The sequence below is a fragment of the Papaver somniferum genome, chromosome 11 (assembly GCF_003573695.1).
Source record: "Papaver somniferum cultivar HN1 chromosome 11, ASM357369v1, whole genome shotgun sequence".
Classification (NCBI taxonomy): Eukaryota; Viridiplantae; Streptophyta; class Magnoliopsida; order Ranunculales; family Papaveraceae; genus Papaver; species Papaver somniferum.
The window spans coordinates 117,809,517-117,880,938 of NC_039368.1; the positions used below are offsets into that span (position 1 = coordinate 117,809,517).

Consider the following 71,422-nt stretch of genomic DNA (forward strand, 5'->3'; position numbering starts at 1 on the left):
GTAACCTAATTACTAAGTGGAATCCCATTTCTAGGCAGTTGCTAATCGCACCCCTACTCTGGATAAGGGAAAACCATCTTCAACATTTCAAAAAACCAGGTTTTGGCGGGAAAATAGTGTAGTGAAGAGCAGTTTTAGCAATCGTGATTTGGAGGAGTTTGAGGTCGATTAAACCTCTGATTTTCATAGGATAGACTCCTTATGGGTCTAGGAATATGATATGGGTGTTTAAATCCATTAGACTGGGCTTAATCGACGGATTTTTCTCACAACAGAAAATATGGAAAGTCACGTGCTGTTTTAGGGAATTTTAGAGAGATTAAAGCGCTGTAAACCTTCCCAAAGATTTGTATCTATCTAAGTAAGAGTTTAGAATAAAAAGGAAAGCTCAGAAACGCGTAAAAATTCTAAAACAAGAAATTGCCGCAACTTGGCCGTGAAGAGAAGGAAAGAGATTTTGGAAGATTTGGGAGAGATTTAATCGGTATTTTTGATATAAATAGATGTCTTGGGTCATATAGAAGAGGTGTCGAGAGTTTGGGAACCTAATGAGAGCCAGAGAAGGAGAAATCAGAGCTTTACCAAACTCTGTTTTTGATGTTGCTGCTGCTGAAGAGGAAGAACGCGAAGAACATTGACGCACGGGAAACAGTCGCAGAACAGTGTCGTTGTTTAACAGCTGAAGAACATTAAGCTGTGCAGAGCAGTCGTATTCTAGGGTCTTAAAATCAGCGACAAAGCAACAGTTTTTCTGTAACAGTTCCATTGTAACAGCTGTTTTGCAAGACCAATACACTGTTGCAAACAGTCTGTGTTATTACTTTTCACTCTTTTAATCATCTTTTGAGCAAAAAACACATATTTTGAGATCATGATCAATCTGAGGAGCTAAACCCCATTGCTGAGGTGATAGAGGAAGTTATTTTTCCAACAAAAAGTGGTATATTCTATTTTATCTTTTTATTTGCAATACTTATATGATTATTTGCCTTGAACTATTATTGAATATGATTTTTATTTGAGTGATTGTGATATATTTTGATGGAGTATGCTTAGTTTTAAGACTTTTGATGCTTCATACTTGGTATTTACAATTATTACTTTTGAAAATCTACTTGTTGCAATATTTTAGAATCAAATTAAACAAGAAAATTGCATAAATATAAGTATTGATTTAATCACTTTGAACTTGAAAAATAGTGGAATCTTAGCCTCAGTGTTTCTTTTAGTATTGATATCATCTTTGATTGAGTTTGCTATAATTTTTAGTGAGTTTTCTATTTTAATATTATAATTTAAGTCTAATTAATATCCTTCACAAGTCTGAGAATCGAACCACTTTTACCACTATCTACAAATCACATCAATTTTTGGCGCCGCCGACGCGGACTTGTTTTTAGGATTTTAGATTTATTTTATTTATTTATTTTATTATTTTTGTCCTTTTTATGTTTTTGGGTATTTATCTTGTGTCTACAGGTTCTGGATCATAAAGAAAATTGAGCCAAGGAGTTTGGTGATTTCATGAAGACTTGGAGATAAAGATTAAAGCTAAAAGAACAGAAAAGAAGACAATTTTATTTTAGACAATTTTAGTTTAGGGTTTGTTTATTTTATTTAAAAAAAAAACTATATTAGGGTTTATTATTTTTGTAATTTTTCTTTATTTATTTTTTGGACTTTTGGACTTTTGGACTTTGATACATTATTATTTTTTTATTACCCTACGGAAGGGTACTTTAAATATAAACTGTTTGCAGAGAAGTAGGACAATTATGATATTGTCTCTGCACCTTGGGTTCGTACACTAGATATCGGAGTCAGTGGCCCGAGTCAACTACAACCGATTCATCCCCCGTCTGGAACGGGAGGTAAGATTCTAAACACTCGCGAATCCCCTGTCAGCGAGTTACTGGACTCCTTCGTATGCATATATGTTGAGGATTGAATACAGACATTTATTTTTCTAGTAAAGGGCATACAAGATAAGGGTTCGGATTTCATCACCGTTCTCTTCTTGCCCGCTTTAGGAACACGCAACCTACGCGAACCTAAGCCTAAAATTTTGACTAGAACGAGACCGATAGGGTAACGAGCTTAACAGGAAAGTCATTCGAAAAATATTGGTTACTCTTTTAAGCATACTTCGAAGTTCTTGACGGTTTCTGTAAGTTGAATGCGTGACTGCGCCGCCTTGTAATACCGATGAGGCCTTGGGTATCAAAGCTCCACCGAGCTTCCCTCGCCTCTATTCAACTTACGTTAACTCGGATTGATTCCAGAGGGGTTTGCTTAAATTGTAACAAATTCCCGTTCGAAGGATTAGAAGCTGGTCTAGAAACAATCTAAGTGGAGCCATCATGCTTTTTGTTTGCTAGAAATCAATAGGTTTGATTTGGTTGAGTCGGCCTTGATCTGAGTTTGCTTACCCTTCCAATTTAGGAAATTCTATTGTATGCCTGAACGTAAAAGAGACGCACTAGGTAGATTTATTAAAGAGAAACCTAGTAGTTCGAAGCGTCTCGATTACCTTAATCTAGAAAGTCCGACTTTTGAAGAGTCTGTTTTTGAACGTTCTTTGACTGAGGAGAGAATCCTGTTGCTCCGATAGCGCCAGAAATGGCAACTTTGAAAGCTTTGTTGAATCCAACTAGGACTACCCGTCCTTCGTGTATTAAGTTAGCTGAAACGGAGGCACCCTATGAACTGAAACCTGGGACCTTACAGATGCTCCCAATTTTTAGGGAAAGAAAATGAAAACCCTTATTACCATGTTAGGGATTTTGAGGAAATTTGTAGTACTCTAAGAATTAGAGGCTTAGATGATGATGCTTTGAAACTTAGGTTATTCCCATTTTCCCTGAAAGATAAGGCCAAGTCGTGGCTGTATAGTTTGGACTCCGAGTCAATTGAGACATATGAACAACTTACATCTGCCTTTTTCAATAAGTTTTTCCCTAGGCACAAAACATCGTCTATTAGGACGCAAATATGCACATTTTCACAACAAGAGGGAGAATCTTTATATAGGTATTTGGAAAGGTTCAATGATTTATTATCCCAGTGTCCTCATCATGGTTTAGAAAAGGTTAGGCTAGTTCAGATCCTTTATGAGGGTTTAGATTATTCCACAACGACCATGGTTGAGTCTCTATGCACTGGTGGATTTGAAAACCAAACTGTTGCGGCGATGGAATTTTTTAATGAAATCGCCGAAAAAACCCAGCAATGGGAAAATAGTAGGGCACCCCAGAAAACAATTCTTTTAAGTAGAGGAAACGTTAATAGGGTAGAAGGAGGCTATGAATCAGATGCCAAAATTGCTATAGCAAAAAGGTTAGAAGCCTTAGAAGTGGGCCAGACTAGTGGTAGAGTGGAGCCTTTTTGGGAAGGCCAGAATATTGAAGAGCAGGCCAATGCTCTTTATAATAACACTAGATTTGATAACCGTCAAAAGATTGACCCATATTCAGAAACCTATAATCCTGGTTGGAGAAACCATCCGAACCTTTCGTGGTCTAAGGGCCAAAGTCAAGGTCAGTTTAGTAATTCTAATGCTCCCCCAGGTTTTGGCTATACTAAGAATCCTTCAGGACTAGCTCAGTTTCAGAATCAGTCAGATAAGAAAATCCTAAGTTTAGAGGAATCTCTCGCCTTGTTAACTCAGCAAACTGCAAAATTCCAGTTATCCGTAGAACAGAGTCTACAAGCTAGTAACAGGATAGGACAAGAAAATAGTCAGGCTATTTCCGAGTTAAAAACCCAGGTTGGTCTGATAAGTGATTCTTTGAGAGAAAAAGGTAAGTTTCCTAGTCAAACACAACCCAACCCTAGAGGAGTTCATGAATTAGGTGCAAAACCATCGAATCAATTGAATGTTGTTAGAACCCTTAGAAGTGGTAGAGTTGTAGACAATAAGGTAACCATGCCCGATAGTGAACATACTGTAGTTCACCCCTCAGGATCTCACCTCTCAGGACCAGTAGCTGAAGAGACTGATAAAGTTTCTGATGATGTGAATTCGGTTCCTGAAAGGTCTGATTTTAGGCCTAGAGCCCCATTTCCTCAGCTATTAGTACCAACAAAGAAGGAATCGAACTTTAATGACATAGTGGAGGTTTTTAAGCAAGTTACCATAAACCTTCCCTTATTAGATGCAATTAGGCAAATTCCTGCTTATGCCAAGTTCCTTAAGGATATGTGTACGCGAAAGCGAAAACTTAGCGTCCATAAGAAAGCCTTTTTAGCTAGTCACGTAAGTTCAATCATTCAGAACACCACAACTCCAAAGTACAAAGACCCAGGTTCTCCTACCATTGCTTGCACAATAGGTAACTTCCGGGTAGAAAAAGCTTTACTTGACTTAGGAGCCAGTGTGAACTTACTGCCATTCCATGTATACTTACAGCTAGGACTTGGTGAAATGAAACCTACTCAGATGACACTGCAGTTAGCTGATAGGTCTGTTAAAATCCCTCGAGGTGTTATCGAGGATGTTCTTATTGAGGTCGACAAGTTTATTTATCCAGTGGATTTCGTGGTCCTAGATACCCAACCTGTCCCTGACCCAGAGAACCAGATACCTGTGATTTTAGGTCGCCCATTTTTAGCTACGTCTAATGCGATCATTAACTGTCGAAATGGTGTGATGAGTTTATCTTTTGGTAATATGACTATGGAGATGAACATTTTTAATGTCAGTAAGCAACCTCATGAGCTAGATGACACATGTGTTGAGGAGGTGAACATGATAGAAGCCTTAGTTCAGGAGTCATTACCAAACATCTTGTCTGAAGACCCATTAGAAAGTTGTCTATCCCATTTTGGTTTAGATTTTGACGACGATAGCACTATTGAACAGGTGAATGCTCTATTAGATTCTACCCCTGTGTTAGACACTGATAGATGGAAAGCTAGGTTCGAACCGTTACCAGTTTCTGAGACTACCCTAATTCCTTCTTTAGAAGAGCCCCCAAAGTTGGACCTTAAACCACTACCCGATACTCTAAAGTATGTGTTTTTAGGCCCATCTGAGACTTTACCTGTGATTGTAGCTTCCAATTTGGATAGTGATCAGGAAAGTAGGCTAGTAAATGTACTTCAAGACAATAAGGAAGCTTTAGGGTGGACTATAGCAGACATTAAGGGTATAAGTCCTACTGTGTGTATGCATCAGATTCATTTAGAGGAAGACTCCAAACCTTCTAGGGAGATGCAACGTCGACTGAACCCTAACATGAAAGAGGTAGTTCGAAAAGAGGTGCTTAAGTTGTTAGATGCGGGTATTATTTACCCAATTTCAGACAGTAAGTGGGTCAGCCCTGTTCAGGTTGTCCCCAAGAAATCAGGTATCACTGTAGTCCAGAATGATAAATAATGAATTAATCCCAACCCGAGTGACCACGGGATGGGGTGTGTGTATTGACTATAGGAAATTGAACAAGGTCACAAGGAAGGATCACTTTCCCCTTCCTTTTATCGACCAAATGCTAGAGCGATTAGCTGGACATAGTCACTATTGCTTCTTAGATGGCTACTCCGGTTATAATCAGATCGTTATTGCCCCAGAAGACCAAGAGAAAACCACTTTTACCTGTCCCTTTGGTACCTTTGCGTATAGACGCATGCCTTTCGGGCTATGTAATGCCCCTGCAACTTTTCAGCGTTGTATGATGAGCATATTTTCTGATATGGTAGAACGGTTCTTAGAGGTCTTTATGGATGATTTTTCAGTGTTTGGTTCATCTTTCGATGAGTGCTTGCATCATTTGACATTAGTGTTGACTAGGTGTAAGGAAAAAAATTTAGTGCTTAATTGGGAAAAATGCCATTTCATGGTTAAATCAGGAATTGTATTAGGGCACATCGTCTCTTCAAAGGGTATAGAGGTAGACAAAGCCAAAGTTGACCTTATTAAGACTTTACAGGTCCCAAAAACCGTAAAAGATATTAGGTCATTCCTAGGGCATGCAGGTTTTTACCGTCGATTCATTAAGGATTTTAGCTTGATTTCTAGACCTCTTTGCAATTTGCTTGCAAAAGATGTTAAGTTTGTCTTTGATGATGCTTGTTTAGAGGCTTTTGAGAAGCTTAAAACTTTACTCACTACTGCCCCGATAGTCCAGGCACCTAACTGGAACCTACCCTTTGAGATTATGTGTGATTCTTCAGATTATGCTATAGGCGTCGTTTTAGGACAACGAGAAAACAAATTACTTCATGTGATTTATTATGCTAGCAAAACTCTGAATGATGCCCAAATGAACTACACAACTACCGAGAAGGAACTTTTAGCCATCGTGTTTGCCTTGGATAAGTTTAGGTCCTACCTATTAGGTTCTAAGATCATAATCTATACAGATCATGCTGCTTTGAAATACCTTTTATCTAAGAAGGATACCAAACCTAGATTGATTAGATGGATCCTATTGTTACAGGAATTTTCCCCAGACATTAGAGACAAAAAGGGTGCAGAAAATGTAGTAGCAGATCACTTGTCTAGGCTAGTTGTTAGTTCCCCTAGTGATTCCCTTCCTATAAGGGATAGCTTTCCTGATGAACAATTGTTCTCTGTTTCCCAATCACCTTGGTATGCAAATATAGTGAATTATCTTGTTACTGGTCGAACCCCTCAACATTGGGGTAAGCAAGATCGTTCTAGGTTTTTAGCCGAGGTTAAGCATTTCTTTTGGGACGATCCTTATCTGTTTAAGTATTGTCCGGACCAGATTATTAGGAGATGTGTATCTGAGAGTGACCAGTCTAGTATTATCTCCTTTTGTCATGAACATGCATGTGGGGGTCATTTTAGTGCTAAGAAGACTGCTGCTAAGATTTTGCAGTGTGGATTTTACTGGCCTTCGTTGTTTAAAGATTCCCATAGTCATTGTGTTTCTTGTGAGCGTTGCCAGAAGTTAGGAACCATTTCCCGTAGAAATATGATGCCTTTGAACCCTATTTTAGTGATTGAGGTCTTTGATGTGTGGGGGGCATTGATTTTATGGGTCCATTTCCTATTTCGTTTGGTTATCTTTACATACTTGTCGCTGTAGACTATGTGTCTAAGTGGGTTGAGGCGGTTCGCGTGTAAACGAATGACCACAGGGTCGTAGTCCAGTTTTTGAAAGAGAATATACTTACACGTTTTGGTACGCCGCGAGCTATAATTAGTGATGGAGGTTCACACTTTTGTAATAGACCGTTTCTCTTTTAATGAAACAATACGGTATTACCCATAAAGTAGCAACCCCATATCACCCTCAGACTAGTGGTCAGGTAGAGGTTTCCAATAGGGAAATTAAACGTATTCTAGAGAAAACAGTTAATCCAAATAGGAAAGACTGGTCGTCGAGGCTTACTGATGCCTTATGGGCTTACCGTACTGCGTTTAAGACACCCATTGGAATGTCACCTTATCGTTTAGTGTTTGGCAAGGCATGTCACCTGCCTGTTGAGTTAGAGCATCGAGCCTATTGGGCTATTAAGAACTTAAACTTTTCACTTGACAAGGCAGGAGCTCAAAGAAAGCTCCAGCTCAATGAGTTGGACGAGATTCGTAGAGATGCATACGATAGTGCTAAGGAGTATAAGAACAAAATGAAACTTGTGCATGAGGAATATTTTACGAAAGTCATTTTCTCCAGGTCAAAAAGTTCTGTATGACACTCGTTTGCATCTATTCCCCGGGAAGTTGCGCTCTCGGTGGACCGGTCCTTTTGTGGTCCGTACTGCATGGCGCTGTTGAGATTGAGACACCAGATGGTAGTAGTTCTTCGAAGGTTAACGGTCAGCGATTGAAGCCCTTTTTAGAGCCTTTTCCTACAGGTGATGTTGAGGAGGTCCCTCTGGAGGACCCTTTACCTTGATTGACCATCGAGGCGATTTTGTATGTTGTATAATATTTTTGTAGGTTTTTGGTTACACTTCACCCAGGTACTATCTTTCCGACTTCTCTCTTTACTATTTCCTCATGTTACTTATATTTTTGGTACTGTTCTTTGATTAGAAACATTGAGGACAATGTTAGATTTAAGTTTGGGGGGGGGTAGAACTTTTTGTTACCTTTTCGTTGCAATAAATAAACTCCAGAGCCTAGAAATTTATCCCTATTAAGGATGGCACTAACCAATCTAAGTGGATGGAAGCATTTTGGTTGTAGGAGTTGAGGAACCAATCTGACTAGATGGCAACATCTAAAGAGTCTATTCATAAAAGCACAGAGCTCAGGTGTTAGAAATAACATGATAGTTTCACCATATCTCGTTGAGTCCTTTTCACTTCTGTTTTTATTTTGTTTTGTTTTTAAACTATGTTTCTCTAAGTGATTAGGTGGGGCTCACGATTCAAGTTGTTACCAATGCTAGGGTGAATTAGAGTGATTGAGATACAAAAAAAAAAAAAAAAAAAAAGAGACCAGACCATCAGACCAACTGGAATAAATTCAATAAAGTCGACCACTGGAACCCTTGTATATGCCAGTTGTGTTGACCTAGAGTTAGGATTATCGATCACTGGTTCCCTTGTATATGCCAGTGTGTTGATATTAGTCAGACTATCTCAGTCCATTAGGATAGGTTCATTTTGGCGGAGGCCTTCAGACAGATATGAGAAACACCGTTAACCTAGTAAACATCAAAACCATCTATGTTTTTCTATATCCATCTTCTTGATCTATCCATGTGATTAGTTTTGACTCCGGATGTTGATGTCCATAGTGCGACTATCTGAGTAGAGCTCTGTCACTTCATATGAATTTTAGTATGCTTGAGTGCAAACTCATGTACAACAATTGGAATTTCGCATCAGGGTGCTTCCTCCTGTAGTCAATAAGTATGCCAACCAAGGAGATTCTTTAGTGCCTTCCAAGGTTCTGTGTAGATAGCTAGGGTCTGGAGTATAAAGGTTTTGTGGGTATACCTCTGGTAAGCCCTCCGGAGACAACACTCCGCCACTAGGGACACCTAGGGGTTTAAAGGCTTATTGCATACGCTAAATGCAATCGACGATGCCTGCGACAGTGAGTTAAGATTTTATTTCTATTTTATTTTTGCTCGAGGACTAGCAAAAAATAGGTTTGGGGGTATTTGATAGACACATTTTTGTGTCCGATTTGTCTCGATTCTATATATTGTTAGGGCTCATTTTTGTACTTATTATGGTGTTTTATTTATTTGTAGGTGTTTTTGGCCAATAAACATTTTTGGAAAAAATTGGCTCGAAAAGTTGTCGGAAAGCACCCGGAGGACATTTGCTATTCAGACTCTCACTTTGGATAAGGGGTAACCTAATTACTAAGGGGAATCCCATTTCTAGGCAGTTGCTAATCGCACCCCTACTCTGGATAAGGGGCAACCATCTTCAACATTTCAAAAAAACAGGTTTTGGCAGGAAAATAGTGTAGTGAAGAACAGTTTTGGCAATCGTGATTTGGAGGAGTTTGAGGTCGATTAAACCTCTGATTTTCATAGGATAGACTCCTTATGGGTCTAGGAATATGATATGGGTGTTTAAATCCATTAGACTGGGCTCAATCGACGGATTTTTCTCACAACAGAAAATATGGAAAGTCACGTGTGTGACCTGTTTTAGGGAATTTTAGAGAGATTAAAGCGCTATAAACCTTCCCAAAGATTCGTATCTATCTAAGGAAGAGTTTAGAATAAAAAGGAAAGCTCAGAAATGCGTAAAAATTCTAAAACAAGAAATTGCCGCAACTTGGCCGTGAAGAGAAGGAAAGAGATTTTGGAAGATTTGGGAGAGATTTAATCGGTATTTTTGATATAAATAGATGTCTTGGGTCATATAGAAGAGGTGTCGAGAGTTTGGGAACCTAAGGAGAGCCAGAGAAGAAGAAATCAGAGCTTTACCAAACTCTGTTTCTGCTGCTGTTGCTGCTGAAGAGGAAGAACGCGAAGAACATTGACGCATGGGAAACAGTCGCAGAACAGTGTCGTTGTTTAACAGCTGAAGAAGATTAAGCTGTGCAGAGCAGTCGTATTCTAGGGTCTTAAAATCAGCGACAAAGCAACAGTTTTTCTGTAACAGTTCCATTGTAACAGCTGTTTTGCAACACCAATACACTGTTGCAAACAGTCTGTGTTATTACTTTTCACTCTTTTAATCATCTTTTGAGCAACAAACAAATATTTTGAGATCATGATCAATCTGAGGAGCTAAACCCCATTGCTGAGGCGATAGAGGAAGCTATTTTTCCAACAAAAAGTGGTATATTCTATTTTATCTTTTTATTTGCAATAATTATATGATTATTTGCCTTGAACTATTATTGAGTATGATTTTTATTTGAGTGATTATGATATATTTTGATGGAGTATGCTTAGTTTTAAGACTTTTGATGCTTCATACTTGGTATTTACAATTATTACTTTTGAAAATCTACTTATTGCAATATTTTAGAATCAAATTAAACAAGAAAATTGCATAAATATAAGTATTGGTTTAATCACTTTGAACTTGGAAAATAGTGGAATCTTAGCCTCAGTGTTTCTTTTAGTATTGATATCATCTTTGATTGAGTTTGCTATAATTTTTAGTGAGTTTTCTATTTTAATATTAGAATTTAAGTCTAATTAATATCCTTCACAAGTCTGAGAATCGAACCACTTTTACCACTATCTACAAATCACATCATGCAAACCCAAAAAGTTTTGTTGACTCGTGAACTCAGGATGGTACACATACCTACTATGCAATGTTCTGTGGACTCTTAAACTCGTTTTGTCTTAAGGGTATACAAACCCGGTACATTTACCATGACAAAATAACTCAGGACCTGGAAGTAAGTACACGTACTTACCCTGTCAAATATTTTCAGATGCATCAAAATTATTTCGATGAGATAATCAACATTTGAATGACTCTTTAAAATCACATCTAGACATACTTGATCACATTATAACTTATGGTCATGACACAAGATTAAAGTCTTAAGTGTTATATTAAAATGATTAAGCTTATAGCTCGTCTGGCTAGTTTTGACTAACCTTTCATGAACATGTCATTGTATATGGTTTGGTTACGGTTCATCCAACCAGAGTGTATATTATGTTATGTTAATCTCAAGATGAGTTTTAATCATATAACGGTGAATATTGATTGCTTGATTCCAAAGCTACCTTAGCTTAAATCTAAAGCAACCTTGATCTTGAAAGTATATATAAGGAGAACTTCAATCAACTGGGATCTTTGAATCCCTGACACTATTCTTGTGTGTCCTAGTTGTACACTAGAGTCGTCACCTCTTTTAAACCATTTTACGTTTAGCGACTAAAAAGACTTCGCTTAGGGATTCGTGAAGTTAGGTCGGACTATCTTTATCTTGATAGTTCGTGTACACATACCAAGTATGTAAACCCAAAAAGTTCTGTTGACTCATGAACTCAGGATGGTACACATACGTAGTATGCATACCAAAAAGGTTATGCGGACTCATAAACTCGTTTTGTCTTAAGGGTATATGTTTGGACCATATGTATTTGGAATGGGCTTAATAGGTTCATCAGCTCATTAGCCTTAAACAGAAATCTTAGTTCATAGGTTAAAGCTTAAGCCCATAAAAAGTTAAGAACCAAATATGTTAGCCTTTATTAAAGGTGACTACATTCATCGTATCTTGAAAGGGGATGAATCTGTTCAACCCAAGAAGTTAGAGTTAATCTAGATATATATTTGGTCCAAGTATATTATTAACCTGGTTACCCTGAAATGAGAGAATGGATAAAGGTTAATTATTGGGTCAAATACATTTCTAAATGTCTAGATACATAATTCTGATTTAAATAATGATGAACCTGGACGGTATTTGGTCCAGGTGCATCATCAAAATGAATGCAGACAGGTAATTGACTGGGTGCATACCCTCTATTACCTATAAATAGAGGAGGGATTTCAATAATAAAGGTACACAATTTTAATCCTTTCCTCTCCACTAAAATCTGTTTAGAGCTCCTTACTCATTGAGGCATCGGAGTGTTTTTGCAGGTATCCCCCTCATTTTCTACATTCATTAAGAGTATTAGAAAGCCAAGAGCATTGAATAGATGAAGAGGATTTTTCCTATCATCAAGGACGTATCACGAGGAAAAGTTGTGGATCATCTCAACGGTCTACAAATCCTCCATCAGGTATTAATCTTACGCCATCCAATGGTTAAGATTATATCATTTCTGTACAAATATCAAGGAGAGTTGCAGGAACATATTTGCTATAACATCTTTTGGCGCCCACCGTGGGGCAGAGAAGGATTCTTAGAAAAAACAAACAAGATCAAGATCCATGGCAACAACACAGGCAAATCGAAATGATGGGAACGAAAACGTCGATGCAAGAGTCCGAGGGAATCATAGCGACTATTATCACTCATTTCAGGAAGGAGTTGAAACGTCACCAGCAACAACAACATCAATGTATCCTTCTGCAAGAACTTATCCCCTGGGGATAAGTAGAGGAAATCGATGGGTGATAATCAACATCAAACAAACATGCTAAACTCACGTCCGAACTCCCTCGCCAATAGGGGCCATTCGTTTGGCCTCGCGTATTGTGCAAGCGGATAGGACAGTGGAAACACCCGTGGATTTGACTCTGCGAGAAAGATTGCAAGAGTTAGAAAAAGAAAACAGACTACTGAAAGCGTCTCTGGAAAAGAGACCAAAAATTGGTAGCACCCAACATTCAGAAAGTGTCACTCCGCACCGACGTGCACGACCTTCACATGAGGGTTGGCGAGCACGGCAGGGGAGGAATGATCGCGATGGGAGACATAGATCACCCGAAAGACAAGCTACTAAGGATCGTGGGCCAAATCACTGTTACGAAAGCAATTGCTTCATCGAGGAAGCGGAGCGATAGTCTGGACCAAGCAACTGGCAGAACAACATGCTTGAAAGGGGGTACCTCAACGATCGAAGAAAGGAGTACCTCGACTGGAGAAAAATAAAGGAGTATTACGATGAAGACAGACGCTCGAAGAAAGCAAAATCGAGGAAGAACACGGAGTTAATCAGAAATGAACGAATCCGTCGAGAAACTGAAGGAGATTCGTCACAAATTGAGGAACTCAATAAAAGAAAGATAGTTGAAATGATCGAGGGAAGAAAGGCTAAAGGTCTTAGAGATGAAAAGTTCGATGGACTCACCTTTCGTCGAAGAAATAAAGTAGTTCCGCCCACCATCAAACTTTGTGCAGTTCAAGGAGTTATTCGACGGAAAGCGCGGCGATCCAGTGGAACATTTGCAACATTTCCAAGATTCAATGAGTCTGTGGGGATATAACGATGAGTTGTTATGCAGAACCTTTCCTGTGACACTGACAGGTAAAGCTTTGACTTGGTTCTCACAATTGGAATCAAATTCAATTGCGAACTTTGGGATGCTGTCAGACGCATTTTTCGAGCAATATAAGATCAATCTGGGAAGCAAAAAAGGTAGCAGTCACTTATTTGGATTGCATCAAGAAACAAATGAAAGTCTGGCAACTTTCAAACAACGGTTTCGCCAAGAAGTTGGAGAAGTCGGCGCGGTTGATGCTGGGCTCGTCATTGAAGCATACAAGAATGCCTTGCATTATGACGAATTCGGGACATTCAATTCCTTAACCGTTCAGCCGGTAGGAAACCTCAAAGAATTATATGCAAGGGAAGATAGCTATGCAAGGGCAGAAAAGGAAAAAATAGCAAAGTTGTCATCGATGAAGGGGACAACAGAAATTCCATCCAAAGTGAGACATCATCCGGATGACTACTCCAAGAAGAAAAATCGTGAGGGTTCGGAAGGCCTCACTATATAAGAGATACAAACAAGTAATAAAAGTATTATTCTACACCAGCGTGCACGATCTTCACATGAGGGTTGGCGGGCGCGACGGGTACGAAGTGATCACAATATGACACTTGAATCATCAGAAAGGAAAGTTTCTGAAGCAAGTAATGTATCCAAGAAAAATGATCGCTACAAAACGCGTCACGCCATCGTAGAATCTGAATGACAATAGTTATCTAGCCATTGGCTGAACAACAGTTGCCAGCGATAGAGATACCTTGACGACCGAAGTCGAGGAGAATACCTCGAAAAGCAGAAGGAGTATTACAAAAAAAAAAAAAAGAAGGAAAGTTTCAACTTCAAATAAGAGAAAATTTCCATGGATGTTGTTTATGGCAATAGTCCTATGCCAACACAATCAGCATATTCAATTCGCACACATACTCTTAGCCTACCCTTGCAAATATCAGCAATCTCAAGTTGTATCTCACAACAAATCAGAGGAAACATCTTTATTATGTATCTAATCCAATTCCAGAGTTACTTGCTTGCACATTTGCCCTTGGTCCATCAGATGGATACAACTTAAAACTTTCACGAGTTTAAAACAAATGGAGCTACACACCATTGCGAGTTTTACTCACGATAGTCAAACAGCTGGGGGCGTCTGGGGAAGACCATGCCTAATAGATAAGCTATCAAGAGGAAGTTATGTTGAGTGAAGAGCACCAAAATGGATCCCAAAACTTGGAACTTCGACAACTTGGAAATAGGTCACAATTGACTGCGGAATGCATATTTGCGATGTTGGATCCATTCACGCCTCATAAGGTAAACCTAAACGATTGCTTAATTTGTTTGCAATATTTGTATTTCATAGTCCTACAACAAATGTATAACTCACATACAAGTGCACAATTCATAAACAAATGCATGATGCACACACTTCGATACTAGCCAGAGTCGTTTAAAAATAACACTCGCATAGCTAAGATCGGACATAAACTCCGGGCATACTGGACAGAGATGTCAGGCAATGACTCTCGCATAGCCATCACCGATTCCAACTTGACTTTGATTAGAGGAAACATTTTCCTTGCACGGTCTTAGTCAATACTTGCGCAATTTGCGAGCAAGCTAAACCGATTTAGCGCAGGCTCAAAAATAGCAAGGAACTCGTTCCATGGGCAATGGAACCCCATCTCAGGGCAGTGAGAACTAAAAAAATTGTCTTTGATTAGAGGGAATATAACCCTCGCGTAATCTTTGTCAAAATTGCGCGAATTTATAAGCAAGCTAATATTAGCGCAGGCTTAGAATGAGCAAGGACCTTGTTTCATAGGCAGTGGAACCCCGTTTCAGGGTAATGAAAATTCAGAATTGGAAAGGCCGCACAGTCTAAAAAATATATAATAATAATTTTATTTCAATAAAGATTCCTAAGGAACAAACTAAAAAAAACGAAGAAACTTGGATGGAGTAAAAAAAAAGCATGGATAAACTTTGTTGGAGCAGGAGCGAAAATGGAAAAAAAAAAAAAAAAATTCAAAAGGAAGCTTTACTGGAGCGGGAGCGAAAGGATACAAAAAAAAAAGGAGAGAGGAAAAAATAAATTAAGATATATTGAAGCATAACTCGAAAAAGCATCAGAAGAACATCACTTATCAAGCTCTCAATGCATGAGCAGTTGTGATATTTTACAACCATCTAATATGTGTAGATAATGATTTGGCATCACCATCATTATTGGAACATCAATCAGGGTATATTTATACAACATCATACGGATCTAAGCACAATGGTCTATACTCCACAGAAGAAAAAAGCCAGTTTTTTCCGTACTGTGAAGTTATACAACAACAGTACGAGCAGAAAGTATTCCGTTGTGTTGGCATATACGACCTCAAATCACAAGTGAAGAGTTAAGTCTTGCACTCATCGCAAGCGCAAGATATCACCAAGTTTTGCGCCAGTGCAACCACGAACTCTTGTCTCAAAAACGAGATACAATTATCCAAGAGACGTGTCAACATTTATAGCAGCCAGTGCAATAACTGTCACATCGAAAAAAAATAATTTGTTGTGCTTCAAGCAAGAAGACCTATTACAGCAACAAACACATAACTTGAAACTCGTGATATAATCATGAAGCATCGTTCATATTCAACTGGAAAACTCTCGTCCGGCAACACCAAGAGAAACCTTGTCCGCAAGCATACTACTATACCATTTCAATACGTAGCTTGGGGGCGTCAGAGTACAACTATGATACAACTGATCCAGGACACTCTTCTTAATCCACCAATAAATTGGGAATTAAGAGGGGGCGATGTTTGGACCATATATATTTGAAATGGGCTTAATAGGGTCATCAGCTCATTAGCCTTAAACAGAAATCTTGGTTCATGGGTTAAAGCTTAAGCCCATAAAAAGTTAAGAACCAAATCTGTTAGACTTTATTAAAGGTGACTACATTCATCGTATCTTGAAAGGGGATGAATCTGTTCAACCCAAGAAGTTAGAATTAATCTAGATATATAATTGGTCCAAGTACATTATTAACCTGGTCACTCTGAAATGAGGGAATGGATAAAGGTTAATTATTGGGCCAAATACATTTCTAAATGTCTAGATACATAATTCTGATTAAAATAATGATGAACCTGGACGGTATTTGGTCCAGGTGCGTCATCGAAATGAATGCAGACAGGTAATTGACTGGATGCATACCCTATATTACCTATAAATAGAGGAGGTATTTCAACAATAAAGGTACACAATTTTAATCCTTTTCTCTCCACTAAAACCTGTTTAGAGCTCCTTACTCATTGAGGCATCAGAGTGTCTTTGCAGGTACCCCCCTCATTTTCTACATTCATTAAGAGTATTAGAAAGCCAGGAGCATTGAAGAGATGAGGAGGATTTTTCCTATCATCAAGGACGCATCACGAGGAAAAGCTGTGGATCATCTCAACGGTCTACAAATCATCCATCAGGTATTAATATTACGCCATCAAACGGTTAAGATTATATCATTCCTGTACAAATCTCGAGGAGAGTTGTAGGAACATTTTTGCTACAACAGTATACAAAACCCGGTACATGTACCATGACAAAATAACTCAGGAATTGGAAGTAAGTACACGTACTTACCCTATCGAATATTTTCAGATGCATCAGAATTATTTCGATGAGATATACGGCATTTGAACGACTCTCTAAAAAACAAATCTAGACATACTTGATCACATTATAACCTATAGTTGTGACTCAAGATTAAAGTCTTAAGTGTTATATGAAATTGGTTAAGCTTATAGTTCGTTTGGCTAGTTTCGGCTAACCTTTCATGAACAAGTCATTGTATACGGTTCGGTTACGGTTCATCCTAACCAGAGTGTATATTTTGTTATGTTAATCTCAAGTCGAGTTTTCATCTAACAGTGAATATTGGTTGCTTGAATCCAAAGCTACCTTAGCTTAAATCTAAAGCTACCTTGATCTTGTAAGTCTATATAAGGAGAACCTCAATCAACTGGGATCATTGAATCCCCGACATTAATCTTGTGTGTCTTAGTTATAAACTAGAGTCGTCCTCTCCTTTAAACCTTTTTGGGTTTAACGACTAAAAAGACTTCTCTTAGGGATTCGTGAAGTTAGGTCGGACTATCTTTATCTTGATAGTTCGTGTATCCTGATCTTTCTACTAATTGTTAAGTCTCACTCCGATCAGGCGAGACAGATAGAAATCACAAAATTTCTTCCTCTCATACTTTGTGGTTCCATAGGTATATTCCTCTATAACGATATTTTTTGTTGTAATCGGATTAGGAATTACTTATGAGGTGAATAATAATCTAGGCTGCTATTCGGGAGTCGTAAGTACCGTATTTTGAGGTTTGTTAGAATAAAACACATATATGTTTATCTGTGGGAGGCAGATTGGTTTAAAGTCTTCAGTTGAGTTGAATCAACTTTTAGCCTGTAAAGGACGTCATCTAAGGAAATCAATTGCACAGAGTTTTGCGAGATTCAAGAGGTGTAAGGAGCGTGACTATAACTGAATTGTTGTGACAGTGGATTCGCTCTCAACTACATTCCAGTCCGAGGTTTTGATAGTAGTCTATAGTCTGTAGCGTCTTAACACAATTTGGTGTTCAAATCTGGACAAGGTCCCGTTTTATTTTTTTGCATTTGCGGTTTCCTCGTTAACAAATTTTTTGGTGTCTGTATTATTTCTTTTTCTGCATTATATTGGTTATCTTTATAATTCAAATATAACAGGTTATACGTAAATCAATTAAAGTAGATACGTCCATCGTAATTGTTAGATGCGACTTGATTGATCTTGGATATTGATCTTTGGAATCGTCCAAGAACTCTCGTCGTATAATCAGGTTCACGGACTTTTCTTCGTTTACATATTGATTGTGAGAGAAAGAGATATAAACTCTTCATATAATTCCTGATTGAGATTCATTAAGTTGTAATTCTTGGAATTGTATTTGAGTAATTAGTCCATGCAGGTTGCCTAAGAAAAAGTTGATGGTATATTTTGGTACCCCCGCATTTTCATTTGCTAGATATAATAGTTCAAGACGTCGACATAATTTGGACATGTGCATAATTCTTATCATTGATTGTTCAGAGATATTCCTTGATACCCAAGGTGATCCCAAACCGAAATATTGGAGAATCTTTTAATTAAGATTTTCGAATTTATATGTTTTGATTTTCCAGCAATTAAAACATATCTCTAGAAACTATATTAGTCAAGTGCTACACTAATATTCGATATTTTCTAAGAGAGATTCCTGAATTACATGTTAGATATTAATTTGAATTATGAAAACCGAAATTAGGTTGTACTTTATTGCATATCTTGAGAATCTTTCGGTTTTGGAATTTTATTGTTGTCCAAACATCTTTGGTCTATAAATAATGAAGTTTGTTCTTCTTGCAAGCTATCCTTAGCCAGGCAAACTTCATCTTTGTTGTTTCTGGTGGAGCCGACTAATAGTATTACTTGTAATAATATTCTGTAGAGGAGAGTAATCTAATTAGGCGAAATCTCTTACGTCCGCTCATTTAAAGACTTATGTGGGATCAAGAAGATCTATAAAGTACCGTTGGTGGGAAACTAGATAATTGCATTGTTATTTTAGTTTTCGGTTATTGATTTGATAGACTAACGGTTGTTGAACCTTTGATTGCACCTAGTTTAATTACTCTTGAGAACCTTCTCTTCTAATATAAGGCCACTCAAACTAGATCAAAGGATCGACGGGATCTTCGTAACTGTTTTTAGATCTGAAGACAACTTGTGATCATCCATTGTTAATAGACTCCTTTCTGTGCGTGATCGATTATAAGTGGAATCAAGTTTTGTGTGCAGGTACAATTGAAGATTTGAAGACAAGAAGATTTTTCTTATTTGTTTTGCATCCTGTGATATTAGTGCAAATACCTTGATCGGTTGGGATCCGACTAAGATCTTATTTATCTTTGATAGATTTGATTAACTAGTCGTATAGATCGACAACTATCATTTGGTGGTATTCTTCAATATCCGAATCTGATAGCTTGTGAATCTAGATCTGATTATTTCAGATTGATCTAAACCCGATAAACGAGTTTACTTGTTAAATCAAAAGGAGTTGAGTACCAAAGACTTTACATCGGTAAAGCAACTCAAGATAGTGGTTTCTGTCTTGGGATTCACGTGCGATGACCAGGAAGTTGTAGGCGCAGGAATACCGAGGGAACTAAGTAACTAGGGGTAGATTACTTGGTCTCAACAATACAAGTTGGCTTTATTCTTTGTATAACGGCTTAGTTCTGAGAGTATTCAAATATGGACTAGGGTTTTTCTGCATTTGTGGTTTTCACGTTAACAAAATCTTGTTATGTGATTTACTTTCACTTTCCGCAATTATAATTGTTTTATTATAATTAAAAAGTACAACACTAATACGTTAATCCAATGCACTTGATATTAATCCTACAGTAAATCGCTTCCATACCATAACTATTATCAAGTTTTTATCTTGTTGTTGTATTGTCTCGACTTTATCCATAGACGATCACACAAGGTATCAGACTTATAGGTTGATATCGAAAAGATTATGGTGTACTTGGGATCCCTCATCATTTCAAATGGTTTCATTAAATCCGTTGGATCATAGGCCCACCTCAGGGATACATTTGTAATCTCAATTAAGGGTGCACACGGTACGGTTCGGCTCGGTTCTTACTGAGGCCGAGTACCTGTACCTCTCTAGTCTCGGTTCTCAGTTTTTGGACCGGTACCTGTACCTCTATCCTCGGTTCCGGTACCATTCGGGACAAGTACGGTATCAGAGACGGTTCCGATACCAATCAGTACTTCCCTGTAAGATATATAGGATGAGGAATATCCAAAATTGTAACTCTAACTTGAAAAAAATGTTTGACTAATGGTGGAATTTCCACACAGATTGGAATTAGTGTAAGATAAAGACATATCTAAATCTAGTTGCCATTGGCAATCCAGTATTTTATTCTCAGACTAATAAGCTTCACTGATAACTCTTTTTAAATTAAGGGACAAGTGTCCTGCGATGGAAGTCAGAAAAGGAACCACATTAGTTCGGCATTCAATGAGTATGAGAGGTTACACAAAAATTGGGAGGAGAATGGATGATACGGGAAAGCAGTTTGAGATATGCGCCAAAAAAAAACTCACCCTCTTCGTTAAAAGGGAGCAATTTTAGAAATGCACCAAACAACTCACCCTCTCGTAAAGACGGAGAAGGTTCTGTAGTCAGAGAAACTATATCATCTACGGATCCTACGTAAACAGTTGATGGCCATGGGTTCTCTTGCGAATGGATGCTTTACTAGCTGGAATCTAAGTTGTCCCTGATGCACTTTGGCGAGGCCAACTTCGAATTATGAAGAAAAAAAAGGTGTTGTTGCTGGGATCTACAGTCTTACTAAGTTTGATCGTTCGAGAGCTTTGATGTGCCTTGGTTCATTTCATCTGAAAGTAAGTTCTTTTTATTTAAAGATTTTATCTTATAGTTTTAGATGAGAAAACTGGCATAAGTTTTCAGATGTCAGGTTGTGTATGCATCATGGACAGGGTGTTTTTAAGTATTAGTCGGTACAATCGGGACGGGACGTTAGGGGACATGAATAGGACCGTGTACCTGTACTCCTAGAGGCCGGTTCTCATTTTTTGGACGGTACCTGTATCCCCTTCCTCGGTTCGGTCCAAAAACATGTACGGTTTCACCGGTTCCGGCACGGTCCGGTTTTTCGTCTCGGTTCCTGTGCACCCTTAATCTCAATATAATTTGTTCACTAAAAATTAAAGTTTGGTCAAAAATAGTTGACGCCACTTCCAGATATCAAACACAAAGCTGGACAAATATTAGAACAAAGGCTAATTTTGGATAAAACATAAGTATCAAACACAAAATAACTCTTTCTTTGCTCTGCACTTATTGTGTGGGCGTACACTAAGTTCCTCGTTTCTTTTTTCACTTTCTTATGTGTGGGCGTACACTAAGTTCCTCGTTTCTTTTTTCACTTTCTTTTCTTGTTTGGACATGGTGGTATAAACTTTTTATACCATCTCTATTCTCGATAAATCAAATCTTTTCTTTACCAATCAATAAAAAAAAAACTTGCTAACATACTTGTAACATATAAGTATAGTATAACGAATAAGTTTCACCGAATACCATGTGCTATTCACAATTGTGTTCACAACAGCTTTGCCAACTACCATCAAATAAACTTAACATCTGAAAATGAATGAAATAATAAACCTACTACTGCTAATAACATGCCGCTCCCATGTCATTTTTGGGCTCAATAGGATACGGCGGGCATTCACTCTCGAAACAAGCACCTGACCTGATATGAGAAGTCCAATCGAAATTCACTTATCGCAGTAAAAAGAAATTACACATCCTTTTCGTATATAGTTATATACTTACATTACAGTACTAGAGAACAACAACAAGAAACCTTATCGAAGAGCCTCCTCTGGCTTCGCTGCTGTGTGGCTCTACTTCTCCGCCCAGAACTGACAACCCCATCTCTAATCCTCACGAGAGATATATACAAACAGAGAACCCCAAACAGATAGACAGATAGATAGATAGATAGATAGATAGATAGGAGAAACACAGAAGAAGAAGAATAAACCCTAAACCCCCTCTTCTTCAATGGATAATCCTGTTTCTCTATCTACTACTCAATTAAACCCCCCTTCTGAAGAAGAAGATGTAAAGGAAGAATCTTTATCACAATTGAAAAATACATCATCAGGTATATCTTCTTCTTCTTCTTCTGTTGCTGCTTTACCAATAAGAGCTCCTTCATCATTTGATTCTGATGTTGATAATAATCAAACTCGTATTAAAATCAATGGTACCAATACTAGTCTTAAAGTAGCAAATATTGGTTTTGTTGATAGTGATAGTGATATTGTTCTTTCTTCTTCTGATGATGAAGAAGAAGGTTTTCTGAGTGGAGAAGATGAATTTGGAATTACTTCTTCTGATAGAAATTTTCTTGCAGACCCAGATGAAAAAACCCTAGATATGCTACTGGGTACACAAAAGATTGTTCCTTTTGTAGCCCCACAGCCTGTTTTTGTTGGTTCTTCTTCTTCGTTGGTTGATGACAAGGTATTTGTTCCACCTAAAGCTTTGTTATCTGGTGATGACGATGAGGATGATGAGGGTTTTGTTAGTGGTTTAGATGAGGATGATGAAGGGTTATCCGATGTTTCTAATGTAGTGACTTCTGTTAAAATTCCTTCGGTTGAGTCATCGATGATACCAAAAGCATTGGTTTCTGGTGAAGACGATGTTGTTCCCGATAAGGTTGATTCTGAGGTTTCTAGTATTGCTATGGTTCCAAGTGTCATTGAGAAGACTAAGGTTGCTGAAGAGAATATCTCACCCGAGGTAGTGGTTTCGAGTTCTGTGGAAATGATTGTTCCTGTTGTCACTGAGGCAGCCCCTATAGAGTCCTCAGTGGTTATTACAGAAGATACATTGCTCAAAGACACTAAATCCGACGAAGTTGACGTTTCTCCACCCGAGGAGGAAGTGAAGGAATCTAAAGATGTGTTTGCAGTGGAGAAGAAAATCGATGTTCAGGAATTGGTTACCGAAACTAAAGATTCTCTAGAAGTGAGAGAAAATGGGGTTTCTGATGTACCGGCTCAAAGCAGTGTAGGAGCAGATAGTGGGGATAGTCAAAGCGGTGTTGAAGAGTTAGTAAAGTCTGTCTTTCCTGTAGAAGTTAAAGATATTAATGCATCAAATCCTGAGGATTCTAATGTTGAAACGAAACAGCCGATTCTGGTGGAGTTGGAAAAGACTGTTGATGTCGTGGAAGATGATAAAGTTTCTGAGCCTAAAATTGTCGAGATTTTGGTTGACAAAGATGTTAGTTTGGGTAGTCAATCCGAAAAAGCAGCAGTGGTTGTTGAAGAACTTGTTGAACCAAAGTTGGTCGAAGATACTGCTGGTGCAATTGCTGATGCTCCAAGTAGTCTAAAAAGTGGTATGTTTGAGCTGTTTTTCTTTTTTGTAACAAATTTTGTTGTTGAAACTTCAGAATTATGATGAAATAAAACTGATGCAGGAGAGAAGGAGAAAGATGATGATGTCGAAAAGATTGCTGAAGGCGTCCATGGAAGTGCTTCTATCGTTCCAGAGGAACTTGAGCCTGAGTTGGAAGCTGATTCACTAGCCAAGCCAGAGGAACGTGTAGTCGATGAAGGTACTTATGGAGTTGAATCTAAAGCCAGTGTCCTAGTAAATGGTTTGACTGAGACTCAGATTGTGGACTCTATCGTTGCACCTGTCGAGTCCGGTTCAGTTTCAGAGTTGAAGCATTTAGATAATGGTATTGGATCCGAGCCCAAAATTGTTGAGATTTTGGTTGACAAAGATGTTATGTCGGCTATTCAGTCTGAACCAGCAGCAGTGTTTGTTGAGAAACCTGTTGAACCAAAGTTGGTTGAAGATATTATCGTTGCAATTGCTGATGCTCAGAGTAGTCTAGAAAAAGGTAGTGTACAACAAAACTTTCAGTCACAAATAATTCTATTACTGAAACTCTAGAACAATAAAGTGACAAATGAAAACTGATGCAGGGGAAAAGGAAAAAGATGGTGACGACGAAAAGAGTGTCAGAGGCATCGATGAAATTGTTCCCAAGGTTCCTGAGGAACTTAAGCCCGAGGCTGAAACTGTTTTAGGAGCCAAGCTTGATGAGCGTGTGGTTGATGAAGCTGCTGCTGGAGTTGAATCTAAATCCGGAAATGGAGTAAATACTTCGACTGAGACTCAGATTGTGGACGCTATCCCTGTCACTGTGGAATTCAGCTCAGCTACAGAAGGGAAACATCTTAATAATGGTGTTGAATCCGAAGAAGCAGCAGTGGTTGTTGAAGAACCTGTTGCAATTGCCGATGCCCAAAGTAGTCTAGAAACAGGTAAAGTAGAACAAGATCTTCAGTTTGTAACAGATTTATTTGAAACTTTAGATCGACGCAGTGACAACTTAAAACTGATGCAGGAGAAAACAAGAAAGATGATGATGACGAGAAAAGTGCCGGAGGCACCGATGGAAGTGTTTCTAGGGTTCCAGAGGAACTTAAGTCTGAGCCTGAAGCTGGTGCAAGAGCCAAGCCGGATGAACATGTGCTCGATGACTCTAAAGCCGACGTTGGAGTAAATGGCTTGACTGAGACTCAGTCTGGCGATACCGTCACTGTACCTGCGCAACCTAAAGATAGAGCTGTTGAATTGGAAAATGCGATTTCAGGTGATACCGAATCAACTGAATCTGCAGTTCCGAGATCAGTTTTAGCATTAGATGGCAAGCAAGAAAGTGAAGATGAAGTAGAACCTGAACCAAATTTCACTGAAGAAGATGAAGATTCTGCTTCAGATGAGGGTAACGAAGGTATAATGTTTGATGGTTCTGAAACTGCTGAACAGATCATGAAGGAGTTGGAGAGAGCATCGGGTTCTCACTCAGGTGGGGATAATTCTCAGGACTCTTTTCAAAGAATTGATGGACAGATTGTTATGGATTCAGATGAAGAGGTGGATACTGACGAGGAGGGAGATGGGAAGGAGCTGTTTGATTCTGCTGCGTTGGCTGCTCTTCTCAAAGCAGCTACTGGTGCGGGATCAGATGGAGGGAATGTCACAATCACTGCACCAGATGGTTCTCGGCTATTCTCCATTGAACGTCCGGCTGGATTAGGTTCTTCTATGAGGTCTCTGAAACCTGCTCCCAGGACAACTCGTCCAAATCTTTTCTCCCCCTCAGATCTCACAGCTGGAGGAGAACCAGAGAACGAATTAAGTGAGGAAGAAAAGAAGAAGCTGGAGAAGATACAGCAAATAAGAGTGAAGTTCTTGAGGCTTGTTCAGAGATTAGGGCAATCTCCTGAAGAATCCATAGCTGCTCAGGTTCTGTACCGCCTGCTCCTTGCTGCAGGGAGGCAAACCAGTCAATCGTTTAGCCTTGATGCTGCTAGGAGGACTGCAGCAGAGCTTGAAGCTGAGGGCAAGGATGATCTAGATTTCTCATTGAACATCCTGGTTCTCGGGAAAACAGGGGTGGGTAAAAGTGCAACTATAAATTCCATATTTGGTGAAAAGAAGTCTCATATTGATCCATTTGAACCTGGTACTACTGAAGTTAAAGAGATTGTTGGAAAAGTAGATGGAGTTACAATCCGGGTCTATGACACACCAGGTCTAAGATCTTCTGTTATGGAACAAGCTTTCAATCAGAAGGTCTTAGCTTCTCTAAAGAAGTTGACCAAGAAAAACCCTCTGGATATTCTCCTCTACGTTGATCGATTGGATACCCAAACCAGAGATCTTAATGATATGCCATTATTGAGGTCAATTACTGCTACTCTTGGGTCGGCTATATGGAGGAGTGCCATTGTTACCCTGACCCATGCTGCTTCTGCACCACCAGATGGACCAAGTGGGCATCCCTTAAGTTACGACACGTTTGTTGGTCAACGATCCCATATTGTTCAGCAGTCAGTTGGTCAAGCTGTTGGAGATATACGTATGATGAATCCAAGCTTGATGAATCCTGTATCTCTCGTTGAAAATCACCCTTCATGTAGAACAAACAGAGAAGGTCAGCAAGTTCTTCCGAATGGGCAAACATGGAAACCTCAGTTATTACTTTTGTGTTACTCTATGAAGATTTTATCAGAGGCAAGTTCCTTATCCAAACCGCAAGACCCATTCGATCACCGTAAACTCTTTGGCTTCCGTGTGCGTGCTCCACCTCTGCCGTACTTGTTGTCCACAATGTTGCAGTCTCGGGCTCACCCCAAACTTGCATCCGACCAAGGTATTGACAATGGTGATTCTGATATTGAGTTGGGAGATATGTCAGACTCTGACCAAGAAGAGGAAGAGGACGAGTATGACCAGCTTCCACCATTTAAACCTTTGAGAAAATCTCAGATTGCCAAGCTCCGTAAGGAGCAGAGGAAAGCTTACTTTGATGAGTATGATTACCGGGTGAAGCTACTTCAGAAGAAACAGTTGAGAGAGGAGCTTAAAAGAATGCGGGAAATGAAGAAGGGAAAGGATACTCCTGTAGCAGAAGGAGGTTTTATGGGAGAAGATGCCGATCAAGAGAATGATGGTCCAGCAGCAGTGCCGGTTCCATTACCTGATATGGTTTTGCCACCTTCCTTCGATGGAGACAATCCGGCTTACAGATACCGATTTTTGGAGCCAACATCACAACTTTTGGCAAGGCCTGTTTTGGACAATCACGGATGGGATCATGATTGTGGATATGATGGAGTCAGCCTCGAACAAAGTCAAGCAATTATGAGTAAGTTTCCTGGAGTGGTTGCTGTTCAAATCACAAAGGACAAAAAAGAGTTCAACATCCATTTGGATTCATCAGTTGCTGCCAAGTACGGGGAAAGTGGATCAACCCTAGCAGGATTTGACATCCAAACTATAGGGAAGCAGCTTGGCTACATTGTCAGAGGGGAAACCAAGTTCAAAAACTTTAAGAAGAATAAAACAGCTGCTGGGGTAGCCATAACTTTTTTAGGTGAGACTGTGACAACGGGGCTCAAAGTTGAGGATCAGATTGCTATTGGAAAACGCCTTAGTTTGGTGGGAAGCACAGGAACTGTTCGGTCACAAGGTGAAGCAGCATATGGAGCAAACTTGGAAGTCCGCCTTAAGGAGAAGGACTTTCCAATTGGGCAAGACCAGTCAACTTTGGGTCTCTCCCTGATGAAGTGGAGAGGTGATCTTGCAGTTGGAGGTAACTTCCAGTCCCAAATTTCTGTTGGGCGGAGTTCAAAGGTGTCTGTACGTGTTGGTTTGAACAACAAGCTCAGTGGGCAAATCACAGTTAGAACAAGCAGCTCGGAACAGCTTCAGCTCGCTCTTGTGGGCCTACTTCCTATTGCAGTTTCTATCTACAAAACCATCTTTCCTGGTGCTGCTGGTGATACCTACTCAGCTTACTGATCTTATTCTCCCAGTTATATTATGACTGAAATTTTATCCATGGTTTAGGCAGAGTCGGTATTCTTTTTCATGTTATTTTCGAGAATATGTTTTATTTTGCATTAGATTGAGAAATCCTGCAGTTATTTTTTGCGAAGAAGAAATTGTTGCAAAATGTGAGAGGAGATCGTATCATGACAGTCTCAATAATGTTTCTGATGTTCAGTTGCCTTTGAATCAATTAATGAAGTTGTTTATTAAGTCGGTCTCTTTGAGTCCTATTTTTCCTAAATCGGACACCAAGTTTCTAATTCTCACTGCATAAGTGCAAAACTTGCTATTTTTCGTACGTTACTAGATTCCCTCTCTCAAGCCACTGCAGATTAGTAAGTTTTCTATTTTGGCGGCAAGAGGAGAAGGAGATTCTACAAGAGTAATAGAAGGAGTTCTTCAAATTCTAAATCTTCAAATCCAGACGTCAACAAGTAAGAATGATTGTATTAATACAGATTTATCTGTTGTTTTCTATATGTAGATAGATTAATGTCATGAAACACTCGTATTGAAAATTTCATAATTTCTGTCAGGTCATTAATGACCCTAGACGAGAAGTACAAGATAGCAAGGAGCAAATGGGAGGAATGCACTCAAGAGGATGAGTGTGGAATCTCCTTAAGATTCAGTCTGAACATATATGTTACGATGGTTTTGGGTGTCCGTAAGGATGCACATTGCACAAGTAAGTTTTTTATATCAAGTCTTGTATTCATATCTCCTACGATAATGATGATAAGTATGTTTTTGTTTATGCCTGATTCATTGTTGCCTAGGTGTTATGAAGGTGGTAAATGTGAATATGCTAACAGACTGTGGATGCTGAGTATGGATATATTTTGCTAATAGATGGTGGCTTGTCTAAATTTAGAGTTGTCGGTGAATATTTTATCGAAATTTGAAAGGTTATTAGGTGAATAGTTTTCGATATAGCTCGTCAGAACGGTTTCATACTAATGACAGGGTAAGGTGTAGTGTTTGTTTGAATGTTTTCCCTCGATGACTCTGTTTTGTTATTTGCTATGACATTTTCACAACTTAGTGTAGATGTGGTCAATTAGTGCTGTTAGGTGAATAGTTTTTGATATAACTCGTAAGAACGGTGTCAAAATAATGACATGGTAAGGAGTAGTTTTTGTTTGAATGTTTTCCCTCGGATGTCTCCATTTTTATTTGCTATCAGATTTTTACAACTTCGTGTAGATGTGGTCAATTAATGTGTCAGAATGATCAGGAGGAGTTGGCTGCTCTATGTACCCTTGAACGGTGCTGATATCTTTTTCCTAAAGTTATTCTATTACTTCTTGGATCAAAGAACTACTGATCTAAAGTCCTAATACTTTTATTTTTTGAACCTGTCCTATTGGGTAGGATTATTGATAGTGTTTAGTAGGTAAACATCACAAATATAATCTACCATTCTTGTACATATTCGAAGGACAAGCTAATTGTTGCGAGCCACAGGGAGCATGATTAGTGAAAAGGACTTTTAAATCCTTGGAACAAAGTTTAATAGGATGTTAACATTCCACATGTTTCTCAATCAACCCTTATTTTTTCTGTTGTTTTTGACTGGCTGAGGGTATGGATCAGCATATTGCAATGATAAAAAGCTAGAGAACGAGCCTATTATCTTGTCACACTGTATACCTCTTACTAGTACCGCTTCATGTTTTGACCTGAGTTATCTTAATCTCTGTATCACTACATCTGGATATTTATCATTTTTCTTCTTCAGCAGTCAAAAGAGTTGTTGGCTCTGCATGTCTTTTTTTGTAAGCTTTAGGGTTCACTGTACAACCTTCTTTTCTGGTGTTTCTTATGATTTACTTGTAAGGGTTTGTATTTTGACTCATTCTGTCGGGACCTTCAAAAGCTTCGAAATTGCCGACTTTGAAAAAAGAGGAACTGTACCCTGCTGACCTAAAACCAGCTTGGTATGTTAAAAACATAGTTAAGTTCAAGAATCTTGATGTAGAAACTTCTTGTTTCTAAGTTCAATCTAGAGTTATCTTCTATAGGAAACTAGGAGTTACAGAACTCGTACAGTGTTAGTGTTATGTTCTTAATCTTCTAATGTAGCCAATAAATTGGCATGACGTAAGTGCTGTAACTAAGAAATCAGGCTTAAAGTTAGAAGAGTTGCTCAATATCTTACCCGACCTTTGTTTCCGCTATGCCAACCGGGTAAATAAAGTTGTGGATAAATTTTAGCATGAGGTTTGGCTTATAAAGCCTTTTCATGTAAATTCAAGAAACAGATTCAGAGGGACAGATGCCGTTCAATCGTTTTCATACTGTCTCTTGTTGTTTCACTTATGTTGTGGGAACTGTTTAATTGACTTTGTGGACCTTAGATCTAGCTGCATCATAAGTAATAGTCTCATTGACATTCGGCACATGACTTATAGGAATGCTTCTCTGTTGGGGTGCCCCGTATAAACCATGAAGTTAGCAGATAGCTGATTCGATTTCTTACCTTTTTAACTGTTATCTGTAATGCTTTCCTTTTATAATGTGCAGCTCATCCAAGATCTCATCAATTGTGACGCCAGAGCAAAAGATCTACTGAGAAGGGTGAAGCTAGACTTTTTTATATGCTTCAGAACGCTTTTCCATGCATTGTTCTTTTCACATCTGGTTGGTTTTTTGTTCAAAATCGAGGTTTAACACCGTCCCTTAGTTTAATGGGGTTCCGATTAATGATTCTGTTTCATATTTGCAGTTTGTTAGTGTGACACGATCTGAACAAATTTGTTTTCATTTTCTGCAGAGCTACAATGTCACAGTGTGATGTTTCAGGAAGAGCCCTTTTCTCATTTCCTACGGGTTTATCTTTCAAATGTGCAAAGGCTACATTTGTTATCAGCTGGGCATTGACAATTCAGATCTACGGGAAATTCCGGTGATGATCCTGAAATCTGTCATGTGACCCAATATTTAAGGCCAAAGCTTGTTTGTTTGTCATAAAAATATGGACACAGAAAGATACCAAGGGGGGTACATCTCCAGCCAAATAGTAAGCTTCACAATTGGCATCTCTTTCTCTGTCTGGTAGTTCTCATAAAAATTTTTTTTGCTCGATTTGTATTTTTTGTTTCTTATTTGCTAGCTGTTGGTGTTTCTTTTGCTTTTACTATTCTGTTTATCTTTTTATCTCCAGTCCTGACTCCTGATTAAAGTGTAGCAGTTGCTAATATTATAAGCAAGGAATTATATTCAATCCAGTGCCTGCAACTACTTTTCAATCATTTCAGGAAAGCTTAAAAAGGACAATGAGGTACATGCAGATGAATGTTAATCCAGCTTAAAAAATTCAGATTTACGTACTTCTTTCACATGGTGTTTGTTTTTGGCTGACTCGGCATGAGTCAGATGTCAGACCGTTTATTTTTTATTTTGAGTTAGATCTGACTCGCGACATGACTTTGACATAACCCCTGATTCGGACCCGTTTGAGTCCGGTAATAAAATGCCCTTGGTTAATGGGAACAAGCCACTAACTCATATTTTTGAGTCAGATCTGATTCAAAGAACAAACATCTTGAGTCAGATCCAGATGAGTCATGTGACTTCGGTAAGATCCACATAAGTCAGATGCAAAATAAAATAAACAAAAACATGATGTCAGTCTTAAATATCTTATCATAATCATCTTGCATCAATGGAAAATTGTGGTTATAAAACTATAAAAGGTCTGATAATTAGATTACATACGTACCCCTGGCAAAAGAAAGAAAAAGTAAAGAACAAAAAAAGAACTCAACTTTCCAAGTACTGTCATATCAAAGGCACAGTAGCCTATACACTATATAGCTAGCTAGATCAAAGAAAGAAGTACTATTCAACTGGTAAGATAGAGATACCTGAGTATATATATAAAACAAAGAAATTTTTGTCGACGATGAATTGGTCTGTTGATGTTACTGTTTTGGATACAGAGTTGCAGAAGGCGCAATGGAGCAAGCCTTGCATCTACAAGCTACCGGAATCTATGACTACAAGTGTTGGTACTTCTCAAAATAACGATAGCATGAAGAAATCCGCTGCTTACCTTCCTCACACTGTCTCATTCGGGCCTTACCATCACGGCAAGAATGACCATTTGAAGAAGATGGATCCGCATAAGCACCGTGTCCTAGGTCATTTCCTGCGAAGATACAATGCGACACTCCAAACACTTACCGACTCGATCATCGCCACCAGCGGCATGCGGCAACAGGTGGATCGTGTTGAAGCATTATCTGTACTACAACGGCTAATGGATTCATACGAGTCCCTAGACGAAAAGTGGCTCCATGACCATGATGGCTTCTTGAAGCTGATGATATTTGATGGGTGTTTCATGCTTGAGATTTTGCAGTGGTTGTTGGTGTCCGACGGTGATAAAGCGGTACCAGCAGTCTCGGCTTTTACCGGCTCAGTTGATGAATGCTACTATGCTGACAATGACCCAATTTTCAGCCGTCACGGGAAGCTGTACTTCCTGTCTTACATAAGGAGAGACATGCTGATGCTTGAAAACCAACTCCCCATGCTGCTTCTTAAGACCCTGCTTGGCGCTGTTCTACCCACCAAACCCAAGGTCGTATGATCATAAATCATTTCTTTTTTCCTAGTAAATTAATATGCATGACATTCTCGTCTGATTATTTTAGCACTCGCTATCATATATTCCCTTCTTTTCAGGAAAAATGATACTTTCATTTCTTTTTTTCTTCAATTTGGTTTATTTTCAGGCAAAAAAGAATAAATAAAAGTATCGGTTTTCCTGAAATGTTCAGTTTGGCTTATTTTTAGGCAAAAATGAATAAATAGAAGTATCAGTTTTCCTGAAACGGAGGTAGTACTATATATTAGAGCTTATATTGAAAAATATAGTTTAACATGCATGAACCATGCAGGAGGATATCGAAGAGCATTTAAACATGATCATATTGAACTTCTGTAAAGGCAATTCAAGTCATAATATGCAAAAAATGGGTACCTGTTTGCACGTACTGGACCTCTATAGGAAGAGTCTTTTGACGCATCAAAACCAACCAGTAGGTGCCTCCTCTACCGTCAAAAATCAAAATTCCGGTAATCATAGCAAGGCGAAACGTCCCATGATGGCATGTACTACTAGAAGTGGCGAGGACATCGTAAGGTCAGCAATGAATCTTCATGAGTCCGGAATCAAGTTCAAGAAAAGTACTGAAACTTGCAACCTGACTGACATATGGTTCAAAGGTCACACGCTGAGACTCCCAGTAGTGGTCATCGATGACACCACAGAATCAACGTTACTTAACATGATGGCATTCGAGCGATTCCACGTAGGAGCAGGGAACGAGATCACGTCGTACGCATGTTTCATGGACAATATCATTGATTCCTCTGACGATGTTAAGCTCCTGAGGTCTAGTGGGGTGTTGCAAAATGCGATTGGAAGCGACAAGGCAGTGGCGAAGCTGTTTAACGAATTGACGAAGGACGTGACGCCAGACCCTGAGAGCTGGCTAGAGAAAGTAGTGCAGAAACAGCTGGATGAATACTGTAGGAATAAGTGGCATGAGTGGCGTGCTAACCTCAGCCACACCTACTTCAAGAACCCATGGGCTCTTCTCTCCCTGTTGGCTGCAGTCTTACTTTTGGCTCTCACCATATCTCAGACCTTCTATTCTATTTATGGTTATTACAAGCCCAAGGGGAACTAATAGATGCTACAGAATAATCAGATTATCATTGTTTGGATTGTTTTAGATGTACCAATGTGGATTCTAAGATCAAATCTTTTCTGAAGTGCATTGAAATTTGAAATCAAGAAAAATGATGCAAGTGGCTCAGAACAATTTGTAAAATATAGACAACAGGGTGTTTGTTTTTTGCTGACTTGGTATGAGAAGTCAGACCGTTTGTTTTTTAGTTTGAATCACATTTGATTTGCAACCTGTCTCGCACCTGTTTGAATCAGGGAAGAAAATTTCCCCGACTCATGGAACCAGGCCACTGACTCAAATATTTTTGAGTCAGATCTACCTCCAACTACAAAACAAACATATTGAGTCAGACAACTGAATCTGGTGATTTCAGTCAGATCCAAAATGATGTACAACCCATTCTTTTTCCTACTATTACATTGGGAAAGAATTCACTTGACAAGTTGTGTATTTGAAGATCATCAAACCAGTAAAGAATATTGCAAATTCACAATTTGAGGCAACACAGAAGAGGGGGCTGTTCTTATACATGACAGTTTTTTTCTTCCTTTTCACAAATTGGCTTACTGCAAAGGGTACATTATTAGCAGTTGGGCATTGACAATTCAGATCGACAGAAAATTCTACTGATCTTTTCTTCTTCCAGAAAAGGATGTAGTTTCCATCAGAAGCTCTCAATATGGAAAAACAGAACACCCTGTATCTCACCTCAACACATTGACCCAAATGGTTCTTGGTTTTGTGCTTTTTGAAGTTGTTGAAGATTTTTTTTACAGAAGGCCGCACAAGCGAGGTCGTGAACAGAACTGCCTTCCATTGGCTTTCACGACTGCTGTAGCACCAGCTGCCAACCCGGCCCAGATTATTGTAGTCACACAATGTTGAACATTTCTCCCCACTACGATACACCAGGAATTCAGATTTGGCAGCTGTAACTGACTAGGAAAAGCAGAAAAGAAGAAGAGTGGGAAGCCTGACCTTGGTTAAACGTGAGTGATGTCACTGTAATGCCCCCAATTAGTAGAGCTGATGCAACTGGGAGATACTGCGGTTTTAAAGAGAATGATGAAAAACATGAAGAATTAATACCATTTCCAAAACAAATGTAGAATTAGGAGTTCCACCAGCCCCATAAATTTCCCAAAACTACCATGTATTCCGGGTCAAGGTCAAGTCAAGACCCCCAAACTACAGATGGGGTTTCTGCTTAGCTCTTGCAGACACTCTCTACTACACCTGAAGTGCCCATATGACCATACAAAACTAAAAGCTATCCATGGTAAAATTTGCAGGTAAATAAGAAAGTAGTATCTGGTGAATTGGGATACCCGGAGTGAAAGCTTCTAGTGAAACTAAGCTATTCCAGTTGACAGGATAATCAACTAACCTGACGAATATACAGTATTCACGTGATATGATGATAGAATATACTGCAGGTCTACAGATTCTAGTAGTTAAACCGTTCCAACTTATCCAAAAGTAGATCTTGTATTGCTTACCGAAAACGATTCAAAACCATTCAGTTGGAATGGTGAAGGACTATTCTTTACGACAGTATAGCGGCCACTGATTAGATCCATAGCATCCTGCAAGACATGGAATTCCCGAAAAGTTTAAGCACAAAAAGATGTAGACTTGTAGTCTTCTGTCCCTACTAATTGTACACCGGGATTCATGTTGCCAGGCCTAGGTATAGAAAGGAGGTTAAATGTGTATATCTACTTTCCTATTGGTAGGAAGAGATAATAGGATCATGCCTGCTTGATGCCGTCGTGAAAATTATTCAAATAATAACGTGAAAGCGCACTCATTCCATCCTTGATCAGTCCCACCAGAGTCTGTTTTCCAAACCTGCAGAAGTCAATCATAATTACTAATTAGTAATTATAAATATAGCATGAGTTGACATGTAGTAAAAAAAAAGAATGTTCAATGGGATACAGGTCGATAAATAGCTTGTCATTACAAGTTACCTGACAAGATCACGTTTCAGTGCATTAGTTCCACAGTACTCCAGGCTTATCTCATCCCCTTGCTCAACCCATACTACCGCACATGAGAAAGAGGTCAGCACTGGAGTTGCTCTTCCAACTTGTAATAATAGGTATTATAAAAAACCTGAATTTGCCAAAAGTTCCTTACATATCTTAAACATTTCATATATTTCATCAGATGTGGATATGCACTCAGAGGAAGAAAGTGCTCCCATCCGGTGGAGTTGTGAATTTAAGGATTTTCTCGCTAGGAAACTCTGTCAAAGAAAGGAAGACATGTATATATTAATAAACTATGCTTTGTTAAAGAAGATGCACCATAGGCCAAATCTATATTGGGTAAAGAAAGGGGCAAAGAGCCCTCCCATTTTTCCTTCTCGCTAACTGGTATTAAATTAGCATTAATGGTGAAGCAAGTAACAATCAACTCTGTCCTTCGGATATTTCATGTTTCCACTACTCGAATCATGCATCCACGATCCGTAATAGCAGTTATAAAACTCATATTAGAAACTGCCCCACTTGATAATTTAAATCACAGTGGACGTGAGCCGTAAGGCACAGTAACAAACATGCACTACATAGACTAAGGGTGTCTGCAAACCTGAGTGACGTTCGTTCTGTCGAGGCAATCGATACAGTTAGCTCTAGCAACTCCTTTCTGCTCTGCTATTATTTGTCCTTCAGAGTCGACGAGAAAATATCTGCTCAGCTGGAACAGTAACAAATTAAAAAGTATTACTGAATAACCAGGAAATAAGTATCCTAGAACAAAGGTTTTGACATGTAACATCATCCAATTTTTTTTATTACCCTTGCTTTTCAATGTCCTCGGAGATTTGATCATACAGAAGTTCAATGTTATCCAGATTTGAGTTCCCACAATGGTGGTGGAAATCAAAAGACACGTATCTGAAAAGCAGAGAAATATACTAAGTTAGAAGCACAGTAAACTTCATGGACAACATATCATTTACTTCAGAGTTCAGATTTAAAGAGTAAGGTGGTGATTAATTTCTCAATGCAAGATAAATCTTTGTGAAGCTGTATCACAGCGTAATTATTTCATCAGCAAATGCCGCACTCAAATTGAGAAGAGCGAAAAGAGAATCACCTGATATGCGGAAGTTTTTGCATTTCACTAGCAAATGCCGCACTTAGTTGACCTTCATCACCACGCTATGGTAATAAGTCAAATGATGGGAAAAAAGTAGGTAAATAAAACATATGAAAAATATAAAAAAAAAATACCGGGTTCTTAAAACTGAAGCACAACTTTGATTCACACACAAAAAGAAATTATATGAACCATTGAATAAATCACTCAAAATAAATATAGAATTCAAAGGAAGTGAAGAGAAGCTCAGCGATGAAATATCTTACTTTATCAGTCAAGTCCAGCACCACTACATCTCCGTATCTTTGCTTAAGGTCGTTAAAGTGGCGTTCCACTGCTTTTGGCTGGAAAGATGTATGTTTAAGCATTAGAGCTTATCAATAAAAAAAATCAAATGAAATATCTGATTCAAATGATTACTTACTGTTTCTTCATGACTAATAATTTTAATTCGTGGTTTGTAGCTCAAATCAACAATTTGCTCCCAAAGAAGTGGTATCGAACCTCGTACCTGAGAAACAGATACCAGACCAAGATCACTTTCAAAGAAATGTGTTGGATTTGCCTACGAAACAACACAGCAGGTCTGATTCTTATGATGTCATAAGGTTCCATTGGTTTCTCTTGGACAACTGCAAGTTTCCATCTTTGAAAACAGAAAAGGGATGGAAACTTGATAAGAGATTTCTAGCTATTCTTACAATTACAGCAGCAACTGAATCCCTAACGAGTGCAATGTGAAACATAAAAATAACTGAATCGTGTAGTAAGGATTTGTTAGTGCAGAACGACATAGCTATACCTGCAAAATTGATGCCGTAAAACCCCCAAACTCCAATAATTGCTCAGTCTCGATAAAGTTAGCAGTATCACCTTCAAAGTTGGCTCCTCTTCTCCACATTCTTGTTCCTAGTGAAATTATCATTACAGCATTAGAAGCAATAACGTCATGGAAACAACTGTTTCAAGTAATAGATGCATTTTGTAATACCTAGACGACGTGTGCACCTCCTAGAGATTAAGGTAATTCTGGCAGGAGAATCTTTCAGCGTGAACTGTGATGTCTGAAAACCTATTCCTCAGTTAAGCGAGAACAAAATAAATGATTTGTATCTTTTATGTCTCGGCTAGCTTCACAAGTTTGACCGGAGCATGAAAAGAAGTAAAAGAACTCCAAAGTAAAAGAAAATGGAAATTCAGGAAAGAAATGTCCGGGAGAGCATAAAAATCACAAGTTTTAGGATACTGCCTTGTACCAAAGGAATGACGAATGTATCAAGCTGCAATCAAATGTAAGTAAATGTGCTTTAGAAATGATAAAAACAACCCAGTGGACTATTGTCAGATATTATATATAAAATGTTATACTAAAGAATAGAATATACGAACCTTACACTCGATAAGATCTTCCAACAAACTTCTGTTCCAGACAAAGCGAGGGTCAGCCTGAAAGGAAACAATAATACTAAACCTCAAGCGTTAACCGAAAATTCATCTAGATTAATCTCATTAGACGGAAACCACACCTGCTTCCAAAGGGGTTTCCTTATCCTCTCTTTGGCCAACTTGAATGTTCTTTGTAAGCTGCCCAAGATACAACAGATGGACATCAGTTTGGTATACAACCAGACAGACACTTAAGTTCACAAGTCACTTTACAATGCGGCATTACACAAGGACTTACTTCAAAGTTAAATCTGTTTCATATGAATAATACAACCCGGGAGTTGATTCGACCGTTCTTAACAAACTCATAAAGTAAGCCTCATCCTTTTTCTGCACAAACATTTATTCAGATGACTTTCAAGACAACTTTTACAAATAAAATTTAATCTTTCAATTTCTCAAAGAACTTACTTCTTGATAGGATGAATAACTTAAACTCCCATTGCAAGCCATAAACTTCATAGACATTACTCGGAAAATCGTGAATCCGAGATACGTTCCAACCTCCTTTCTTGAAGTTATTACAAGTAAATAAGTACCTAACACCATCCCAAAACAAAAAAAAAAAACTCAAATTCTTCAATAACAAATTCATAACAAAGCTATCATTTTTACAGCAACCCCAGCATCGAAAAAATTACCTGCAAGCAGTCTAATCGTTCCAACAACTCCATAAATTGTAGAAACTTTGGTAGGATTCGCATCACAAGTATCCCCTGAATAACCATTAACAGACATTTTCACTAAGGTGGGCACTTCAATAATTGTTCTATCCTTCAAAAAATCCTAAGCATTTAATCAAATCAATAATGAATAAAAATGGGCTAACCGGGTTGAATGATTCCATCAGAGCGATCGACAGAGAAGGTTTGTTGCTGTTGAGATGAATTATCAACAGATCTAATCAAATATTTGTCTGGAAATTCTTGCAATTCCATTTGATCACAAAGCTTGAATCTTTCTTCTTGTTTTGCTGCCATAATGACTTGATTTTCATTCATAATGTTGAAATTTGTATGCTTGAAAAAGAATATCAGCTTCTGGCTGTCTTTCTGAACAACTGCTAGTCAGCCTGCAAATTTTCTTAAGAATAATGGTCTTCTCCCACAATAAACTGATAATAATAAAGTTAAGAATATTAGTATTTTAATACAAAAAGAAAAAATGTTATAGAATTATTAGATAGATTTCGTTGATTTTCTGATTAACTAATTTTACAGATGAAGAAGAAGATAAACACAAGGTAGTTGATGATGCTGATCTGTGTCATTATTACTAGGTGAAATATCTAAATATGACATAGGAAAAACAGAATTAAAAAAAAAAAAAAACTGCACCAGCCGGGAATCGAACCCGGGTCTGTACCGTGGCAGGGTACTATTCTAACACTAGACCACTGGTGCTTACGGTGATTCTCACCCCAGCCAAATTTACATAGCTAAGTAGTGTTTGACTGTCCTCCCAAAGATCAAAGTTTTTTTTTGTTTGTTTGAAGCAAAAGATCAAAGTTAATTGTCGCGTGCACATTGAGTAGAATGCTGAATGTGCATATCTAACAACGTGTTCGTTTTTTCCTCTACCTAGAGGCAACACTATCTTCTTCTATCTGGTGAGGGGCTCCATTTATATTGGTGTTTGTTTATTCCACTACCTCTAAAATAGCATCTAATTCGTGCTATTTTTGGTACTTAATCTCTATCTTATATTGAAATGTCAAGTCTATCCTCAAACTAATATAGGTTTCTAAATTTTGTCCACAATCAGAAATGTTTCCTCCAGCTCTTTCGTTTTCAGCGTCTTCCCTAGAAATTTCTTTCAGTCTCCGATAAGTGTAGCAGAAAGCTTTCATTGATCTCTCTTATATATGTAAGATATCTGTTTATGTTCTATTCTTCACTTCGTTCCGGTGAACTATCTTCATATTTTTAATTTTATGAATTCGTTAAGAATTTGGTTCAATAGTTTGTATTTGTTTATGTCTTTCAACTTTGGATTTAAGTCTGGTTTTGATGTTTTCCTTTTGCTATCTAGTCGTGAATAACGGTACAATACTACGGTGTTTAAATTTCAGTATCCAAAATTTCGGAATGGGAAATGTTTGACAAAATGCCCAAGAATGAATGGAATTTGTGTATTTTATAAAGGTGAAATGGGAAATAAAAATTACTGACTACACTTAAAATCTAAATATAAAGTTATTTTATAGTGGTAAAACAAACATAAATTTAAGATATATCGTGATTTTTACATAGGGATAGACGTAAACCTAGCTCTATGTAGAGAAAACAAACGTGTTGTAAGTATTCACATCAGGATTTTTCAAATTCTATTAGTAGCATTCAATTCGCTTATAATAACACATAAATAGAGTTACACTCATGTTACATTTATTTTATGTGTTGTCTGTTTCTAATTGGCTATTGTATTAGCCTCCACTATCTACTCCTTGATTGGTCAAGATGTGTATGGTTATTATCATGCACCCTGTCTGTGCACGTTAGTCTAGTTGTAATAACAACTCATAAAGCTGGTTCCGGTTATCTTCTTTGTCTAAGTTTCAAGTCTGTTAAACCGTTTGTGATTTCTCTCCTCACTATTAATGGATTCATTTTATACTATGGTATCAGACTAAGAAAATATTTTCTTAGGTTTCTCGATCCTTCTATCATTTCCGCTGTAATTTTCAATTCTAATTGACGAAGATGGTATCATCCTAATGTGGCTTCATCCAACAATTTCAGAATCTGTAATTTTTTATTTTGTTGGATCTAATAGTTCGCATCATCTATGGATCAGCATTGAAAACCGCTTTGCCAGATCTTCATCAACTCACACTATTCAACTTCGCACAAAACATGTAGCACTCAAACAACAATCTTTTAAGTGAAGAAGAAGTTGTTACTGATAGAATCAACATATCTTAACCGTATCCACAAATAGAGCTTTTGCTGCTCAAACAAATTCTTTCAGATCATATATATGGTAGAGGTAATTCTAGTAAACCCATTACTTACAACCAAACTTATGGAAAATCATCTGTTAGAAATGATACTTTTCTTATTTGGTAGAGGATCTCTTACTATATTAATGTATGGAGGATCTAGTTTTGTTCATCCTCCTTCTTATCCATCTGCAACAAGACCACCTTCAGGCTTGCAATATTCATCTGCTACATATATTCCCTGTCATGATATGTGGGAAAATTTGTCACGGTACCTTAGAATGCCACAACAGGTTCAATTTCGCTATCATAACTTCTATACCCCTCATCACCTGAGTGCAATGCTTGCTTTAATTTGCAAATTGAATGGGAGAAAATTCCTGGTATGCTGATATTGGTGCCAACAACCAGATTACTTCAGATGACATCTGCTAATGGCGAAGGTATGCACATCACTCATACTGGTTTTATTTAACATCCATACCAAATCATGCATTTAGTCCCGATAATATTCTACTAGTACCTCAAGGCTCTAATAATTTTTTATATGTTCATAAGGCTACCACTGACAATAATTGTTCCATCACTTTTAATACATACGGTTTTTTTTTGTGAAGTACTGATCCAGCGGGAATATAATGTTACAAGGCCCTCATCGTAATGGATTTTATCCACTACACTTCATCCACAATTCATCTGATAATGCTCTCTTTGGTGTCACAACAAATATCTCTGCTGAAGGTTGGCACAAGATACTTTCTTGTCCCTCTTTTCAAACCATGAAGCATGTTTGTAACTCTTTAAATTTGTCAAAAGTGCTTAGTACTCCTTTTTTTTATAGTGACTATCAATTAGGTAGAAATCACAAACTACTTTTTTTTTTTTAGTTTCAAGTTATTGTAGCTCCAAGCCTTTAGAAATAATTCATCTTGATCAATGAGGTCCAAGTCATGATATCCATTTCTGGATCCAAGTATTATGTTAATATAGTGGATGATTATTCAAAATTTTGTTGGTTTTATCCTTTATATGAAAATCAGATTTCAAGAAGATATTATATTAATTTAAAGCACAAGTAGCAATGAACCACAATATAAAATTGTTGTTATTAGAACTGATAGTGGTAAATTTATGAACAAGGATTTGCTCATTTCTTAGCTCAAGATGGCATCACTCATGATATTTCATGTTCGCACACACCTTAGTAGAACGATGTGGAAGAATCCAAACATAGACACTTAGTTGACATCGATAAAACTTATCTTGTTCAGCCAGGTCTCTCAGCTAGTTTTTGGGTAGAAGATTTTACTACTACCAATTGTAAAATCAATATGCTTCCAACAGGATCCATAGGTTTTAAATCTCTTTTTAAACTTTTGTTTGATAGACGCATTTATGTGTCTAATATATCTCTATTGTATATATTGTTAGTGCTCGATTCTATACTTATTTGGTTATTTTATTTATTTGTAGGTGTTTTTAGAAGAATAAGGATTTGCGGCGAAATTGGCTGAAAATGCGGCGTTTGGACCTCCGTTGATAGAGTGCCGGAAGCGCCCCATAAGTGTACCGGAAGTACCCCATAAATACTCCGGAGGAACCCCGAAAAAAGTGCGGAAAATGCCCCAGAGGACACTTGCTATACGGACCCTTGATTTTGGATAAGGGGTAACCTAATTACTAAGGGGCACCCCATTTCAAGGCAATGCTAAAGGGACTCCCAGTCTGGTTAAGGGGACACCACATTCAAAGTTCAAATAATGGAATTTGGCGGGAAAGCTGAAATTCACGTCTGATAACTTGCTGTTGGATTTCTGGGCAGTTTTGAGGGAGATTAAATCCATGGAATCAATTGGGATAGGCCTGTTAAGACTAAACAGACCGTATGCAAGTGATTTATCGATCAACTTGGGCTGGAATGACCGGGAGAAGAAATCAAAGTCCAAACAGGACACGTATGTTGCTGTTCACGTTCAAATATTTTGTGAGAAATTTTTGGGAGGCTTTCACGCTGGATATACATGTATTTGGTCCTGTTAAAGTCCTAAGAATAGTTTGGTTGCTATTTCATAGCTAACAGCACGCGTAGAGAGTCACAGGAGAGATTTTCTCTCAACTGCATGCGGAGAAGAATAAAAAGAATGGTCGCTGTTAGTAGAGATTTTTGGGGGATTTGAGGGCTATATAAGAGTGGGTTTACGTCATAGAAAGGTTTGGGGAAGTTTTAGAAGAGGTTTGGGGTCGAGCAGAGACCAGAGAGAGGCTAGAGGAGCGAAGAACGGAAGCTGCAGGAAGGAGGAGTTCTGCTGCTGCTGCTGCCATTAAAGAGCACGAAGAACACGAAGAACAGACTCCACAAGATAGTCGTTTATCAACAGTGACAACGACTTGCTTCTGTGGGTCTTAAAACAACATCGTCAACAGCAGCAGTGAGGTATCGTTATTTACAGCAGTGGTGTCTTATCGTTCTTCTTTGACGCTTAAAGAGGGTCGTAGTTTCTCTGTATTATATTTATCACTCTTTTAATCATATTTTGAGCATCAAATATTTATTTTTAGAACATGATTATTATGAGTAGCTAAAACCCAATCCCAGGGGTGATGGAGGAAGCCATTTTCCCAAAAGTTATGTGGTAAAATTCATTTAAATTTATTTATGCAATCCTTTTATGATTAATTGCACCGAATGAAAATTGAATAAATGATTTTTATTAATTAATTGTGTTTTCTCTTGATGAAATATGCTTGGTTTATTGCTTTTGATATTTCATGCTTGCGATTAACAAAGGATGTTTTGAAAATCTGATTTAGGCAATGATTAGAATCACAATTGTTTTTGATTTGAATTATAACGTCTAGAATTGCATGATAATATATTATTGAATCACATGAATTTTGGTGAATGGTGAAATCCTAACCACTGGTCTTTCCATAATATTTATATCACCTTTGAATTTAATTTGTTTTATCTTTAATTTTTTATTAAGTCTAAAAATTGTTTTCTTTTCAAGTCCGAGCAACGAACACCTTATTTACCGCATTGAAATTACAACAACATTGTTTCACAAATCCCCATATTACAACTTTCTTATATCTTTTGGATGCCTTTGTTTTCCCTGGCTTAGGTCCTTTACAACTCATAAACTTGCTAATACAGTACACTCAAATCTTGACCAAGGAGGTTATTTTCGATCTTAAACTCATTGTAACATCGAATTTCCGTTAATGAAAAGGTTTTTTGTTTATCAAAAAATAAAATAAAAAATACAATAGAATAAAGTATTCTCACTTTTTCAATTTGACCTATTTTTAGGCTAAAATGAAACAGTGATGCAATAGTTCTTTCCAGAGTTAGTAAAAAAATAATAATCACTTAAACAAATACTAGTGCTAAAATGCCACCCATGTTGTCATCTTGTCCCTGGATCACGTCCCTTATTTCCATGTACCCTCCTGTCCCAACCAATGACAGCGCGCCACCTGTTTTGCTCTAAAACTCGGCAATAAATAGATAACGACGTCCAATATGATAAACTATAGCTGTCTTTGTGGTTCTCATCAGCCATGACAAATTGACAATGTTCACATTATGATGCAATAAATACTCTCAATTAATTAACACAAAATTCCAAGCCAAACAATTATAGTTCCAATGGTACTTTTGCTCCTGATCCTAAATTGAATGTAACATTATCAGTTGTACTTTTTTTCTAGAGTTTATAATTCTACAATGGATTTATACGCGATTGTAATAGCAGATTTTAATTCTGTGAGTAGTAATCTGTGGATGGCGATTTTAGTTCTGAATAAGAAAATTCTAACCCCTCTATTTCAGTTTAGAGTGTTTCTCAATTATAATCCCTTTTGTCTTTTTTAATTAATCAAAACAGATTTAAATCTTAATCATATCTCCACTAGTTTTCTTTCACTTGTTTCCCCCCTATTTTTCTCGTTCTTGAACTTAAATTGATCTTCCATGGAATTATTTATTTTTAGAATAGATAACTACCAACATCATCAACCCGAGTTGTGGATCTCAGCAAGATTGTTATTTTTTCATTTGTTGTTTTCTCAAAAATATTGAAATTTGTTAATTTATAGTTAATTTTTGAAAATCAAAACAAAAATCGAGATTTTTTTTTAATTAAACTTACAGTTAGGAATACAAGTTATAGTTTGGGAGCTCATGTTTTCCCAACTGTAGACAAATTCAAGGAAACTTGCGGCTAGGTTTTTCCAACCGTAAAAAAAGTTTGGGTAACCCACGGTTCGGTTTTCCAACCATAAACTAACTTACGGTTAGGTTTTCCAACCATTTTTTTTTGGTTTTTTGAAAATTTAACATACGGTTAGGAAACCTAACAGTAAACATTATATACGGTTGGCAGTTCATATTTTCCCAACCGTATTCAGTTCTGAAACTGATTTCTAAATCCCTAATTTAATCAAATCTAACCTATTCATGCAATTAAAAGCATCCAAAATGGATGGGTTTTTCTATTCTTGCCTAATTGAAGTCATTATTGGTTGCGGATCGACAATTAATCGTCATTAAAGAAGAAAGACTTGAAAGAAGAGGAGAAAAAGCGATGGAGGAGAAGAAGAGAGGTAGGAAAAGAGGATACGTTTTTTTTCTTCTTTCGCACAGTTTAGGTTTAGTATTTTGTTTTAATAACAATTAAGGTTTTTTTTAAAGAATATAATAATAAAAATAATTACATAGCAGGAAAGCGAGCAACAAGCTGCGCCGCAAGCTCTTTTTTGAATTGAGAAATCTATCCTTTTAAAAACAAACTCTCTCGAACCAGGGGGTCATGACATTGTTGTGCATGAATTTCTGGAACCTCTTGAGAAGTCCAACCGCCTCTGGAGACAAATAACCAAATGTATCAAAAGCAAAGGGGACACACACTTTCTCATGCTTCAATATCTTAGATGAGGCATCCCTTAATGCTGCTTTCCCAACCGTAAAGGTGTCATATCCAATGCCTACTAACGGAGATACCCCAGTAAGTTCAACACATGCGTGTTTCCCATTATCCCACCCAAAATAAGAACATCTACTGGCCTGAGTGTTGATCTCCCCTCAAGTGGGTCTGTCATAAAGTTGACAATCGCTTCTTTCTTTGCTGAAATACCAACCCTCCATAGTACATCATACAAGGTATCTCTCACATGATCATGTCTATATTTAAAACCAGGGTCTACCTTACAGTGAATTGCATGTTCCCCATATGAGTGAAGGAATCCTGTGATACATGCAGGACATCGAGAATCTAAGGGATATAAAGGAATTAATAACCTGTATTTGAGGATGGACCGGTACTCCAAAGGTGACATCTTCTGTCCAAGTCCCTTAATAGGAATAACGAGAAGAAAATATTGGGCATGCGCTTCTTGCAGACAACCAAGAACCGCTTTTTGTCTGTCCGATAGCTTGTAAACTCTATTCATATCCTTGACCACTTTACCAAAAAGAGCACTCGCCAGGGTACTTTGTGCTTTAAGGGGGGCGATGTCTTTATTGATGAAGCTGCTAAGATCAAAATCAGGAAGAGTTACTTGTAATGTCTTCAAAGCTTTATTAAAGGTATCATCAATGCCTTCTACTCCACTACTCCTCAGTATGTGATATTGTAACCCCCAAGATTGCACACGCGATTCTAGGAAGGAATATTGTGATGCCTCCTTAGCAGTGTATAGGCCAAGACCTCCATATCTAATAGGCAAGGTGTATAGCCTCCATTGTAGCTCTCTAAAGAACGGACCCCCACAAACCACAATGCCCTCTATCACCTCTCTCAAGCTTCTATCAGAAATATTTACCGCTTCCGCAATATACTCTGGGTGGCAAATATGGAGCCCAAAAAGCAGCTTGGAGATACCCATACATGCACGTAGGAGTAGAAATTCACTTTGAGGATCGTGGAGCTTGGATAAAACCTGCATCACATCCACTGCCTTTTCTGCTCTCCTAATGGCAAGTCCCTTCACAAGAATATCATCAAGGCTGACCGCACCACCCAATAGTTTGACCCCAATATTTGGTCTTGAGATTTCAGCAGGAACCATCCCAGAGCGGGCCCTTCTGTCTGGACAATGGTAAGTGCCTTTGCCACTTCTTCGGTGTCGCCAATAACAGTGCCATCATCAAGATACCAAGCCTGTAGGTATAATATGCACTGCTCATTTATCTTTGCTACAAGATGATGAAGCACCAAAGCAATGACAATGGCCCCAAGGGTTCAACTTGTTGCACCCCTATAGATGAATATATATGGGAGTCTCCCATATACAGTCGTGCAGGTTGACCATACATGTATTCTACTCATGGCGATATAGATGGACAAAGCTTACGTACCTCAAGAAGCATAGCTGTTCGGCCAACTAGGTTAAAAGCATTGGTGAAGTCTACAGTTAACATAGTAAGGCTAGCATCTGCATTATATTTACTGAAAAACCTGTTCACGGCGTGTAAGATTGCCTCAGCACCCCCTGAAACACCTACTCCAAACTGAAAATCTTGTAGGTATGTTTCCATGTCCTTTCCTACCCCTTTCATTGCCACTTTGGACACCAGTCGATGCCAAATCGTCCCAATAACAATGATACATATGCTTTTTTCCGGTTTAAGGAGAGGTGTTAAGGGAGCCGATGCAATGAACTTCGCAAGGTTAAGTGGGCATCTCCCACTAAGCCACAGATTGACAACCCTTGTTATTGTCGTGACCAGGTCAGCAGCAACAATGAAACCTTCCCCATAAAGGCATCCAACAAATGTTGTGCCCCAAGGCCATCCCTTCTACCCGATATTCCCTTAGGAAACGATTTAATACAACTTAGAATGGTCCCTTCCTCGGCCACTAAAGACGTCTCATGCAGTGGAATAGTTGGTTTCCGCGGAGGGGGAATGATCAGATGTTTATCTTCAAGCGCTTTCCTTGTATTCACATTGTTTGGCGCTATCCCTGACGAACTGATGGCTTTAATAACAACTGTGAAGTGCCCGTCTGCAACCTTGCGCAAACAAGTTAAAACATTGGCACCAAGTCTGTTGTCTGCCTCTATGTAACCATCAATCATAACGCCCCTTGCTATCGGTATCTTCAAAACCTCTCGAACAAGCTTTTGAGCCCCACCAGGTTCACCCCAAATTGCAAGTGCTTGGAGGATTTGTTTCTGCTGCATCACTTCGCGATTACCAGACTTGCATTCTGCTCTACCTTTAGGTCGAAAAACCCGTAGCGTACAACGAGGAAGCAACAACAATCTAACCTAATGTCTAACAGATCTAAGTTCTGTTGCAACTTTTTGAAGTGCCGCTTTTAGGGCGTGGGAAAATGCCAGCCTGCATCCTTTTGGAATACTCTTAACAAAGCATATTGGAGCTTTGAAGACTGCATCCACTGTCTCTTCATTCAGTTCGAAATCACTGTCCAGTTGAACTAAACCTTCTTGCAAACCAGGACGAGACACTCCTATAATTGTTTCACCTACATCTCCAGAAACCGCACATATCACATGCCTAATATCAATATCCCCCTCATGTTTGCATGCCCTACTCCAAGATGGGATGCTCATACATTCGAAACACAACCATTGCTTCAAAGTCCTCAAAATCTCCTCTAAACCAACAAAAACATCCAAATCATGTCTTATGGCATGTTGAAGTGCAGTCTTCCTTTCCATATTGCAGAGGTGTAGTCTCTTCAGATGCGGGATCAAACATACAAACCCCCCATCTGGGCACCCATGAAAATCCCTAAAAGGACACAGCATGATACCCTTATCCGCGTCAGTCATTGAAGCACAAAACCAAACAGAATAAGTGCTTACATCTAAAGCACCCACTAATTCAGAAACATACTTTATAGCCACCTGAATATCTCGAGGTGTATGAAGAGCCAAAAAAACAAAAGGAAGAGACAAAAATCTTATGGAGAGTCTATACGATCAGAAAACTACCTAAGAAGCATAGAATTAACAAAAAGAGAAACGACGTGGAAAATAAAAGGAAAAACAAAACCCCTCACACCACTCTAACCCATCGAGATGATGGTGGTGATGGTGGGAGTAGAGCAGGTAGTGGTTTACATGCAGTGGTTGTGTTGGTGGTTTAGGTTTCACGCGGAAGTTTAGGTTTCAGGCGGAGACCAAATTCTAACGCCAAAAACACTAATTCCCCTGGAAAACTGATAGGATATTTTTATTTATTTATTTTTGTTACTAGTATAACACGCACGCGCGATGCGCCTACCATTCCATTCTATACAGCAAAAATTCAAAAATATTTTATAACAAAAAAATTATATGCACTTTTCTATATAATACATTCCAACAGATCTTTACCACACGAAGCCTTGGAAAAAATCAAGAGGAAGAGCCTTGGTAAAAATCAAGAAGAAGAAGATATATGTTGACAACTTCAAGATTTTTAGTAAAAGCTAATCCCAACACAACGGCATATGTTGTTCTCTCCATGGTCGGTCTTCTTGTGGAATCATCTTTGCATTCCTTAAGCGCTTGCTTCAGGGAAGTGGGGAAAAACGTATACGTCACCATCCTTCCTCTACAATTATAGACATTTTCTGATTAAATTTCAGTTAACCGTAAAACCCAGCATAAGTGGCTAAATAGATCACATTGAAATAAAAAAAATAGTTAACAAAAACATTAAAGATCAATATACCAAGACAAACCACCAAAGTCAGAACTCAAAATTCTTGCAGAACATAATACTTCGCTTGAAAAAATTCACCGGGAAGCAAATGTTCTTCTTTTTGAATAACAAATTCATTTCTAAATCCATATATCGATCACAATTTCTCAATTAGTATCATCCACATTTTCCACAAACTATTTGAGAAGCTCACAGTTAGCAGTTCCTTTATCAGTATATAATAAACAATTCATGCAAATTCCGATCAAGCAAATGGGATTTTTCTTCTTTACAAAATGTAGAAACAAATTTAAATCACAGTCCATCAACTGGGGTGTCAGTTAGCTATGTATCTGACCTAGCTACCTGCTATCCATTAACCTCTACATAATGTTTAAAATCTCAAAACTGAATGATGCTTAGTTTATCTCAGTGCTCGTGTAAGTAACCATGCTTGGTTGTTCATAGCAGGTCATAAATAAATTCCCAGATGCTTGCTTTTGCTATACTATGAAGAAGGATATGGCCATTGATCATGCTTAGTTCCCAGCAACACATATTTCTATTTTACTACAATTAAGCACGACAACATTCTACTCATCCTCACTTCAAATTTTCCATATTAACACAACTTACTTCTTTCCCCTTAGCTGACTTAGATGTTTTTATTACCACCAACAAAACCAATTTCATCGTTCATATAATAACTAACACAAATGAATGAACTGTTTAAAAAGCAACACAAACCAATTTCTCCTAATTGCTTCCGTTACCTAAATTAGGTGCATGACCTGTTAAAAGAAAAAAAAAACTTATACCCCATTGCTTTGTACTATCAATTGAAACAAAATCGGTTCCAAAGTGCCAAATCTAAAAAATTAAAAATTTAGACCAAAATACTTTCACATAAAAATCTCATCTTTCTTACCCCTATATCAAACCAGATCAAAAAAGGAAAAAAACCTAAGGTTTTATATCCAAATCAAACACAATTTCTAATTTGATAATTGAAGGAAAATTTACCTTCTTGAACTTCTTCACCAGCCGTTGAGTCACTGTAAACAATTTTCAGCCAAATAGTTTGTGTAGTCCGTTCTCACGGATCAAAAAAAAAAAAAGTTTGTGTAGTCCGTTCTCCATCATCCTAACTTAATATAGTAGAAATCCATTTCGTTAACTTAACCCCAAATTTTCTTCGATGTGAAAATATTTTCGAAATCAGAGAAAATTAGAGAAATCAATCGATTCATTCATCAAATTTAAATGAACTAAACCGATGTTGGTTATGACGATTGAAGCTGGAGTTTACAATAATCTCTGATTTTATGTTTCAAACAGGTTGGGTTAACTAAGAAGAAACTAAATATTCGTACTTGCCCTTGAGGGATGATAAGCATTCCCAAAGACATACTTAGCAAACAATATTCTTACCTAAAATGTGTCTTAGAGGGATGACAACACAGGCATCACAAACTTAGGATTCAAACTGTAAACAGGGGTATATTCTTACCCAAACTGTGTTGTTACTGCTACTGTTATTTTAGGCAATTTATGCAAACAAACAATTCAAAAATTTGATCATATTGTTCATACTATAACCCAGAAACCCAATTCAAACTACTAAATGTGGCTGGGAAAGTAACAGGTGAGAAAAAAGGATGAATTGAAATTACACCATCAAAATCAATCTTGAGCTAAAAATTTGCTCTAAAGTAACCCTAGAATTTGAAATTACACAATCAAAAGAACATTTCAGCAACAAATTTGCCCTAAACTAACCCTGAAATTTGAAATTAAATAATGAAAAGAAATTTTCAGCCACAAATTGGGCCTACATCATGTACGACACTTACTTGGGAAGTCTCTTCGAATTTTCGTCATTTTTTCTTGTTCATCCGCTACCACCAAAATCTTCGTTTTGCGGTATTTTTGTTGTACGTTAAAATAATCGAGGAGAATGAAGAAGAGGGATGGTTTCGTAGATCTTCTTTCTCAATTTCATAGTTAATCGAGGAGAACGAAGGAGATGCTTTCATGGAAGTCCCCAATTTCTGAATGGAACTGAAGAAGGTCTTCTTTTCTTTTCTGAAAGAAAAAAACGATGGAAAGAAAGGAAAGAAAAAAATTAAAGGGAAAATGTGGATTGCAGGATTCGAACATGGATTCGTTAAGTCGACGTTTTACATAACTAACCTTTCAGTTTTGTCTTTTTACGTGACATTTAAAAAGAAAAAGAAAAAGAAAAAATCAGGAGGGGCATTTTTGTGAAATGAAAAAGCTTCACCAAAATAAGGTTTCACCAAACAATTATCTCTTTTTCTTTTTCTGATCGGTCAAGAGGAAAGGATTCGTTGAAAAAGAGGTACTTAAGCGGTATCTCAACCCAATAAATACAACGACACAAAAAAGAAGACCAAGTTTGAAATTGATCACCCAAAAAAGAAGAGCAAAAAGTCAAGTGAGAAAACAAAATAACAAACAAACACTAATCGCCTGACAACCACCTCAAAGCGACCAATAGAAATACGAGTTCCATAAAATTATTACCATGTTAGCCGTCAAACCCAACATTCTAGTTAGCTCTTTTATTTATACTCCCTCCGTTTTTGGAAAAGAAATATTTTCACTTTTTCATTTTAGCCTAAAAATAGTTCAAATTAAAAAAGTGAAAATATATTTTTTACGAGTAAGGTGGAATAGGTCACCCTCCATCCATGTTTAAGACATTTGAATCCGGGCCCTCAAAACCAAATCCCATAATAGGCTTGTACTTAAAATCCTAAAAATACGGACATAATTGGTGGTGGTTTTGTTGAACTCGACGACTGACTGAACCGATAAAAGACCAGAAACTATGTCCTCCACATCAATGGCGTCATTCACCTTCTCCTCCACCACCACCGCCACCATTACATCACACTGTTCATCATCATTATTTTCTACAATTTCTCCCAAGAATACCCCTTATCTTTGTTTTCATTCAAGCATTAACCATCGCTCCACTTCATTTCCTCTAGTATCGTCTTCAAAATTCACCACCACCACCATCACCACCAAAAGGAGACCACTCAGAGCTCTCACAATCGTTTCTGCTGTCAAGAAAATCTCGGAATCAGAACTAATTTCTGTTTCTGATGAATCAGAGGATCTGAGATCGAAGGTTCCATCAGCTTCTGGTGTTTATGCTGTTCATGATAATAACAGTGACTTACAATTTATTGGTATATCTAGAAATATCTATGCAAGTATCATTTCTCACCGAAAATCTGTTCCTGAATTATGCTCTGCTGTTAAGGTAAGGGTTTTTGTTGCCCTAATTATCCCACTTCTAATTTCCTGGTTGTGTAGTCAAACGTAGTCAAATTTGGTCAAACATGGTAAAACTATTTCGTAATTGACTGGTCCGTAGGTTTATCATGCGAAAATGTGGAAGTTGATGTCATTTCTTAATCGTCCCTGGTCACTTGTCATAAACACAGCATTCTGTCCGGAATATCATATCGGAGTATATATCTTATAATCTGGAAAAATGATTTCACGAGCTTATTTGGCTATCTGATTGCTGCATTCGACCAGTATAGCTGCTGTCTATGTTGATATCAATTGAGGCATCGATTAGTTAGCTAGATAATGAAGCACTATTGGATCAGAAAAACAAATGCAAGTAGGAAAAGTCTTATGAGTTATAGGCCGGCCAAGATTGCTGAAATTAAGATTCAAGGTAACTAGTGATTTTCTGATTTGCTCGGGAAATTCGGTCTAGTTTAAATTGTTTCATCTTTTGATATCAAAACACCTTTCTTGAATATTTTTATTTTAGGTGAGTATCAATATATGTATTGAGGCTATCACTAGACCTAGAGACATTGTGTTGAAAGTGTTGAACCAGACCATTCTAATAATCGTATGTGATGATACTGATGAGGTACAGTAGGGTCATGAATCAGGATCCTTGAGTCCCAGAACAAGATTTAGAAGTGGAAGATAGACCTAGACGATGCAGTTTTTTGCATATTACAACAGGAACATGTGTGTTTCAGTCAGTTGGCATTATTTTACAGGATGGTGTAAAGTACTGGCATGCACGGGAAAATTTGAGTTGCTTCACTTAATCCAATCATTATATTTATCAGCTAGATGGGGTCGCTAATCAATAGAACAATTAGGTAGTAAGTTCACATCGAAGTTGGATTTTTACCTGTACAATAAGCATAAGGATAAGGTGCATGGCGCCTAAGAGATTTTCGTAGGCGCATATTAGAATTCTATGATGGGATTCTCGTAAAATCATTTGTCAATTTTCTGTATTTTGTGGTAGCCCCTTCGTGAGATTGGTCGTACACTGATTGGGCCGTTTGGTTGTTTTGTCATTTATGATGCAGCTTATGATGTCTAACTAGATACCCCCTTCAATACCCTATTTCTCTGGGAGCTCGAACTATACATACATGTTAGAAGCTGCCCTGTTCTTACAGAAATTGCATTTCAGGTAGGAGTGGTAGATGAGCCTGATCGAGAATCTCTGACACAAGCTTGGAAATCATGGATGGAAGAGCACATAGCAGCGACCGGAAAAATTCCACCTGGCAATGAATCAGGTAATTCTACATGGGTCAAGAAGACACAGAAGAAGCCTGATCTCCGCTTAACACCTGGTCGTCACGTACAATTAACTGTCCCACTGGAGAATCTCATCGATCAATTGGTGAAAGAGAACAAAGTGGTGGCATTCATCAAGGGATCAAGAAGTGCCCCATTATGTGGGTTCTCACAGAAAGTGGTTGGGATACTTGAGGGTGCTGGGGTAGATTACGAGACTATAGATGTGCTTGATGACGAACACAACTTTGGGTTAAGGGAAAAGCTTAAGAGTTACAGCAACTGGCCAACATTTCCACAGATTTTCGTCAATGGAGAGTTGGTTGGAGGGTGTGATATTCTGACATCCATGCAAGAGAACGGTGAGCTTGCATCACTTTTCAAGAAGTAAAAGTTTGAATCTTACTTCTCGTGTAATCTCTCGGAGAAGTGTTTTTCAACTGTGTACCCAAATTTAGTTCAGTTTATCAAATAGTGTAACAATTGATTGGTCAATTGACGGTCAAGCAACCCAAAGCCAGCAAGGGAGTTTGGACCTTGTGCAAAATTACTCAAGTAAGAATATATTTTTTTCCCCTCCATGTAGTAAATTTTTTGCGTAACAGTCAAAAATAAAGCAATGCAGATTGGAAGCAGAATGGAAACTAAAAGGAATGACTTAAAATTTATCAAGTTTTTTTTTTCATAAAACCCATATGAACAAGGAAATCTTAACCTATAGCTGACAGTACAAAATTAAGATGAGAAATTAGATAAAAAATTAGGATAACTTTTGCCTAACTCCGATTCTGGAATTGTCAATGTGTTTAGAAGATCTTTCATTTGTTGCGCCACACTCTTACCTGCTTCTTCATTGCCAGCATTCCTCCCAGTACATACTTCAGATGCTTCGGCCACGTTACTTGAAGCAAAAGCAGAAGAGGTAGGATTATATCTTACAATAGCCACATTTTTCTTCATCCAACATACAGTTTCAGCCATGGTATCACACAAGGCATCCTGTAATTGCTGCACACCGGCGTCAACTCCCAACCCTGGGACCGTTAAGTTGTCGAGATACACTTTTAACACTGAGTTCGTTGCCTTAACCAGTTCTGTTTCCTTATTCAAACTGTCGAGACGCACGTGTATGTCCATTGAATAATCTGAATTAATCCAGTTCTCTGGTAATAACTGGTCGTGTTCTTGTGGGCACTTGATTTCGTAAAGATCGTAGGGATCAGTCGGCTTCTGCTTCTTGAAGAGTGTCAGATATTCAACTTGAGTTTCAAGCAAATATGATCCAAACCCAGTTAGTTCAGATTCCAACTTCTTCAGAGCCTCATAGGATGCATTCTCACTGTCAAGTTTGCTACCAGCACGAGTGAGCTGTTCATAGAGTAGGCTAGCTTCTTTCAGTTTATCTAAAAGACGATTCGACGTGGAAATCATCGTGGTAGTCAATTTCTTCTCCTCTATCTGGAGCTGCTGCATGCCCAAATCATCATAATGATCATGAGTTCCAGGAGAAACATTGCTTCCCCATTCATCAGCTGATTCCATCTTTGTATTCTGCAACTAAACGTGCAGTAAACAAAAACCTGACAACCTCTTTTATATATAGACAAATATGATATGCGAATCCTAGTAAAACTCCTAAACCTTTTCGTATTGTTATTAGATTCGTGAGTAAGAAAAACTCTTATCAGAAAGAGTAAAAAGAATAAAAAACTTCTCAAGAATCCTGGAAAAACAAAATTCTGAAAGTAGCCTAAAATTTCAAATTTCTCTATTTATTGCGACATAAAGGTTTGAGTTGAGAGATGGACTGTGCTAAAGAAATGAAAAGTAGACCCTAAAAATAAACCCATGCAATACATTGAGAAATTTTACGTCGCATTACAAAAAGACTTAAACTCAGTACAAGCCAAGACAAATATTAGTATCATTTAGAGTAAATCAATGCAAAAATTAGGATAGCTTTTGCCTAACTCTGATTCTGGAATGGTTAAAGTGTCGCAAAGGTCTCTCAGTTGTTGCGCTACACTTGTTTTTCTACCATTATCCTCATTATTAGGAAGATAATCATCCATTTTAACATCTTGATCTGTACCCAAAACAGGAGGAGGATTCTGAGTCTTATTATTTCTCACAACTGCAACATTCTTTTTCATCCAGGAGACAGCTTCAACCATGGAATCACATAAGGTTTCTCTCGTCTTCTCTTGATCTACAAAATCAGATTCTTGTAGAATTTCAATTCTCCTATAATGGTTACCATGACAGAGTTCTGTCATGGTAACCATATCTACTTCTTTCTTCAATGTCTCGTAACGTAGTTTTAACATCTTCTTCACTGATTCAACCAGTTGAGTTTCTTTATCCAAGTTATTGGTACGTTCAGTTGGTTGAATCGAAACCAACCAGTTCTCTGGTAATAATGGATCGTTTTCTTGTACATTCTTGATTTCATAAAGACCAAAAGGATCAGTTGGCTTCTGTTTCTTGAAGAGCGTCAAATATTCAACCTGGGTTTCAAGAAGTTCTGATCCCAACTCATTCAGTTTAGATTCGAACTTCATTACTACGTATTTATGTGGATTCTTGTGGATATTATTTGTAAACTCATCAGGACGATCAGAGAAACCCTCATAGAATTTGAGAGCCGAGCTCAATTTCTTTAAGATAAGATCTGAGATTGTCATCATTTTATTGATGAGTTTACTCTCTTCAACTTGAAGAACCTTCATATCCAACGAATCTTGATATCCCATTGATTATGATACGAATTTTACTTTCTGCAGTTTTTCTTCTTGAATGAGAATGTCTAGGGAGGGAGAGGTAGACAAAGTAACGGTATGAGAAAAATCAAAGCATCATTTGTACTTATAGCATGCAAGATTTGTTATGGGCACCATTAACTTAGGTTTAAGCGGCCAGTTCTTGTACTCGAAAAGGCTTTCATGTGAGGGATGAGGAGCATAATGTTTGTGTCTACGTGGAGCCATCGGACAGATGGGATAGAGGAAGCAGGAGTAATGCCAAGTACATAATCATGACTGTGAATTACTTGCAAGTTCCACTAAAAATACTTTTCTCTCTCTTCTCTAAAATATGCGAAATTCATGGTTAACTCGGTTTCAATTTCAAAATCTTTTAGTTTTGATTCTCGTTTAGAATTAACTTTCTTTTTCATAAGGTTCTAATTATTCGGACAATAAATTTTCTCTCTCTTCTCTAAAATAGACGAAATTCATGGTTAACTCGGTTTCAATTTCAAAATCTTTTAGTTTTGATTCTCGTTTAGAATTAACTTTCTTTTTCATCGGGCTCTAATTATTCAGACAATAACTTAGACCATTCCCTTTAGACAAGACAAACACTAGGTTAGTTAACTAGTTTTTCTTGTCAAGACATTCGATTAGACTTGAATAACTGAATCCTCCAATTGATAAGTCTAACTAAGATCAGAATTAACTTAGTTTCTCGTATCCAGAATAAATTGGACTAAAAAAATGATTGCGTATTTTGATAAGCCACAACAATAGATATGAACCAAAAGAAAATGACTTGCAATATAATTTTCCTTAACCGGAAGCAATTGAACAAATATAAACATTACAACACCTTGATTGCACCGAATTTCGTGAAGCACAAAACACTTGATACCAAACAATACAGAAGATATCAAACCATATGCCAAATAAATTGACACAGGTTTTCTTAACCGGAAACAATTGAATCACATAAACATCCATACACATCATTAAAAAAGCGGGGGTCTAACAACCACACCCAATATTTCGCTTAACAATCGGTATGGACAACTCCAATATATAATTCCAAGAGAATCAACTAGACAATCAGACTCAATCAATGGAAATATATCCAAGAGTTGTATCTCTGCTTAACAATGTAATCAACAAATCAAAATAGATAGAAATCCGCAAGCCTGATTATTATGTGAAACAACTTGAATGGTACCAAAGACCAATGTTCAAGTGTCAATCAATATAATCAACAACCAAGGGTTGGATGCACAATTGATTGAGCTTATGCACAACCTGTGATATTTCAATTATATAAACAAATATAATGCGGGAAAGAAATAACACAGACACCAGAAATTTTGTTAACGAGGAAACCGCAAATGCAGAAAAACCCCGGGACCTAGTCCATATTTGAACACCACACTGTATTAAGCCGCTACAGACACTAGCCTACTCCAAGTTAACTTCGTACTGGAATGTAATTGAGCCCTAACCAATCTCACATTGATCAAGGTACGGTTGCACTCCTTACATCTCTGAATCCCAGCATGATTCTGCGCACTTGATTCCATTAGTTGATCTCACCCACAACTAAGAGTTGCTACGACCCAAAGTCGAAGACTTGATAACCAAATCTGTCTCACACAGAAAAGGCTATTGTATAGATAAATTTGTCTCCCAAAAATAAAACTATGAGTTTTTGTTCCGTATTTTGATAAATCAAGGTGAACAGGAACCAATTGATATACCAGACTTATATTCCCGATGAAAAACCTAGAAATATCTATCACCTCACAATAATCTTAATCGTATGGTAGCGAAACAAGATATTGTGGAATCACAAACGATGAGACGAAGATGTTTGTGACTACTTTTTATCTTGCCTATCGGAGATTAAATCTCGAGCAAATCTTAGAGAAGATAATACTCAATCACGATAGAAAACAACAAGATCAGAACACGCAACTGCAGACAAAAGAGTTGGGTCTGGCTTCACAATCCCAATGAAGTCTTCAAGTCGTTAACCTACAGGGTTTTGGAAAAAACCTAAGGTTAAAGGAAAATCGACTCTAGTCGCAACTAGTATCACTCAGGAGGTTTGGAGATTAGGTTTCCTAGTTGCTAGAGTTCTCCTTTATATAGTCTTCAAATCAGGGTTTGCAATCAATGTTACCTTGGTAACAAAGCATTCAATATTCACTGTTAGATGAAAACCTGATTATAGCAAGATAATACCTTTCAACCGTTAGATCGAACTTAGCTTGTTACAAACAAGTGAAAAGTGACTTCATTTAGATATAAATAACCGTACCTAAACGTGTGCACCTTTGTTGGCTCAACAAAAGTTAACTGAAGTTAGCCATATGAACACTTTCATATCAACCATATTCATCTTAACCATAACTAGTTAAAATGACTCAAATGAAACTAGTTCTAGAGTTTTTCAATTGTTTATATTCTCATAGAAGCATACAAGACACAATTGAAACAAAATCGATTTTGATTCCCTCGAACCAAGTCTTGAACATTATACCCACGATTTGCAAAAGATTGCATTCCTTAATAAATAAATGTATTATTTCATGAACAAACCGATTTTAGAACATAATCCACTCAAGTATGCAAACGGGTACGCATACTTAAGTAGACGGACTAAGTTTGGGTTTGCTAGTACGCGAACTGGTACGCATACCACAAACTCAGTAAAGTCCCGGAACTTGAACCTCACGCCAGTACGCGTACCAGTATGCGTACTTGGTTCCCGGACCTTGACTAAACCAATCGGTACGCATACGGGTATGCATACCATGGTTCCCGGACTTGGATTACACATATGCAAGCACGCATACTGTGCTTATATCCAATTGTTCTAAACTCTCATTTCAACCATTGAAACATTCTCGAAAGACGGGGATAGCTGTCTCACACAAACTATTAGCTTCAAAGCAATTTTCAAGTGATCGAATGATCAATACGAAACATTCCGAGTATACATCAAATGACTGTCTCACACAAATCATGTAAGATGTTACAAGGAGATTTTCACATGATAATCTTTTGACTTTCGTCAAGAATATAAGATGAACTTGGTTAAAGCGAAAGCTTACCAACACATATTTCTAGAAATATGTAAGCGAGTTAAACTCAGCTCGAAATATCAAATGTGTATAATTAAAGTCTATATAGCTATACGACTTTTGTCTCAAATAGGAGATAGAGTAGATAAACTTTTGAGTGATAGATGAGTTCAAGTCTCCACATACCTTTGGTTGATGAAGTTCCACAAGCTCCCTTTAGTAGTTCTTCGTCTTCAATCGATTGACGTCGTGAAATCTAATGCTCAACTACACTTTCTATCCTAATCCGAGACTTAGATATAAGTAGACTAGAAATTAAAACTTATAGTTTTGGAAACTAAACTTGACAACAATCTTGAGATAGCAACGCTTGCAAGTTCAACCGAGCAGTGCTCTAACAATCTTCCCTTTGTCAATTTTAGTGACAAAACTATCAATACATATGGAATACGAAATAAATAAACTTTGTAGCTTCTCATCTAAATGCTTGATTTCCTTGGTTCTTCAACATTACTCGAAATATTCGTCACTTCCAAGTACTCCAGTGATTCTGAATGTGTTCAACTCAGCATCATAGTTTTTGAAGATTCGTAGCTATAACAATGAGACAACAGTTGCTCTCAATCATTGTTATACACTGTCATAGTATCATTATACAACATCAAAGTCCAATTGTATCATAACTTTGACAACAATACAATGGTGATATGTAGCACTCACCCTTAGTCAATACCTCATCTCACATGAAAACCACTTCCTCTTAAATAATAATCAGTAACCCATATGTATTTGTAGTGTGAACTACACATTAATTCTCCCCCTTTTTGTCAATAAAATTGGCAAATGTACGAAAACTAGTGGGATCCTAATGAAATTTCCATAGAGATACTTCATTACCAAAAGAGAACAACATATCAACTTTGTTTAGATGCAATTATATAGTCGAAACTAAATGCATTCATCAAGGAGTTAATAGAGATACAAGAAAACTTCTACAATATTCTACAACCGCACTCCCCACAAAGGTTTGGCAATTAAGCACAGGTTCAATTAAGAACTCTCCCCCATAAAATGTCATTCCCGAAAGAAAAACAAGAATGACCTTACTTTCACAAGAAAAAAAGGATTTCTTTGGATATTAATAAATCACATGAAACATGAATTTGTATCCAAAATACTCAATTAAATTAACCCCAAGATAACCCATGATTATTTAGTCGGAAATGCTCACATAAGAGAACTTACGGAACCGCACAGTACTTACACAAAGATGTGGATCAGGGAAAGACCAATATTGCGGAATATTCAAATATTCATTCTATTTTTCATCAGTATTTGCATAGATACATGTAATAGACTTAATATTTGTAGACAAAAGTTCATCATATCTTCCATCAATATTTGCATAATGACATAATAGGCTTAACTTTTGACGAGTACGGGACAATCATAGTTCACGGACGGAAACACACATATCCCATAACAAGTTGCAATATATAAAACCGTAAAGATTAACACTTCAAAATCATCTTCCAAATAAACTTTAGAATTTAAATAAATAAATCTAAAAACATTGCAAGATGAAAATCGTTGAAAATACCTATGTGTACTCACAATAATTGTTATTCTAAACCCTAGTTATCCTTCTTAAAACACAAGAATAAATTCTCATAAGAAGTTTCCTAAACAAAATTAGATAAGAGAAATAGAACTTTAGGCATCATCTTCATCATCAGAAACCATCAACGTAGCTTGAATCTTATCCATGTCTTCATTGATTTCGGGAAACTTGGTGACAATTACACATAATTGTTGTTGCACACATTTTATCTTGGAATTGATCTTACACACACCCTTGTGAATTTGATAAAGAAGACTCAAGGTGGAATATTCACAAGAACCGTCAAGGGTATCACATCTTTGTCTCTTGCAAGCATTCTCCTTCATACGTTTGAAGGTACAAGGACGAACAAGCTTGGGAGTTCCAATAGAGTTGCCAATAGGAAAAATGGAGTAAGTGCGACAAATTTTCTCAATCAAACATGAAAAGCCTAACTTCTTGTTGGAAGACGTCATCGGAGCCATTTGAAGAAGGATGGATCCACAAATGTCGAAACTTTGAGTACCCAATTCAAGGAAATAGACCAATTCCGCAACCTCACGACTCCACCGAGAATTCTCAATTGTGGAGGGACAAAGATTAGATAAACCAAGTTTTCCAAAGGACATCAAGGAAAGACTAAGATAATTAGTAGGAAATTTTCCATTAATCCAATCAACACTTTTACCACAAAGACCATTCGAAATGGTTTCACATGATGGTCTTTCTTCTCTTGGTCTAGGAAGGCGAAAATTACCTAAGGGAATTTTGGTAATCCTTGAAATCAACTCTCTATTAAAAAGAATCCTTTCTCTATTTATCATGGTCTTGAAAATCATGTCAACAAGATCAACATCATGGATGTTAGCATTGAAAATTCTTGTTAGAGTGTCATAACCTTCACCAAGACCATTAAAGATGTTTCTAAGATTAAATTTTTCAAAACAAACCAAATCTTCTTTATGACCACTAACCTTATCCAATTTCTTTTCTAGAATGAACCCACTAGAAGAAAACCTTTCAAAGATCTTACTACTAGAATCATTGATAAATCTAATTCTAATAGAATCTTGATTTTGAGGCATAGTCATACTAGAAGATGATGAATCCAAGTTTTTTGAAACCTTGAAATTTCCCACGAGATCTAGAAATTGAGAGTACAAGAAGAAGGAAAAACTTACTTGGTATGCTTCTTGAAGATAAGGAAAATCCTTAGTCTCTTTTGTATCTCCAAAGAAATTTTAATGGAAATAATACATGAACCCTAAAATAGTTCACGTACGCGGACTAGAGAGGGAAGAAGAAAGGTACGCGTACCAACTTCTTATACACCCAATAATGGGCTTGGACCCGCTCATGAACCGCGGCCCGCAAACGGAAGGCAGGATTTCTTTAAGCATTCAACAACCAAGGTTCGCATACTGAGAGGACCAATACCGTGAAATAAAGGGATAGTAGCAAGAAACTTCATCACCTTAATTAACCTTAGGTAGAGAGAAAAATATAAATTAATCAAAACACAAAAATAACCCAACCGTTACTTTCCCCATCTCAAGTTATATACAAATGGGGTAGAGCCAAGCTTGTTACCAAGAGGCAAGATGTGCAGAGACATTCTCACGCAACTTCTCCGGTTGATATTTGTGAAATGTACCAGAAGTATAATCATAGTAATGATGATACTCAGGGTTAATATAATTTTTTAAACCCCTTTTATGACCAAGGAATGACGTTTTCCGAAGATTAGAGCCTACACCGAACTTTCCAAAAATCTTTTTATCAATTTCATAAGAGTTGGTAGTAAGAATAGTTCGTACATTATGATTACATGATTTGTCAGGTACAGAACTTTTATCAGAAAGGTTTTTTTCCTCAATCAAATTAAGCTTTTCTAAGAATTTAAAAATGCCTTCAAAATCTCTAGATAGATCTTTGTCAATAGATCCATCACGATAATATTTCTCAAAAAGATTAAGAGTTAATCTAGTGAGATTCCATATCCTTGAGCATTGACCATATTTTTTCCACCGATTTTTCTTAAAAGAACTTTTGATTTTTCCTTTAGACTCTTTCTCTTCATCTTTCCAAAGTCTTAGATGGAACAATATTATCATGAGAGACCAGAGGTCTAATAGATAATAAGCTCTGAACAGTCTTTAAGGATTTCTGGCGTGCGTTAAAGATGCCAAGAGCAAGTTTCCCAAAGAAATTTCCCATAGGGACAGACTTTAGGGATCAGTCAAACACAAACTTATTAGGTTTTTAGTGTTTGCTTGCTCTGATACCAATTGAAAAAGTGGGGGTCTGACAACCACACCCAGTATTTCGCTTAGCAATATGTATGGACAACTCCAATATAATTCCAAGAGAATCAACTAGATAGTCAGACTCAATCATTGGAAATATATCCAAGAGTTGTATCTCTGTTTCACAATGTTATCAGCAAATCAAATAGATAGAAATCCGCGAGCCTGATTATTATGTGAAACAACTCGAACGGTACCAAAGACCAATGTTCAAGTGTCAATCAATATAATCAACAACCAAAGGTTGGATTCACAATTGATTGAGCTTACGCACAACCTGTGATATTTCAATTATGATGCGGAAAAGAAATAACACAGACACCGGAAATTTTGTTAACTACGAAACCGCAAATGTAGAAAAACCCCGGGACCTAGTCCATATTTGAACACCACAGTGTATTGAGCCTCTAAAGACACTATCCTACTCCAAGTTAACTTCGGACTGGAATGTAGTTGAGACCTAACCAATCTCACACTAATCAAGGTACGGTTCCACTCCTTACGTCTCTGAATCCCAGCATGATTCTGCGCACTTGATTCCATTAGTTGATCTCACCCATAACTAATATTTGCTATGACCCAAAGTCGAAGACTTGATAAACAAATCTTTCTCACACAGAAAAGGTTATTGTATAGATAAGTCTGTCTCCCACGGATAAACCTACGAGTTTTTGTTCCGTCTTTTGATAAATCAAGGTGAACATGAACCAATTGATATACCAGACCCAAAGAACAGCCTAGAAATATCAATCACCTTACAATAATCTTAATTGTATGGTAGCGAAACAAGATATTATGGAATCACAAACGATGAGACGAAGATGTTTGTGACTACTTTTTATCTTGCCTATCAGAGATTAAATCTCGAGCAAATCTTTGAGAAGATAGTATTCAATCACAATAGAAAACACCAAGATCAGAACACGCAATTGCAGAGAAAATAGTTGGGTCTAGCTTCACAATCCCAATGAAGTCTTCAAGTCGTTAACCTACATGGTTTTGGAAAAAACCTAAGGTTAAAGAAGAATCAACTCTAGTCGCAACTAGTATCACATAAGAGGTGTGGGGATTAGGTTTCCCAGTTGATAGAGTTCTCCTTTATATAGTCTTCAAATCAGGGTTTGCAATCAATGTTACCTTGGTAACAAAGCATTCAATATTCACCGTTAGATAAAAACTGATTAGACCAAGCTAATATCTTTCAACCGTTAGATAGAACTTAGCTTGTTACACACAAATGAAAAGTGACTTCATTTAGATATGAGTAGCCGTACCTAAATGTTTTAAACTTTGTTGGATCAACAATAGTTAACCGAAGTTAGCTATATGAACACTTTCATACCAATCATATTCATCTTAACCATGACTAGTTCAAATGACTCAAATGAAACTAGTTCTAGAATTTTTCAATTGTTTATATTATCATAGAAACATACAAGACACAATTGAAGAAAAATAGATTTTGATTCACTCGAATCAAGTCATGAACATTATACCCACGATTTGAAAAAGATTGCATTCCTTAATATATGAATGTATTAGTTCATGAACAAACCGATTTTAGAACATAATCCACTCAAGTACGCAAATGGGTACGCATACTTAGGTGGCCGGACTAAGTTTTGGTTCGCTAGTACGCTAACTAGTACACATACCACAAACTCAGTAAAGTCCCGGAACTTGAACCTCACGCAAGTATGCGTACTTGGTTCCCGGAACTTGAATAAACCAATCAGTACGCATACGGGTATGCATACCATGGTTCCCGGACTTGGATTACACATATGCAAGTACGCATACTGTGCTTATATCCAACTGTTCTAAACTCTCATTTCAACCATTGAAACATTCTCGGAAGACGGGAATAGCTGTCTCACACAAACTATTAGCTTCAAAGAAATTTTCAAGTGATCGAATGACAATGCGAAACATTCTGAGTCTACATTAAATGAATGTCTCACACAAATCATGTAAGATGTTACAAGGAGATTTTCACATGATCATCTTTTGAATTTCGTCAAGAATATACGATGAAATTGGTTAAAGCGAAAGCTTACCAACACATATTTTGAGAAATATGTAAGCGAGCTAAAGTCAGCTCGAAATATCAAATGTGTATAATTGAAGTCTATATATCCATACAACTTTTGTCTCAAATAGGAGATAGAGTAGATATACTTTGGAGTGATAGATGAGTTCAAGTCTTCACATACCTTTTGTTGATGAAGTTCCACAAACTCCCTTTAGTAGTTCTTCGTCTTCAATCGATGAACGCCGTGAAATCTAATGCTCAACTACGCTTTTTATCCTAATCCGAGACTTAGCTATAAATAGAATAGAAATCATGACTTATAGTTTTAGCAACTAAACTTGACAACAAGCTTGAGATAGCAACGCTTCCGAGTTCAACCGAGCAATGCTCTAACAAGCATAATGGAACATACCAATTGTACCGAAATTTTTCTAATCAAAAGCAAAATATATGCAATATAAATAAGTTTTTCTTAAACAAGAAAAACGACAAACTAACACATAAAATCGTTACCTCAATTTCCGCATCCACTACTCCCCAGAAAGATATATCATTAAGCGCAAGTTCAAATAAGAACTCTCCCCTAGTGGATATAATGTTCATTATTGATTCGAGTGAGTCAAACCGATGTTGCTTAAATTGTGTTCTTGTATAAATCCATGAGAATATAGCAATTGAAAAACTCTTTAACTAGTTTCATTTGAGTCATTTGAACTAGTTATGGTTAAGATGAATATGGTTGATATGAAAGTATGCATATGGCTAACTTCGGTTAACTATTGTTGAGCCAACAAAGGTGCACACGTTTAGGTACGGTTACTTATTTCTAAATGAATTCACTTTTCATTTGTGTGTAACAAGCTAAGTTCGATCTAATGGTTGAAAGATACTAGATTGGTTGAATTAGGTTTTTTATCTAACAGTGATTATTAAATGCTTTATTACCAAGGTAACTTGGATTGCAAACCCTAATTTTAAAACTATATAAAAGAGAACTCTAGCATCTGGGAAACATAATCCCCACACCCATGTGTGCTACTAGTTGCATAACTAGAGTCAATTCTCCTTTAACCTTAGGTTTATTCTCGATACCTTGTAGGTTAACGACTTGAAGAGTTCATTGGGATTGTGAAGCCAGACCCAACTATTCTCTTTGTAATTGCGTGATCTGATCTTGATGTTTCTATCGTGTTGAGTACAATTGGAATAATTGACTCGAGATTTTATATCTCCGATAGGCAAAATAGAAAAGTAATCACAAAAACACCTTCGTCTCATCGTTTGTGATTCCAAAATAACTTGTTTCGCTAGTCTATTAAGTTTATTGTGAGGTGATTGATAATACTAGGTTGTTCTTCAGGAATATAAGTCCGTTTTATCAATTGGTTCATGTTCAACTTGATTTACCAAAAGACTGAACAAAAACTGTTGGGTATTTATGTGGGAGACAGATTTATTCAATTTTAAAGACTTTTCTGTATGGGACGAATTTTTTTATCAAGTCTTCGACTTTGGGTCGTATCAACTCTTAGTTGTGGATGAGATCATCTAAGGAAATCAAGTGCGTAGTATCCTGCTGGGATCATTGATGTAAGGAGCGCAACTGTACCTTGAATCAGTGTGAGATTGATTAGGGTTTAACTACAGTCCAGTCCACAGTTAATTGGTAGTAGGCTGGTGTCTGTAGCGGCTTAATACAGTGTGATGTTCAATCTTGACTAAGTCCCGGGGTTTTTCTGCATTTGCGGTTTCCTCGTTAACAAAATTCTGGTGTCTGTGTTATTTCTTTTCCGTATTATATTTTGTTATAAATAATTGAAATATCACAGGTTGTGCGTTAAGATCAATCAATTAGAATATCCAACATCGGGTTGTTGATTTACATTGATTGACACTTGAACATTGGTCTTTGGTACCGTTCAAGTTACTCCTCTTATATTCAATCGGGATCCCAGATTTCTATTTGCTGATTGCGGATTAAGTTAAGAGTTAAAGATATTAAACTCTTTGATACACTTTATTCTAGATTGAGTCTGACTGTCTAGTTGATTCTCTAGAAAGTGTATTGGAGTAAGTCCTCTCAGATTGCCAAACGAATTGTTGGGTGTAGTTGTTAGACCCCCGCATTTTCAATTGGTATCAGAGCAGGCAAACACGTTAAAGACCTTACAAGTCCGTGTTTTAGCAATCTGATATGGACAGAGGTGCTATCTCTATAAACGTACCACCAGTATTCGATATCTCAAATTACTTATGGTGGAAAATTGCTATGCGTGCCTTTGTTCAACCGTGTGATTTTCAATCATTGGTTTATGCAGTTAATGTCTATGAGGCTCCCGTTGTGGCCATAGGAAATGCAACCGTTCCAAAGAACATTGGTGCATACGATGCTGCAGAGATACTTGCTGCAAAGCAAAACTCCGACGGTTTAAATGCCATCATACATGCCAGTACCCCAGATCTTCAGTACCATGTGGCTACGTGTACTCAGTCTAAAGATGCTTGGGATATCTTAGAAACCGTATTTGAAGTAAATACCAGTGAAAAGGAAGATAGGCTTCAAAACCTTCATTCCGATTGGGAAAACCTTCGTATGGCAGATGAAGATTCATTTGATGAGTTTAATCACAAAGTGTCTGAAATTTTTAATGCATATTTTGCATTGGGTAAGACTATTCCTGGAAAGGAAATTGTGATGAAAATTCTCAGATCGCTGCCATCTAGATACGATTCTAAGAATCATGCCATCGTTGAAGGAAATAACCTTGATGCTCACTCCAGAAATACGCTGGTTGGAAAGCTAACGATCTTTGATCATGACCATACATCGAAAGTTGGAAAGGATGTTGCCTTCAAAGCACAAAGGAACACTAAATTACTTGACAAAAGTAAAAGTGTTTATGTCTCTGAGGATGATCTTTATGAGACTGATTCATCAGATGAAGATCTTGAAAAATCATTCTCTATGATTTCAAGACAGTTTAGAGATGTTCTATTGAAGAGAAGTAAACGGTTCTCCAGAGACAAACCTAGGTCGTCAGTTAAACCTCACAATCGCATTCCTCCTAAAAATAGGGATGCTGACGAGGCTGATGACGAGGATATGCCACAGTGCTTTAAGTGTAAAGGTTTTGGTCATTTTGCGAATGAGTGTCCGAACAGTAGAAAATACACTGGAAACAAAGGTCTTGCTGCAACCCTTGATGAAATGTCGGATCACTATGATTCTGATGAAGAAGGAAAATCAAGTGTTGCACTTCTTTGTGAAGATATTGATTTTGATAATTGTAGAAATACATACATCGATCTTGATATCCTTCTAGAAGAAGACTCAACCAATATGGAAAAATAAATTAACCCTTCTGTTGGAAACTCTATGTTTGATTTTTCAGGTTCCACTCTGTGCTTGGCAGCCTACACATTTCGGGCGTCTGAATCATCTTATCCAGTGACATGTTCTTATTGTTCACTCAAGGGTCATGAAATTTCAAAGTGCTTCAAGTACAAAAACAAGATGAGACATGTCAAGAGACTTCAAAGAAGAGCAAATTTCCTAGCAAACAAGCTCAAACTTGTTCAAAAAACTGCTGAGGTATGTAAGACTTTATCCTCTTCAAAGAAGTTGGTTCCCAAAGATAGGTCAAGACCATTAGGGAAAAGAGTATGGTAAAAAATTTCATAGATAGGGTTCTATGAATTCCTTTCAAAGAGGGGATGGTGGACAAATTGTTGTTCACCACAGCACAACTTGATTGTGTTGTTTTAGTGTATCTTGTCTCATGTGCCTGATCAAAAAGAGACAAGATTGTACACACCTCAGGCTTTAAGAAAAAAATAGTTTTTTTTTTTTCTTTTTAGTTTGTTTTTGCTTTGATTTGCAAATTTGGAATTCGTTCTTTTTCAATTGATATTGGAAGAGACTTCACTGTGTATTCAATAAAAGAGGGTTATTCTCGACAATTCTACTCTCTCTAGGGTTGTGAATTGTGCGTGTATGAACCTGTGATGTTTAAGGTTCCATGACCCTACATCTTTTTTCTTTCTCTGAAACTCTTTTCATCTTTAGACTGCCTGTTGAGTTTAAATTGTGATTTCCTCTCACAAACCCGTACACGTATGGAGACTCCAAGCATCATATGTTCTGATGGAAAAGATTATAATATGATTGTTAAGCCATCAATCATGAAGGAAAAAGAAAAATCTCTGTTACCTCCAATTTTGAAGAGAAAAAGAAGGAATGTAAGGAAGCCAAGAGTTGTTCCTTCAAATTCTCAGAAGTTTTCTGATGTTCTTGAAGAGTTGAAGGAAGCAAGGAAGAAGATTCAGCAAATAAAGGATTTTGTTATGAGAACTCTCGAATTTCAGAAGGCCCTGGTTCGACATCATCATCCTAGAAGGTTTATTAGAATTGACTCATTTCCCCACGAACCTTATGTTCCCATGGTTGTTGACGGCAAGGAGTTCGGGGACGATAAAGAATTCTTCAGAGGTCTCAATGTCTAGTAAATCTTCTTTTTATGTTTTTAGAAGAGTAACTAAGGTTTGGAATTGCCATTATTGTGAGTACACATAGTTATGTCCAACGATTTTTATCTTCAATGTTTTTAGATTTATTTATTTAAATTCCAAGTTTTTGGAAGATGATTTTTGCAATTTTAATCTTTATGATTTTATATATTTCAAATTGTTATGGGATATGTTGTTTACGTCCGTGAACCTGTGACTGTCCCATACTTGTTCAAAATTTATCTCTATTATGTTGGTATCAAAGTATTGATAGAAGATAGAATGAACATTTGACATTACAAAAGTTAAAGCCTTTTATGTCATTGTTTTGATGGAAGAGAGGATAAAAATTTTGTTTACAAGGATTAAATCTATTGTATGTCATTGTGTAAATAGTGATGAAAAATAGAATGAATCCTTGTCTATTCCGCAGTATTGGTCGATCTCCGATCCACATTTTTGTGCATATGCTGTGTTGCTCTATAAGTTTTCTTATGTTTGCTCATTCTCTTGTGTTCAGTTTAGTGGTTGCTCTGTAAGATTCTCTTATGACGAGCATGACCAATTGAATTTATCACCTTTGTGGTTAATTTAGTTGTGTAATTCCAATTGAATTAATTATGAGTTTTCTTGTGATGAACTTAATTGTGCACTTCAATTGGATTAATCATGAGCTATTTTGTGAATAATTCAATTAAATACTTTGGATTCAAATTCATGTTTTCATGTGATTTGGTTATGTCCAAGGAAATACTTCTTTTCTCGTGAAAGTAAGGTCGCCTTTGTTGTTCTTTTGAGAATGAAATTTTATGGGGGAGTTCTTTTGAACTTATGCTTAATCTTCTTTGTGGGGAGTGCGGCTGTGGAATATTATAGGGATTATCTTGTATATTTATAAAATTCTTGATAAATGCATTTAGCTTCGGTTTTACGATGGCATCTAAATAAGTTGATATGGTATCCTCTTTTGGTCATGAAGTATCTCTATGAAAATTTCATGAGGATCCCACTAGTTTTCGTATCTTTGCCAATTTATATTGACAAAAAGGGAGAGAATTAATGTGTAGTGTGATACTACAAATACATATGGTTTAAGGATCATTATGTAAGGGGGAGTGGTTTTCATGTCGATATGAAGTATTGACTAAGGGGGAGTGATACATATCACCATAGTATTGTTGTCAAAGTTGTGATACAATTGAACTTTGATGTTGTGTAATAATACTATGACATTGTATAACAATGAATGAGAGATATTGTTTTCTCATTATTATCGCTACGGATCTTCAACAACTATGATGATGAACTTACAACCTTTAGGATCATGGAGT

At 37.4% G+C, this 71,422-nt stretch overlaps 4 protein-coding genes, 1 long non-coding RNA gene, 1 other non-coding gene and 1 pseudogene across 9 annotated transcripts; 3 read left to right on the forward strand and 4 right to left on the reverse strand.

Annotated features, from left to right (window-relative positions):
* Nucleotides 1–2,981: 2,981 nt before the first annotated feature.
* LOC113325552 lies at nt 2,982–3,081 on the reverse strand (annotated as a pseudogene).
* Nucleotides 3,082–21,792: 18,711 nt separating this feature from the next.
* LOC113322591 (translocase of chloroplast 159, chloroplastic-like) lies at nt 21,793–27,576 on the forward strand. 2 transcript variants are annotated; one of them, XM_026570717.1, is made up of 5 exons: nt 21,793–22,095; nt 22,348–23,343; nt 23,425–23,853; nt 23,939–24,280; nt 24,364–27,576. In XM_026570717.1, the coding sequence occupies exons 1-5, from the start codon at nt 21,993–21,995 to the stop codon at nt 27,327–27,329; spliced, it is 4,836 nt and encodes a 1,611-aa protein (XP_026426502.1). In that variant the 5' UTR covers nt 21,793–21,992; the 3' UTR covers nt 27,330–27,576. The 2 variants fall into 2 exon arrangements, with proteins under 2 accessions (XP_026426502.1, XP_026426501.1); XM_026570716.1 differs by having other exon boundaries at nt 21,793–23,343.
* A 107-nt stretch (nt 27,577–27,683) lies between these two features.
* Nucleotides 27,684–33,393, forward strand: LOC113322593 (UPF0481 protein At3g47200-like). 2 transcript variants are annotated; one of them, XM_026570721.1, is made up of 6 exons: nt 27,684–27,793; nt 27,896–28,047; nt 29,886–30,026; nt 30,136–30,642; nt 31,304–31,947; nt 32,267–33,393. In XM_026570721.1, exons 5-6 carry the CDS (start codon nt 31,357–31,359, stop codon nt 33,059–33,061), a joined length of 1,386 nt encoding a protein of 461 aa, XP_026426506.1. In that variant the 5' UTR covers nt 27,684–27,793; nt 27,896–28,047; nt 29,886–30,026; nt 30,136–30,642; nt 31,304–31,356; the 3' UTR covers nt 33,062–33,393. The 2 variants fall into 2 exon arrangements, with proteins under 2 accessions (XP_026426506.1, XP_026426505.1); XM_026570720.1 differs by lacking the exons at nt 27,684–27,793; nt 27,896–28,047; nt 29,886–30,026; nt 30,136–30,642 and having other exon boundaries at nt 31,250–31,947.
* A 57-nt stretch (nt 33,394–33,450) lies between these two features.
* Nucleotides 33,451–38,868, reverse strand: LOC113322592 (phosphoinositide phosphatase SAC8-like). Of its 2 annotated transcripts, XM_026570719.1 has the most exons (20): nt 38,451–38,868; nt 38,263–38,337; nt 38,033–38,160; nt 37,860–37,951; nt 37,702–37,759; nt 37,565–37,621; nt 37,422–37,455; nt 37,167–37,247; nt 36,978–37,084; nt 36,600–36,686; nt 36,442–36,519; nt 36,173–36,237; nt 35,872–35,970; nt 35,663–35,762; nt 35,207–35,315; nt 35,038–35,110; nt 34,822–34,915; nt 34,564–34,650; nt 34,043–34,109; nt 33,451–33,962 (listed from the first exon to the last, which is right to left on the reverse strand). In XM_026570719.1, the coding sequence occupies exons 1-20, from the start codon at nt 38,620–38,622 to the stop codon at nt 33,835–33,837; spliced, it is 1,791 nt and encodes a 596-aa protein (XP_026426504.1). In that variant the 5' UTR covers nt 38,623–38,868; the 3' UTR covers nt 33,451–33,834. The 2 variants fall into 2 exon arrangements, 1 of the variants encoding a protein (XP_026426504.1); XR_003347237.1 differs by lacking the exons at nt 33,451–33,962; nt 34,043–34,109; nt 34,564–34,650; nt 34,822–34,915 and having other exon boundaries at nt 35,663–35,770.
* Nucleotides 38,869–38,953: 85 nt separating this feature from the next.
* On the reverse strand, nt 38,954–39,024 carry TRNAG-GCC. The gene has a single exon. It is a non-coding gene; the product is annotated as a tRNA-Gly (tRNA).
* Nucleotides 39,025–48,741: 9,717 nt separating this feature from the next.
* Nucleotides 48,742–51,404, reverse strand: LOC113323341. The gene is made up of 2 exons (XR_003347549.1): nt 51,075–51,404; nt 48,742–49,131 (listed from the first exon to the last, which is right to left on the reverse strand). It is a non-coding gene; the product is annotated as an uncharacterized LOC113323341 (long non-coding RNA).
* Nucleotides 51,405–52,001: 597 nt separating this feature from the next.
* Nucleotides 52,002–54,401, forward strand: LOC113320218 (bifunctional monothiol glutaredoxin-S16, chloroplastic-like). The gene is made up of 2 exons (XM_026568155.1): nt 52,002–52,516; nt 53,711–54,401. The coding sequence occupies exons 1-2, from the start codon at nt 52,076–52,078 to the stop codon at nt 54,209–54,211; spliced, it is 942 nt and encodes a 313-aa protein (XP_026423940.1). The 5' UTR covers nt 52,002–52,075; the 3' UTR covers nt 54,212–54,401.
* The last annotated feature ends 17,021 nt before the right edge of the window (nt 54,402–71,422 follow it).

What these genes read in the sequence shown, in the direction of transcription:
- LOC113322592 (XM_026570719.1), bottom strand. Translation starts at nt 38,622, where the DNA reads ATGAATGAAAATCAAGTCATTATGGCAGCAAAACAAGAAGAAAGATTC. An exon ending in CTGAAACGTGATCTTGTCAG is followed by an intron (nt 34,916 to 35,037) that starts GTAACTTGTAAT and finishes TGACTTCTGCAG; the next exon opens with GTTTGGAAAACAGACTCTGG. An exon ending in TTCACGACGGCATCAAGCAG is followed by an intron (nt 34,651 to 34,821) that starts GCATGATCCTAT and finishes CATGTCTTGCAG; the next exon opens with GATGCTATGGATCTAATCAG.
- LOC113322593 (XM_026570720.1), top strand. Translation starts at nt 31,267, where the DNA reads ATGAATTGGTCTGTTGATGTTACTGTTTTGGATACAGAGTTGCAGAAG. An exon ending in TTCTACCCACCAAACCCAAG is followed by an intron (nt 31,948 to 32,266) that starts GTCGTATGATCA and finishes TGAACCATGCAG; the next exon opens with GAGGATATCGAAGAGCATTT.
- LOC113322591 (XM_026570716.1), top strand. Translation starts at nt 21,993, where the DNA reads ATGGATAATCCTGTTTCTCTATCTACTACTCAATTAAACCCCCCTTCT. An exon ending in TCCAAGTAGTCTAAAAAGTG is followed by an intron (nt 23,344 to 23,424) that starts GTATGTTTGAGC and finishes AAACTGATGCAG; the next exon opens with GAGAGAAGGAGAAAGATGAT. An exon ending in CCAAAGTAGTCTAGAAACAG is followed by an intron (nt 24,281 to 24,363) that starts GTAAAGTAGAAC and finishes AAACTGATGCAG; the next exon opens with GAGAAAACAAGAAAGATGAT.
- LOC113320218 (XM_026568155.1), top strand. Translation starts at nt 52,076, where the DNA reads ATGTCCTCCACATCAATGGCGTCATTCACCTTCTCCTCCACCACCACC. An exon ending in AATTATGCTCTGCTGTTAAG is followed by an intron (nt 52,517 to 53,710) that starts GTAAGGGTTTTT and finishes ATTGCATTTCAG; the next exon opens with GTAGGAGTGGTAGATGAGCC.